The sequence below is a fragment of the Pleurodeles waltl genome, chromosome 3_1 (assembly GCF_031143425.1).
Source record: "Pleurodeles waltl isolate 20211129_DDA chromosome 3_1, aPleWal1.hap1.20221129, whole genome shotgun sequence".
NCBI lineage: Eukaryota > Metazoa > Chordata > Amphibia > Caudata > Salamandridae > Pleurodeles > Pleurodeles waltl.
Genome location: NC_090440.1, coordinates 840,915,849 through 840,987,937, shown reverse-complemented (window position 1 = coordinate 840,987,937; position 72,089 = coordinate 840,915,849).

Genomic DNA, 72,089 nt, shown 5'->3' with positions numbered 1-72,089 from the left:
AAATGTTCTTCTCTGCCTTTGAAGACCAGTTTGGCAGCCCTCCCCCTTCCTGCCACACCATCTGCTGAGAGGAGATCCCCTTCCACAGGCACATCTTTTTGTGTGAAGCCAGGCCACTTCACACCTCATCAAGGCAGCCTGGCCAATCACAGCACAGCAGCAAAAACAATGCAGAGCTGAAGTTGGCAACTTTTCAGGTAGGAAGTTGTGGGATTTATTCTAACAATTAATTTGATACCAAACTCTTTGTTTCTGTCACTTAAGGGGACTTTTAAAATAAAAATAAAGTCTCCCGATTCTCGCCTATGAAGGCCATTCACTACAATGAGGGAAAAACGAATTTGGCTGTTTTTACCTCACCAGGGCTTATAAAACTATTTTTATAAGGTCCCTGCTTATAGTTACATGGCACCCAGTCATAGGGTCACATAGGGCACACCTTAGGGGTGACTTATATGTAAAAATAAGGTAGTTTAAGACTTTGGAACTACTTTTAATTCCAAAGTCGAATTTGCATATAACTTTAATTTAAAAGCAGCCAGCAAAGCAGGCCTGTCTTTAAAATAAAACTGGGCACCTCAGCAGTGCACCTATGGGTGCACTACCTATGCTGGGGTCCCTAAACCTACATGCCCTACCATATACTAGGAATTATAGGTAGGTTGACGTAGCCAATTATAATGAGCCTAATTTGCATATTGATTTTACACAGAGCACATGCCCTGGGACTGGTTAGCAGTACCCAGGGCACCATCAGAGTCAGGAAAACACCAGCCAAAAGTGGAAAATGGGAGCAAAAAGTTAGGGGGCCTCTGCAATCAGCCCTTTTTTCTCACAGTGTCCATACAACAATTCAAAAGCGCTAAAACCAAGTCGCTTTTGTGGCACATCCCTATAAGCAAACAGAAGGCATGCCAAGAGCAAGTCCCACTTACGCCTGAAGGGCTCTGACAGACCCATAATTTTGCCTTTCAAGGTGCGGTTGAATCTCTCAACCAGACCATTTCCTTGGGGGTAGGAAGGAGTGGAGAACTTGTAGGTCACCCACACTCCTTCCACAGAGACCTCTTGTATGTGGATATGAAGTTGGTACCCCTGTCAGATACCACCTCCTTGGGGAAACCAATGCAGATAAAAAACCCCCATCAATGCACGTCCCACCACAGGGGATGTGATTGACCTCAGAGATATAGCTTCTGGGTACTGGGTGGAATGGTCCACCAAGACCGGGATAAACGTGTTGCCCATGGCTTTGTTGGGATCCATAGGACCCACAATGTCAATACCAACCCTTTCAAACTGGGTGCTGACTACAAGAAAAGGTTGGAGGGGAGCCTTACATTTCCCACCACTCTTGCCACTTGCCTGACAAGTCTGGCAAGACCTACAATGTGCATCAGAGTGCCTGCACATTTGTGACAAATAAAAGTGGGTGTCAAGCTGTTCAAAGGTCTTGTCCTGTCCCAAATGTCCTGCTAAAGGCACATCATGAGCCAGACCCAGTAGGGAGGCTCTGAAGCACTGAGGTAGACAAGAACACGGGCTGCCCCAGGCTCAGCAACCTTTAGCTCACTATATAGGAGGCCATCCTCCCAATAAATCAAGTATGAATCATACTTATTGTTAGATACCTGGTCTGCAGCCTGCTGCCGCAAACCTTCTAGAGTAGGGCATGTTTTCTGTGCCTCACAGAATGCTTCCCTGGTGGGTCCCCCTTCCTGCTGCCTCTGAGTCACCTCGGGTACCTCCCCCAGTTCAGCTACCTTTTTCTACGTAGGCTTTGGGGCGTCTCCCTCAGATTCAGCCTCCTCCCGGACCGTGGGAACGTCTGGGGTGGGTTTCCCATGACCCTTGTCCTTCCTCCTTCTGGCAGACACCTCGGCCACTCTTTCAGTCTCCAGGGCCTCCTGATTACCCTGATGGGCTGCCATGGACCGGGTGGACACACACACCCTTCGAGGCAGACCCAACATCTCCAGGTGAGACCTGTGTTCCACCTCCTTCCAAGGGGAATCCTCCAGGTCATTGCCAAGCAGACTATCTACAAACATGGTTGTACTCACAGCTACTCTCAAGGCACTGAGACCCCTCCCCCCATTCGAAGGGAACCTGAGCCACTCTGCACAGGAAGTCTGAGTTGTCTACCGCAACTACTTGGTGAAGTGCATGGAGAACTACCTGCTCTTCAGACACCAGGTGACTTCTCACAGTAGTCACACTGGCTCCTGTGTCTCTCAGAGCCTCCACTCTCTGCCCATTGATGGTCACCCACTGCCTGTACTTCTTAGTGTTCTGAGGCATGAGGGTCTTCTGGAGCATCTTACCATCTCTTAGTGAGTCAAGGATCATCTCAGCTGGCTCCCATCCACCTGTAACCAACTCCTCCACAAGAGCTACACTGGCCAAACCCTGTGACTGAGCACCAGTGGGTGCTTATGTCCCCTCGGGACATTTGGGTTCCCCACTCATGTGACTCACCTGAGCACATGCATAGCACTTGTGGGGACCCCTCTCTGTAGGTTTCCCTGTAGAGACCCAGGGTTTCTTTTCAACTGGGGGATGGAAATCTTTATTCGGGGAACTAGGTTGGGACCCCTTAGAGAACTCCCCCTGGTTACCCTTACCCTCCAATTCTTCTGGTGGTGACCCTGCCCACCCTCGGCAGAGTCTCCACCATTCCTCTTCTGGACCTTTGTGCTTTACCACCGGTCTGCTTCCTAAGTGAGTTTCCTGGGATCAGTCAGCTTGCTGTCAATTAGGTGCTGGCACAACTCTGGAAAACAAAGACTATTCAAGTGCTCCCATGCAATCAAATTGTACAGCCCCTCATAAGTTGTCACCTTACTGCCCTTCACCCAACCATCCAGTGACCTCTGAAAATGGTCAACACATTCTAACCAGGTTTGGGATTCCTAAACTTGTTCTTGTACTGCTCAGGGGTGAGACTATGGCAGTCATTACTAACCTAAAGGGCCGAACCGGCAAATAATGAAATGGTTGACGCCCGCCAGCGGCAGCCATCACCCACCGCCATGCTCCTGCCGCCAGGCAGCCTAGCAGTGGGATGAAACACCATCCACCAGGGTAGCTGTGCTATCCTGCGGATAATGTTTCATATGGGTGTGCCTCTGCACTTTTCATGGGCAGTGCAGGGGCCCCCGTGCAGGCCCCCATCGCACATGTCACTGCCCAATTTACGGGAAATCCCGCCGTGTTAAAAATGAGGGCCTATATCTTGTGAGTAGGGCATCCTTCATTATAGAGTAAGTGGGTCCCTGATGATCCCCTAAAGATGTCAGAGTGTCCCTCTCCTATACCTCGAAGAGCTTCCACAGACCCACCCCCCAATGTGCTCTAGAGACCATGTTCATATGGAGAGCAGACTCATACCCCTTGATCCACAGATAGATGTCATCCTCCCTTTTGTAATCCTTCACCAGGTCTTTAGGAATTTGCACCCTCCTCTCAGGCTGCACAGAGGTACTGTTGCCACCATCTCTGCTAGGCTGTCTCCTTTGATCCAGTTCCCTTAAACTGAGCTCATGAGCCAAAAGCATCTTTTCTACTCTATGGCCAACCTCCTCTGTTCCAGCTCCATCTTAAGCTTCTCTAAATCAAACTGGTGCACCGTCTCTGCCTGTCTGTCTTACAACTCCTCAGGAGTCAGACCTTTGGATGACACACTGTTACCTGCCCTGGAGCCCTTCCCCCCAGGCAGAACAGGTACATCCACTGCACCACCCAGATTACTCTGCACCTCCTCACCCACATTCTCCTCTTTTGTGTGTCCCTCAGCCTCCTTAGCTGCCACCCAGGCCCTCAATGTCTTTTGCAGCTCCTCTATCCTGGCGGAGCTCTTGATTGGGCAGGCAAGGTCCCTACAAAACTGCTTTAGTTGAGAAGATTACGTCTGGAACCAAGAGGGACCTCTACCAAAGGGAAGAGCTGGAGGAGGAGTACTGCCCCATTGCCTGTGACTGTGCTGTGTTGGGTTGGCCTGCAGTTGCTGCTTCTGCCTGAAAGAGGACAAAAACTGGGCTTTGTGGTATATTCTGGCTTGTGAAGTGTCTCCAAGGGCTTGGACTGAGCTTGCCTCCTGTTTTGAAGCCTCTGGACTCTCTGCTGAGACTCCTGCCCAGCCAAGTGGTTTCCTGTCCAGTCCCTTGGCCCTTGAAATGAAACTGGTAGAACAAGGGCAGAAATACAAACACAGGGAGCCGTGTGGGGAAAGTTTCAACGCACCACCTTCATCGCGGCTGGGAAATCAATGCATCACCCACATGGCCGCTGGAGAAATGGTGCAACACAGGCTTGCGGCTGCTGAAAACCTCACACAACGTGGTTGTCCATCACCATGCTGCTGGATGTCACACGCATCGTCACTGGGCGTCGAAGTGATCGTGAACCTACACGGATCCGAGGTGCCCTATATGGGAATCAATGCATTGCTCTATTGCGGGATAGAAAAATGATGCACCACCTACCCGACCACAGATGAAATGACGCACAACCTGACTTGTGAACAAGGAATTTACGCATTGCTGACTCTTCCGCTCCACGCTTGCCCGTGTGGCTTTTTTTTTTACGCAAACCAGGTACTTTGTGTAGAAAACAAAATTTCTATTGTTTTCTAAGGAGTAAGACTCTTTTTATTTGAAACAATCTTTTTCTATGGAGTAAGACTCTTTTTTATTTAAAAAATTTATATCTTGACTTATGTATGTTGGATTTTGTTCTTTTTATCTTGTTTCATTTAGATAAATATTGCCTATTTTTCTAAACTGGTGTGGTGTCCATTTTGTCGTGTTGTCCCTTTATTACTGTGTGTGTTGGTACATATACTTTACACATTGCCTTTGAGATAAGCCTGACTGCTTGTGCCAAGCTACCAAGGGGGTGAGGAGGGGTTATCTTGAGTGCCTACCTTCATTGTCCTGACTAGAATGAGGGTCCCTGCTTGCACAGAGTGCAAACTGACCGCCAACCAGAGATCACATTTCTAATATGGATCAGCATTGAAATGTGACATTAAGGGGGTCATTCTGACCCTGGCGGTAAAATCCGCCAGGGCCAACGACCGCGGGAGCACCGCCAACAGGCTTGCAGTGCTCCCATGGGCATTCTGACCGCGGCGGTACAACCGCGGTCAGAAACGGTAAACCGGCGGTGTACCGCCGGTTTCCCGCTGCCCTGGGGAATCCTCCATGGCGGCGCAGCTTGCTGCGCCGCCATGGGGATTCCGAGCCCCATACCGCCATCCTGTTCCTGGCGGTTTTGGCCGCCAGGAAGAGAATGGCGGTATGGGGTGTCATGGGGCCCCTGGGGGCCCCTGCAGTGCCCATGCCAATGCCATGGGCACTGCAGGGGCCCCCGTAAGAGGGCCCCACAAAGATTTTCAGTGTCTGCCATGCAGACACTGAAAATCGCGACGGGTGCAACTGCACCCGTCGCACCCCTTCCACTCCACCGGCTCCATTCGGAGCCGGCATCCTCATGGAAGGGTGTTTCCCGCTGGGCTGGCGGGCGGCCTTCTGGCGGTCGCCCGCCAGCCCAGCGGGAAACCCAGAATACCCGCGGCGGTCTTTTGACCGCGCAGCGGTATTCTGGCTGTCCCAGCCGGCCAGGGTCAGAATGACCCCCTAAATCATTTCCCCTGAGTTTGTAGAGATCCTGAGTGTGAATACAATATACATTTTCTGTATTTGCATTCCTTTGGGTACTTTTGTGTGGGAAGACAGGGCGGATTACAGAGGCCCCTGACTTTTTGCCCTCATTTTTCACTTTTTAATGGTGTTTTCCTGACTCTAAGGGTGCCCTGGATACTGCTAACCAGTCCCAGGGCCTGTTCTCTGTATACAATGAGTATGCAAATTAGGCTAATTATAATTGGGCAACCTACCTATCCGTCCCTAGTATATGGTAGGGCATGTAGGTTTAGGGACCTCCGCATAGATGGCACCCCCATAGGTGCACTGCTGAGGTGCCCAGCATCATTTTAAAAGGCAGGCCTGCCTTACTGGCTGCCTTTATATTAAAGTTACATGCAAATTCGTCTCTGGAATTAAAAGTACTTCCAAAGTCTTAAACTACCTTATTTTAACATATAAGTCACCCCTAAGGCATGCCCTATAAAATAGTTTTATAAGCCCTGGTGAGGTAAAACAGCCACATTTGTTTTTCGCTCATTATAGTGAATGGCCTCCATAGGCTAGAATGGGGAGACTTTATTTTAATTTTAAAAGTCCCCTTAAGTAAAAGATACCTCAAGTTTGGTAACAAATTAATTGTTATAATAAATCCCACAGCTTCCTGTTGTTGGAATTAATATAACTTGTTCAGGTAAAGAGTTTTAAACTTTACCTGAAAAGTTGCCAACTTCAGCCCTGCAGTGTTTTTGCTGCTTTGCTCTGATTGGCCAGCCTCTGGCAGCTTGGCCGGGCTGCCTTGATGAGGTGTAAAGTGGCCTGGCTCAATACAAAGAGATGTGCCTGGGGGAGGAGATCGTCCCTCAGCAGATGGAGAGGCAGGAAGGGGGAGGGCTGCCAACAGGATTTCAAAGGCAGGGAAGGACACTTGGAGCAACCCAGCAGCTCCCTCACATCCTGCAAACCCAAACAAATAGGTGCCCCCCTGATTATCTTAGGAGAGGGCAGGAGAAGGTTTTGTTTAAGATTTTTAGCCACACCAGTGAGTGGGCTCAGCCAGTCGTAACCTCCAAAAATTAGTTTCAGCCATGATGGATTTTTGAGGAATGTTGCTCCCTGGGATACATTTTTGCCACACTGCCCAGGAAGTGGTCATCACAGGGGGAAGGACCCTGCACCTGATTGGAGACCCAGGCCCCCCCTGTTTTTCACCCAGGAGCAAGGATAAAACTGGCAGACCTGCACCCACACCTCAGATCCCTACCAGATTCCAACAAGGAAGAACTACAGAAGAAGAAGGACTGCCCTGCTGGAACCCTGACTTGCACCTGGACACTGCACTCTTGAGGACTGCACCAGTTGCACACTTGGGCTTCACCACAAGAAGGACTTTGCCTGGCTTCAACTGGTTCAAGGAGGGACTCCCTGTTTGCTACAGGTGAAAAATTGCTAATCAGAGTCCCCTGCACAAACTCCTGAAGAAACTGACCAGCTGGCCACTGTCCAGTGGCCAAAAAGGAGTTCACGCAAGGTGCATTCTGGGAGTTGTAGTCCACACCCTCAAGGAGCATCTCAGAGCTTCTGGAACCTTGGGGTGAGCTGTGGACCTCAAAAGAACCTTAAAGGAACAGCTGGAAGAAGATCCAGAGGTTTGGAGAACTTTGGAGAACTTTTTGAAAAAAGCTTCATAAAGGGACCGACCTGCTGCAGCAACTCTTGCCGGCTTGCTACAAACGCGACCCGGCCTGACTTGCAGGTTCATCCCGGTGAAGAAAATCTCTGAAAAAGTGACTACGTCCGAACGTAGATTCAGTTTTGCCCCGGTCGAAGGAATTTCATATTAAAAAAATGACTACGTCCGAAGGTAAAAATCTCCATTGAGGGCTACCGCGATGCGTATTCGAGGAAGAGTTCCAGGCGGTCGGATTGGACTGGTGACTTGGTCCCGCAGAAGAAAATCGTAAAGAAAATGACTAAGTCTGAAGGTAAACTTTTGACTGAGGCCTTCCGTGAGCTGTAGCCAAGCAGGGCTCCATTGCGGTCGGCCTCAAATGTTGACTTTGCCACGGTCGAGGTGCGACCAGATTGGTGCTATTTGTTTCTAAGCCGTAAAAAGCATCAATCCTTTAAAAATTGATCTCACCGGTTCCACTTATCCGATTTTAATCGTTTAGGTGACATTTTAAAGATAAAAATATAATCCATTTTTATAAATTGGTGTTGGATTTTTATTGTGTTTTGTGTTTTACTTATTTACTGTTTTGTGATTTTTTAAAATGCTTTACACTTGTCCAATTTTATTCGTTTTTGTGTCATTTTAAAGATAAAAATATAATCTATTTTTATGAATTGATTTTGGATTTTTAAACTGTTTCCTGTGTTTTATTTAATTACTGTTTTGTAATATTTGAATGCTTTACACTCTGTCTCCTAAGTTAAGCTTTGTTGCTCGTTGCCAAGCTGCCAAGGGTTGAGCTAGGTTTAATTTACTGAGCCCTAACTGGCCCTAAGTGGCGGTTAGTGGCCTACTGCTAAGTGCAGGTACTTACCTGCCCTTACAAATAACCCATTTTCCAACATTCTGTTAATAGAGTATTTTCTGGACTCAAACGTTAACAAAATTGCTATTTGAACTAATCTGTTACGCAAAGTTAACTGTTCTGCTGGCCTTACTCTCAAACCCTCCCCTGAGACTATACCTATTTGCAGGAGTTTAATCTTTCTCATAGGAGAGGAAGGGTGGGGAGAAATCTGAATTGGCTGATTAACTGTCTCCTTACTTTCAAACCTGCACATGTCCTACACACACAGACAAGGGGGCAGGCAAACTACATATAACACTCACACTAGGGCCATCCTTTTGAGGCCTTAGAGGGAAGAAACCAGTTTTTAGTATTAGTTATGGGACAACATAGAATTCAAAAGAGAGCTGTTGCCAAGAAAGGGCTGATTCTGGCATCCTTAAAAGAAACTTGCTGTGCAACGGGATAGACCATCCAGGAGGCTGTTTTTAGAAAGTAAGTATCTGTGAGGGGTAGGGGAATGATGTGTTATTTCTGTATTAGGCAGAGATATTCACCTTCTAGAACTCTCCACCTCCACTTTTAAACCTCTGCACAAGGGAAAGCCTCTGAGACGAAAAGGAAGTTGCAAAAGAAACTGAAGGTTAGACCTTGTGGGGATAAACCCTGGTCTGGGGTGGCAGGACGTTCTGGAGTTGTACTTTCTTGGATTGTGTTGGATGTTTGTCTACAGGGCTAGTGTCCCTCTGTGGACAGTAGAGGTTGTCTTGCTGGGGACACTGATGGAAAGGGATCGCGCTCTGAACCTCTGTAAACTGATCCTGTGGTGGGTATCTCTCAAAGGGGACACTGAAACTCCTGCTAGAAACATCAGTGCTTTGCAATGTAACCTGCCTGAAGGGCCACAGAGTATACTGAAGAGTGACCCTCAGCTAAAGCAATTACAAGCATTTCAGAATGGAGTGGAAGTGATGGACTCTTCACAGAGCTCTGCTGCTGGATGGAGCAAGTAGTGTTATGATGCTGTCAACAGCCCTGAAAATCTCAAGCTATCAAGGGCAGAAGGTGCAGTTGGACAGGTCTTCAAACTCTTCTTCACAGAGGGAGAGTTGTTTATAAATACCCTCCAAGATACATTAAGACCCTCATTACAACCCTGGCGGTCGGTGATAAAGCGGCGGTAATACCGACAACAGGCCCGCGGTAATAAATATGAAATTATGACCATGGCGGAAATCGCTCGGACAGACAGCCACTTTCACACACCGACCGCCAGGGCGAAACCAACAGGCACCACAGCGATAACCGCCAACAGCCAGGCGGAAGACAATTTACTGTCCACAGTAATATGACACACCTATCCGCCACCTTTTCCGGGTTGGTACCAACGACATCAAAAGCCTGGCGGAAAAAATGCACAGAAGGGAAACGACTCACCTCTGGAGACTCAAGGAAGAACCACACCACCATGGAGCCCAAATTGCATTTCTTCCCCATGCTCATCTACCTTCTGCTCCATTACAAACATCAACGCCAGCGAAGACGACCACAGTGAGTACTGCTGCCTAGCACATGGGGGGATGAAAAAGAGAGTGACACACACACGCAACATGCAACACCCCCACCCCCAACACCATACACACAAGCAGATGCAGTAACATTACATGTTCACCCCGTACCCCTCAGGAATAATGCAAAATGAATTGAATATGGTGAGTGTAATGAGATAAAATAGTCTAAATACGTGCATCGAAATAAAAAAAAGTATATACATATTTACAATGCCCAGTCCTCAATGTCTGTGGGCCACAGGGCCACATCACAAAGTCCATGGCCCAACCTCACTCCTGCAACAACACGGAGAGAACACTGCAGGGGCATCAGGTCGAAAAGAGACAGGCACCTCAGGGGGACGGGGAATGGGGAGGGCACCTCAGCCTGAAGATGGTACAACACCACTGGTCCTGGAGGGGGCAACGTGCCCTGTGCTCGGTCCTGGGGAGTGCAAGGCCACAGTCTCTCAATTGGGTGAGTTGCTCACTGGCTCCGGAGGGGGTAACATGCCCTGTGCTCGGTCCTGGGGAGTGCAAGGCCATAGTCTCTCAAATGGGTGATTTGCCCACTGCTTCTTCCTGGGGAGCACAAGGCCACAGTCTCTCAAGTGGGTGATTTGCCCACTGGTTCTGGAGGGGGCATTGTGCCCAGTGAGCTTCATCCTGGGAAGGATGAGGTGAGTGGATGGCTTCTCCACTGGTTCTGGAGGGGGCATTGTGCCCAGTGAGCTTCATCCTGCTCAGTGGTGGCAGTGGTGGTGCTGCTGCTGGCAGTGGTGGTGGGAGGCTCCAGCAATTCCCCTGTAGCCTTGGACGGCTGCCCGCTGGGGCTGCTGCTGCTGGCAGTGGTGCTGGTGGCGGTGCTGGCAGTGGTAGGGGGAGGCGCCTTCCCCTGCAGCCTCGGACGGCTGCTCACTGGGTCTGCTACTGCTGGCAGTGGTGCTGGTGGCGGTGCTAGCAGTGGTGGTGGGGGGCTCCAGCCCTTCCCCTGCAGCCTCGGACCGCTGAACCACCATGGTTGGTGGTGGGGGCTCCGAATGAGTCCCAGCGCCAGGCCTCTCGTCCTTTTTGCCTTCTGGTACAGGCCCCTTGCCCTTCCTGCCAGCAACTGGGGATGGCTCCTTGCTCCTTTTGGCAGCAGCTGGGGGCTGTTCCTTACCCTTACTTTCAGCAGCCGGGGATTGCTCTTTGCCCTTCCTTTTACCAGCTGGGGGTGCCTCCATGTTCTTCCTTGCAGCAGTTGGTGCAGGCACCCTATCAGTGTGGCTGCCTGGTGCCCAGGATCCTCTACCACCTGGTGTAGCTGTGGAAACTACTGTGCCCCTGGACTGGGTGGCTGAGGTGCGTGCCTTGGTTTTGACCACCCTGGCCTGACATGAGGGACGGGGGAGGGCTAAGGAAGAGGAGATGTTGGCGAGGAAAAGATTCTTAGGGACATTAGGGTGGGAAGAGGGAGATGGTTTGGGAGCGGAGGAAGAGGGAGTGGTTGTAGGAGGTGTCAGTCTGCTGTGTTTGGGTGCAGGTGCATGGGCTGGATGCTGTTGTGAGATGGATGGCTGTTGGGTGTCTGAGTGCTTGCGTTTGTGTACTTTGGGAGGAGGGGGCACATACACAGTGGGAGAGGACACAGGGGACGTGTGCATGGAAGTGGGGGTGGTGACTGCCAGTGAGGGGCATGTGCTGTTAGGTGTGCTGGTGGTGGGGGTAGTGGATGAGGATGTAGTGCATGCAGGTGTGAGTGGAGACGCAACTGGGAGGGAGATGGACGACGAGGAGGAGAGGGCCACAGTGGAGACAGTGGATGTTGGTATGTCTGTATCTGTATAGTGTTTGTGTGAGTGCCTGTGGGATGAAGTGTGATGCTTGTGTTTGCCATGTCCACTGTTGTGTGTTGTCCTGGGTGCATGTTCGTCTCCCTGTGTGCTTGGGATAGGTTGGGGTTGAGGGGATTGGGATTGGGTAGAGGAAGTTGGAGGGGGGAGGCTAGAAACAGGGACAATGGCTGCCGTCAGAGAGGAGGCCAGAGCCTGGATTGATCTATGTTGGGCCATGCCAGTGTGAATGCCCTCCAGGAATGCATTTCATTGTTACAGTTGGGCTGCCCAACAGAGATGGATCGCAGGAGGTCAATGGCCTCCTCACTCAGGGCAGCAGGGCTAACTGGGGCAGGGCCGGAGGTGCCTGGACGAAGGAGATGCTCACCCTCCAGGGTGAGCGAACAGGGGAAACTCACTGAGGGGCTGCTGGGAGGGCAGTGCTGGTACAGGGGTGGCGGCTGTACCTGTAGCTGGGGTGGTCACAGAGGTGTCCACCACCACCAGGGAGCGTCCATCGGAGGAGGAATCCGTGTCCGAACTATCCCCTCCTGTCTCCGCCGTGGTGCTCCCCTCACCCTCCGTCCCACTGGTGCCCTCACCATCGGTGGATTCGGCATCCTGGGTCCTGTGGGATGTAGCTCCCTCTGTAGCTGGTGCCTCAGCTCCTCCGTCAGATGATGCTAATGCACATAAGGACAGGGTGACAAAACAAAACGGTGGAAGGAGTGACAAAGGATACACCTGGTCAATGGCATCAACAACACCACTGTTGGCGTACATGACACACACACACACACAGGGAACAGGCCTACGCATTATGCAGTGCACTACCAGTTACAATGCTAGTCACCAGGCCATGGATAAGGACACCTAACGCCCATTGCAGCATACCTAAGACCCACAGACCCCTGCCCAGTAGTGGATGCTTACTAGCTTGGTTGGCGGTATTTTACATCAGAACCCTGCCCAACATGCGACCTACTCTGCAATGTCAGGCCTGGCCTAGGGGCACCCACAGGCCCACATCCCCCACCCGGATACCACCCCACCAGGCGCAAGTTGTATATTGGGGCACTGTACTCACCCCCTTGTGGCTGCTGTGATGCCCCCAAGCGCCCATCCAGCTCCGTATAGGCCACCGCCAGTATGCAGGACATCAGGGGAGTCAGGGTTCGACAGGCACGCCTTCCTCATTGGGTGACCATCCCCAGCTGGGTCTCCGCCGTCTTACTTGGCCAGTGTCTCAGGTCCTCCCACCGTTTTCGACAGTGGGTGCTCCACCTGCCGTAGAGCCCCAGGGTCCGCACGTCCTTGGCGATGGCACGCCATATACCCTTTTTCTGATGGGCTCTGACCTGCAGGGAAATGGACACAGGGAAAGGTATTAGTCCGACCGTCCTGCCTGTTACACTCATGGCCCACCATGTCCCTTCACATCCCCATTAGCACAGACATGGCCCACCATACATGCTGCACGCTGCCCATGGCCCATCCACCACCCCCCCCACATGAGACCTTCACACACAGCACTCCATGCATTCATGCACCATGCATCGTACTCACGGTATACTCACCTTTTGGTCTGAAGGCCCATACAGCAATCAATACTGGGGTAGGACCCCATCCACCAGTCACTCCAACTCCGCTGAGGTGAAGGCAGGGGCCCTTTCCCCAGTGACAAAAGCCACGGTCAGTTCCAGACGCAGGTCACAGCAGCACATGCAGTGTAGATCCTCTCCTGTTGAAGGTCAGGTAGCAAGTTAATGAACAGATAGAAAATGGGGTTGACGTCCGCGGCAGTGCATACCGTCACCGCCTGTGTACATCACAATTGGCCACTGTACCCCATAGGGCTCAATGTTAACCAATGAGGAGTTGCATGGTGGTTTTCGACCGCCTCCCACAATGGCGCACAACGTCAGCGGAATTACCTCATTTCCACCTCTCCCTCCAAACAGGACAGACGGATGCCATTTCAGGGGGGGTGCAGGCCATGGCTCCTAACTGCGTCACAGTACATATCAGCACAATTTGGACCTCTCCTTCAAAATACTGTTACAATCACAACATGCATTGAAGTGCAATGGCTGGAAATAAGAGATACTGACCAGCTGCTCACCATTTTGCCCCATAGATTGCAACCGCTGTGGATGAATAGGAGATGGAGATATCCCCCTGTGTACAGTCCCCTGGTGGACTTGGCAACAATGGAGGACAGGCACATTATCCTCACCTATAGACTGGACAGGGCCACAATCACAGAGCTATGTGCCCAATTGGAACCCAACCTAATCTCTGCTATCTGTCACCCCACCAAGATCCCCCCTCTTGTGCAAGTGCTATCAGTGCTCCATTTCCTGGCTACTGGCTCCTTCCAAGTTACAGTGGGCTTGACAGCAGATATGTCTCAGCCAATGTTCTCAATAGTGCTGACCAGAGTGTTGTCTGCCCTGATTAAACACATGCGCAGATACATCGTTTTCCCCAAGGTGGAGGATTTGGCCACAGTGAAAGCTGATTTCTATGCAATGGGACATATCCCCAACATCATTGGGGCAATTGACTGTACACATATTGCATTTGTACCCCCCCCCCCGGCGAAATGAACAGGTGTTCAGAAATCGAAAGAGCTTTCACTCCATGAATGTGCAGATGGTGTGCATGGCGGACCAGTACATCTCCCATGTCAATGCAAAATATCCTGGGTCTGTGCATGATGCCTTTAGCTTAAGGAATAGCAGCATCCCAAATGTGATGGCTCAACTCCAGAGGCACAGGGTGTGGCTAATAGGTGAGCCCTGGTTCCCACCCAGTATATGTTGGGTATGGTGTGGGCCCTAAGGGTTGGAGTGTGGCTAACAGTTGTCCCTCAATATTTGCAGGTGACTCTGGTTACCCCAACCTCTCATGGCTACTGACCCCTGTGGGGAATCCCAGGACCAGGGCAGATGAACGTTACAATGAGGCACATGGGTGAACAAGAAGAATTATAGAGAGGACCTTTGGCCTCCTGAAGGCCAGGTTTTGTTGCCTCCATCTAACAGGTGGATCCCTGAACTACTCACCCAAGAACGTCTGCCAGATCACTGTGGCATGCTGGATGTTGCACAACCTTGCCTTATGTCACCAGGTGCCTTTTCTGCAGGAGGATAAGGTTGGAGATGGCCGTGTGGCAGCAGTGGACCATATGGACAGTGAAGATGAGGAGGCAGAGGATGAGGACAACAGAAGTACAATAATTCATCAATACTTCCAATGACACACAGGTAAGACAGTGTAACTTCACATTTAATCAACAGTTTTGTGTTTGACATTGTCACTGGCAGGTTGTTTTCCCACTTCTATGGCCACTCATTGTACCCTTTGGCATCTCTATTTGTAGATATTTGTGTCCCACTATCGCTCCTGGTGTGTTGACTGCAGCCACCTACAGGTCATTCCTATGTATACATTGCTGTAAAGTTGATTTTCAATGTTTAAACCCTGTTAAATGAACACATAGTTAAATCATTTGACATACTCCATACTTGTATTTTTTCAAAGGGTGTTTATTTAGATGCTAAGAAGTAGAGGGGGATGTGCAATGGGCTGGGGTGATGGTGGAGGAACGTCCAGGTTAGAGTCCAGTCTATTTGTATCACAGGTGCATTGTCCAAGGGGGCATATGAAGGGTAGCAATGGCAGTTCAAGGTGGACAGGGTGACAGAGTGGGACACAAAGGTGACAATCAGGAGAGTCTTATTTCCTGGTGGGGGTCTTGGCAATGGTTTCTGGCTTCTGCCTGGATGGCAGGGAACATTTGCGGGGTGGTTCTCCCTCTGCAGAAGGAGGGGTGCTGGTGGCCTGTTGGTCCTGTGGCGGGGCCTCCTGTCCACTAGCGGCAGCAGAGGTGGAGGGCTGTTCATCAGTTTGGCTCATGGCGGAGGCCCGTTGGGGTGCCACTGCCTCTCTCATAGTGTTGCCCATGTCTGCCAGCACCCCTTCAATGGAGAACGGGGTGGTGTTGATGTCATTCAAGTCCTCCCTGATTCCCAGGTACTGTCTCTCCTGCAACTTGTCCAGTATCTGGCCCAGCGTATCCTGGTAATGTTGGTATGCTCCAAGGATCGCAGTGAGTGCCTCCTGGAGAGTCGGTTCCCTGGGCCTGTCCTCCCCCTATTGTACAGCAGTCCTCCCAGCTTCCCTGTTGTCCTGTGCCTCTGTCCCATGAAATGTGTGCCCACTGCCACTGACCCCAGGTCCCTGATCGTCCTGTGTCTGTGGGGTGGACTGGGGTCCCTGTAGTGGTGGACACACTTCTGATTGACGTGTCCTGGGGACAGAGGTATGGGCCTGCTGGGTGCGTGATGTGGTGGTGGTTCCTGAGGGGGGAGGTTCTGTGGTGGTGCGAGAGTGTGCCTGGGTAACCGACTGTCCAGAGATCCCTGATGGGCCAGGTTGGTCATCCTGATCCAGACGAGCAGAGCTGCTGTCATCACCGTGGGTCTCTTCTGGGGGGGACTGGATGTTGCTGGCACCTCTTCCCCGGTGACATTGGCTGGGGGACCTGTGGGGATGTAAATGCAGTGTTAATGTTTCTGCGTGTGACATCATGTGCATGGGTGTGTTGCCCTCTATGGTTGTTGTTGCCCTGGAAGATTTACATTTGTGTGAGTTGTTATTTGGTGGGCAAGGTGATTCTCTCCTGTGTGCATGCAGTGGTGATAGGTGTACATGCAGGTCTGTGAGGGGTGTCCATGCATTGGTGTTACATTCAGGGCTTGGTATTGGGATGAGCGGGTTGTGATGGTGGGGTATGTGGGAGGTGGTGAAGTGATGGGAGTGAGGGCGAGGGTGGGGATTTGTGATGGCATGCAGGTAGGGGGGTAATAGTAATAGAGATTTGACTTACCAGAGTCCAGTCCTCCTCCTACTCCTGCCAGGCCCTGAGGATGCATGATTGCCAAGCCTTGCTCCTCCCATGTTGTTAGTTGTGGGGGAGGAGCTGAAGGTCCACCGCAAGTCCTCTGTACAGCTCTAGTTGGTGTCTTGCTACTGTGGAATTCACCTTCCCCCGTAGGCCGTTCCACCTCTTCCTGATGTCATCCCTTGTTCTGGGGTGCTGTCCCACAGCGTTGAACCTGTCCACGATTCCCCGCCATAGCTTCATCTTCCTAGCAATGGAGCTGTGGCTCTACCCGGATGATTTCCTCCACCATGACCCTTAGCTCCTCCTCAGAGAATCTCGGGTGTTGTTGTGGTGCCATGGGTGTAGTGTGAGTGGTGTGGGTGAGGGTGTGTGTTGGGTGATGTGTTGGGGTGTGTGCTGTAAGGTGCGTGTGTGGTGTATACGTGATGGTGGTATGTGGCTCTGGTTTAGTGAGTGGTCTTGCTGTCTCTCTCTGTTGGCAATTTTTTGTAATGGTAAAGGGTTGTGGGTAATGTGGGTGTGTGTTTTATAGTGGTGTGGGCCTGTGGGTGTGGTGTTTGTATGTGTGTCAGGTGTGTGTCGATTGACGTGTCCAATGTGGTGTAGTTTTGTTAGGTTGTGTGTATTTTGAGCACAGCAGTATGTACCGCCAATGGTTTACCTCCATTGAATGTCTGCCGTGGTGATTCATGGGTCATAATGCTGTGGGTGTAGTTCTGTTGGCGTAACGGTGTGGGTTTTGCTACCGGCAGTTTATCACTGACCTTTGGGCTGGCGGACTTGTGTGTGTATCTGTATAGTGACGGATTGGTATGCGTGTGTCATAATATGCTTGGCGGTTATCCGCCACGGCGGCGTTATGTTGCCAGCGGTCGGCATGAGGGAAAGTGGGATTTACCGCCAATGTCATAATGAGGGCCTAAATGTTTCGAGGTTAGGTGGCTTTCAGCCTATATTCTTCATAGCTATTGCATTTCACCAGGAAAAAAATTAAGCGAACACCATCAAAAATGGCTTAACTGCACTACAGAAAACCACCTTTATTATTCTACTCATGAAAAATTTGCGCTGTAGCTCCCATAGGTCTCTAGGCTTAGTCTCTGTGTTTCACAAATTGCATGGCAGGCCTGGGTAGGACCTGACTGAAGGAGTGAGCTTGCCTGATACAACATTCATCAGCAACACCAAGGACAGCCAGTGACCTGTGGAGGACCCAACAAGGCTGAGCGTCATCCTGCCTTAACAGACTGTTGCCTCAGGAAGAGACAGTGGGAACCTGGGATGCCTCTTTTCCCTGGATGCCCATGCCTGTCTGTGGGTTCACATAGAACAGAGTTCAATGTCATTGTTAGGCCTGGCATAATTGGCTTGGTCTCCCCAGTCTTTTTTGCCTCTGCTTTCCATGTTTTGGCTGTGTGCTGGACTCTGTTTGTGGTACTCTGGGCACTTTACCACTGCTGACCAGTGCTAAAGTGCAAGTGCTCCTGTGTAAAGGGTATCTGTAATTGGCTTTTCCTGATTGGCAATATTGATTTACTAGTAGGTCCCTAGTAAACTGCACTAGGGGTGCCTAGGGCCTGCAAATCAAATGCTACTATTGCGCCTGCAGCAGTGGTTGTGCCACCCACATTAGTAGCTCTGTAAATTCGACTTGGCAGGTATACCCAATTTTCAAGCCTAAACCTTCCCTTTTTATGCATGTCAGGCACCCCTACGGTAGGCCCTAGGTAGCTCCCTGGGCAGGGTCCACTGTATGTTAAAGGCGGGACATGTACTGATGTGTTTTACATGTCCTAACATTGAAATACTGCCAAATTTGGTTTTCTCTGTTGAAATGCCTATCTCTCTCATAGGTTAATATGGGGGCTGCCTTTAAATATTCTTAAAGTACAAATTCCCTTTGAAAGCATATAGAAATATGGAGTTTGGGGTCTCTCAACTCACAATTTAAAAATACATCTGTTAGTGAAATTGTTTTTTCATTTGTTAGTTTGAAAATGCCACTTTAAAAAAGTAGGCATTTTCTTGGTTTAACCCTTCTGGAACACTGCCTGTTTGTGGATTCCTGTGTGGGTCAGACCGACAATTGGGCTATTTGTGAATCTCCTCTGGACAGTAAAGCAATGGGAGCTGGGGTGTAGCCTGCATATCCTGATAAGTCATCTGAGCTGGAGTGGAGGGAGGAGTAGTCACTTACACCTGAATGGGCTCTGCCTGCCCTTACACAATGCAGTCTCCAACCCCCCTGGTGTGTGTCTGGGGCCAGGCCTGGGCAAGGCAGAATCCTGTAAACAATGGAGACTTTCCTTTGAAGTTTGCCTACTTCAAATGCAGAAAGGGGTATAAGTGGTGGACCCAAAACCCCAGACTTTTAGATCACTTCTGGAACCAAGAGGAACCTCTGCCAAGGAGAAGAGCTGAGGAGAAGTGCTGCTCCTGGCTGCGACTGTGCTTTGTTGGGCTATCCTGCAGTTAATGCTCCTGCCTGTGAAAGGGGACAAAGACTGGACTTTGTTGTGCATTACTGCTTGCTTGAGAAGAATCTCCAAGGGCTTGAGCTGAGCTTGCCTCTCTGCTGAAACTCCTTTTCTGCCAATGGTGCCCTATCCAGCCCCCGGGCCCTTGAAAATGTAAAGTTGGCAGAACAAGGACTGAAATCCATGCACAGAATGCTGGGTGGGGAATTTTTCGGTGCACCATCTGCAACGCGGCTGATACATAACGTGCCACCCGCTTTGTGGTTAAAATCGATGCTCCACCTGAATCGCGGCTGGGAGATTGACACATAACAGCTGTAGAAACAATGCAACGCCTTCTTGCGGCTGCTGATAATGACGCAAGCCCCACACAGTGTGGTTCTCTAACATTGTGCGACTGGACGCAAAGTCATTGTGAACCTGCGCAGATCCAAGTGCCCCAACCGGAAATCAACGCATCTCTCTCTTGCGAGGGAGAAAAACAATGCATCGTCGACCTGACAAGAGAAAAAACGACGCACGACATCACTTGCGAGTAAGGAATTGATGATGCTGCCTTTTACAACACACGCTCACCCGCGCGGCTTTATTTCTGACGCAAACCAGGTACTTTGTGTAAAATCAACATTTCCATTGTTTTCTATGGAGTAAGAATCTTATTCTTTTGAAAATTCATATCTTGAATTGTGTATATTGGAGTTTTGTCATTTTGGTCTTGTTTGGTTTAGATAAAGGTTGCATATTTTTCTAAACTGATGTGGTGTCCATTTTGTAGTGATTTCACTGTATTATTGTGGCTTTGGGTCAAATGCCTTACACGTTGCTTCTGGGATAAGCCTTCCTGCTCGTGCCAAGCTACCAAGGGGGTGAGTGGGCATTAACCAGGAGTGTTTCTCCTTTGCCCTGACTAGAATGAGGGTCCTTGCTTGAACAGGGCTTAACCTGACTGCCTACCAAAGACCCCATTTCTAACAGCCATCCTCTAACCCAGGGTTCTGCAAAGGCGGTCCTGGAGAGCCAGGTTCATGCCAGATTTTTAGCTTATCCACATTTAGAAAAATGTAGAATTCTGAAACATCTTGTTTCTAAATGTAGATATGCGAAATATCTGGATGGACCCGGCTCTCCAGGACTGACTTTGCAGAACCCTGCTCTAACCCGCAGCAAAGTGAGGAAGGGCATATGGGCAGGAAAGACAGAAATAACAGCTGACTCTTCCAATTGCGCTATATAAAGTGTGCTGTGGGGACTGGAGCCATGTGGGCTTGAGATACTGTGTTTCCTCCAAGCAAAATCTCACATCCTCTAAAAAATAATTATATTATTTAATTTTTAAAGTGGCATCATGAAATGGTGTGCCATGGCCAGTGTAAGAACTTCTCCTTAATGCCCAGAGAGAGGTCAAAATGTGTATATTGTTTTGGTAGTGCTACAGACCATGAAGGGGCAACATCAAAGAAATCGGCTTTGTGCTTCAGGACCATGTTCCCCGGGTAGGTATGTAATAGGCTCAAGCCACACAAGAGATGTAGTGTTTTTATTGGAAGGAGTGTTGGAATGCTAGATGGCAGGAATTTAGTGGATCCCTGCTGATTCTAGAACCTTTCGTCATAGAAATGGGAGGAGAATGTATGATTCCAGCCAAAGATTGGCCTTTGCATGACTTGTAGGGTAAGAAAATATCGGGTTCCACTCAAAGTACACCATCTTAGATTTGCCCGGTTCTCTAAGTTTCAGAAATTCACTGAGTTCATTTGGTCTCTTTGCTGCTAGCTGATCCACAGCTCCAATCATGCATTCAATCACCATGGCATCACTTGCAATGGGGATAAGAGTGCACTAGTTCTCGGGGGCAGATAGTCTGTTGGGACTTTGAGGGCTTTTGTTTAAAAATAAAACCTTGCATCCAGTGGGCTTTCAGCCTCTAAGGGCAGATTGGGTTAAATCTTCTATCTCCCGCCAGAGGGGAGAACATTTTTTGGGGCTTGGAAGGTGAGGATGACAGCTCAAGTCAGCAAGAATCCCATTCTTGTTTGAAAAAATAACCTGTGGGTGCACTGACCCCCCAAGGGGTGTAGATTTAGATAAAATTCCCTATATTCCTCCAGGGGAGAAAAACGCTGTTTGTTCTTTATGGGTAGGGCAAGGCCTGGATGAGTTAAACCCACCACATAGCATAGGTTTTTGTAAATTATGTTATCCCTTGAGGGATCGAAAGATTCTGGATCTCTTTAGTGGTGAATGTAAGGCCTGATGCCTGAGTGGGCATTTTTCTGAAAAAATAATCACTGGTGTCCTTTGGGCTTTCTGCCCTTAGGAGGCAGGGTGGGGATACATTTCTCAAATCTGCACCCAGGAGCTGAATAAATGCTGAGCCTTTTATGGGGTGGAGCCATTGCCCTGCCCATTCTTTTTTTAACAGACGTTCTTGGCGTATAGTGGGCTTTTTGCCCTCCCCTCCGAGTTGGCAGATTGGGATAAATACTCAAATCTGCCACTCATTGAGGGGGGTAGAAAGAATATCTGTGACTCTAGTTGATGGGGCAGAGCTCATTACCTGTGTGGATAGCCCTCATCTATTTTTTCAACATATTTTCGGTGTGTGTTGGGCTTCCAGACCCTGAGGGGGAAAATTATTGGTAAATCCCCCTCAACCTGCCCTCCATGTGGAATAATGCTAGGTCTGTTAGTGAATAGGGTCACAGCCCATGGCTTGTGCAGGCAACCCTTTCTTAACACATTTTGCCTGGTGTCTGGCGGGCTTTCTGCCCCACAGGGGGCAGATTGGATGTATACTTTTAATCTGTCTTCTACTGCAGGGCCCAAATAACTGTGGGGCCTTTATGTAGTTCGTGCATGGCGTGAAAAGTGGGTAGGCTACCCTCACTCCTTTTTATGACTAATTTCCCTGATGTCTAGTGGGCTTTCTGCCCCCCAAGGAATATTAGGGGATGAATCCTTTCCACTCAGTCTGGGTGCAGAAGGACTGCTGGAAGAGTCATAGGCTGGAGGCATGGCCTGATATCTGGGAGGTTTGCAGCCAGCATTTCTTATTTTATAATATAATATCCTTGGTACATACCAGTGTTCTTTTGGGAGGGTGGGGGAGATTCCCTAACCGGCCCCCTCAACAGAGGCAGAAAGACTGTTCGGCCCATTCTTGAGAGGGCTACTGCCTGGGTGGGTCAGCCCATATCTCTTAATTTTTGTTAAATAAGTCCCTGGCACTACTGAGCTTTTTGTCTATGCCTAGGTGGCCCTACCTCCCATCAAATACCTCTTGGGCGATCCTCACACAGAGATCCACTAGAGAGATGTTCTGCTGAAAAGGAGACATTGTCCCAGTGGTACTTTGTCACTTTCCAGCTTGTCTCATTGACACCTAAAGCAGTAGGCTCCAACTGCTTTAAGCTCCTGTGATGTCAGCTTGCTGTTCAGACTAATTGTCACAAAAAAAGTACTTCGGGGCATGAGGGAATCTCATCCTTAATATTCTAAAGTAATTTTACCAGATAGAAAATCCTTCTGCTGGTTGCACCAAAAATATTGTCTTCTATGGTGGACAAACAGTTTATGTCCCTTGCACTCTTGTAGTAGTGCTGTGCACATTTAACATTCTAAAAGGGATAAGACGATGATATTGGATGTGAAATTATATTTATTGAATTATTTGGTAGGTCCCCAATCAATCTCAATCTCACAGTCAACAGGACACAGACATCTGTGAAGATTACACAGGTGTTATGCATAAGAGCATAAGAACAGTCTTAGCAGTTTTTTATGATGTACATGCACAGTATTGTTTCCTTCAATTACTCAAGCGCTGTACATATGTGTAATAATTGTAGTATTTCAAGATTTCAAAACAATGACCCTAGTGAAGTGCACAGTGCAATGACAATAGAAAGTTTTAATTTATTTTTACATCTGCTCTTCAACAGGAAACAATACAGAAGACACTGACACAGAACCTGCAACCAGTGTGGATGTAGAATACAACGGTACACAAATTAGGCTGGTCACAGACCCCTCTAAGAACAATATAAAATGTGAATGAAACTGAATTCGATGTTGATACCGTAGTACGCCCTCCAGCAAATGTGCCAACCACACCATTGAAGAGTAAATTCACAGAGGAGTAGCCAAAATCTTCCCAGGAGACCAATTAAGAGGACATTATTTCTCCAGTTTATGAGGAAGCTGTATGTAACTGCACAGCATCACTTGTGGATGACAACTCTGCAAGGAGGGTGTCAGAGGTACATCTCCTCAGCCACACAAAATTGCAAGAAGAAATGCTGTGCAAATTAAAACAATGTTTCAGTTTGTTCCCTGTGTGCACGCCTACATACCACACTATGCTTCACTCCAGCCTAAGCTTACCGCCCCTCCCCTACCAGTCTAAGCACAGACCCCCAAACTCAGACCCTAACCTACTCTCTACCCAGTCATCTCACAGCCACTCCCTAGCAACCACACCAATTCCTCCCATGTGATATCGCCACCATGGACTCATACCATTGTTAGTATTTGCAAACTCCTGTTGTCAATGGTCTACCCCTCATCTTTGTCTATTGCACAGGGCCTCAGATGCTGATGTTCTTGTTAATTGAAAATGTTTAATAAAAACAGTTTAACAATGTTTCAGTTCACATTCCACTGATGAAAAGATTGTTGGCTACACGCAGATTTTGAAATGCATGATTTCAACCATATTGCCTAGGACAAAGAAAGAGCAGACACTACAAACCAATAAGGCTCACCATGAAAGTCTGTAGGAGTTGATTGTGGCATGCTTACAAAGCAACACTTTGGCTTTGCGTACAGCACATGGTATATTCAGTAAACCTCTCCGGATAAGGATTCAGTGGCTTTCCACTCTTCATTAGTAGAGAGTAGATCAAATGCCTTTTGTCACTGCTCCTCTACCCTTGCATACACTTTGTCATTTTTCCTCGACTCCTCCATACAGATGCCTTTAAAAACATAGAAATTAGTTATTTAAATCATTATATTCACCACATCTGGTTTACAAATTACTTTGTGTTCTCCAAAAGTCCCAGACGCATGACAGAAAATTAATAAAACTTTGTTCCATTAACACACTTCCTTGCTTTGTTACATGGGCAAATGTTTTTTTTTTAAACCAAGCAAATATTTATTACAATTATGTCTTAACTGGATATATCACCTTACCACATATGCTTTTTCCATGCAGAGCTTTATAACATAGTCTTCACCACAAATACCTTTACCACACAAATGCCTTTATCACATCACACAATCATGCATGAACTTACCATGCATGCCTTTACCCTGCATTACAAGTAAATTTATGCTAGTTAAAACCATATATATGGGAAGATTTCATTAGATGAGCGTTTCCATAGGAAATTCATTTCTTGTTTTGCCTATAACTTTGGCATCGTTTGAAGAATCTCCACAAAACTTTTTAAAAAAGTGATCTTTTTTGCTTAGTTTATGGGACGTTTGGGGAGCTCCAACAAGTGGGGGCTGAGAGAAAAGGGGATCCCAAAAAGCAAAAACCCTTATGATTTTTCTATTGTCTTCTTTAGGCAGCATTACTGCAAAATATGCTGAACGGAATTACACCAAATTTAGCAGGAAGCTAGATCTTAGGCCCTCATAATGAACACGGCCGTAACAACCGCTGTGTTCATGCTGGCGGTCAAAACACTGACTGCCTGCATCCCTGGATCCCCGCCGGCCCACAGGAAGGCCTGGCTGGGACAATGCCTCTGTGAGGCAGGTGCCGCTACACCCGTCGAGCAGATCACTGCCCGAAAATTGGGCAGTGACCTGCGCGACGGGGCACTGAACCGGGGCCCCTGCACTGCCCATGCAAAATGCATGGGCAGTGCTGGGGCACCCCCCTCTGCCAGCTTTTCCCTGGTGGGGAAACTCTCCAGGGAAAGGCTGGAGGATTTGGAAACATTATCCGAGGGGTAGCACGGCTGCCCTGTCGGATGATGTTTCCAGCCGCCACCAGGCTGCCTGACGGAAGAAGCCTGGCGGTGAGTGAGGGCTGCTGATGGCGGCCCTCACTGTGTTCATTATGTGGCGGGCGGGCCAACCCGCCATGTTCATAATGAACACCTTAGTCTTTAAATTGCACTTCTTATGATTCTGAATAAATCTGTTCAGTAGGTTTTGACAAAATAAGGTACAAAATATTTGCATATCTGGATGGCTGGGTCTGAGGGACTCCCTTCTAGAAACTTGCAGGAGTGCCAGTTAAAAAATAGAACCCTATCCAGTGGAAGTGAGACTCCGGCAGGAGCAAGCACTCTGATGAGCTGCCTGTAACATTTTTCTGATGTTCCTGGAAGCCATTGAAGTATTCAGGGACTTAGGGCCTGATTTAGATCTTGGGGATATTACCACCAATCACCTGTGACCGCAGTCCATAATGCTCCATCAAGCTGATGGTGTTCACACTGCTATATTTAGCTTTATTGAGGTTCACTGCCATCAGCGTCGACAGATTCTCCTCCACTGCACTAGCTATATCCTGCAACATACCAGTGCTGGCAGCATTGTGCCGACCATATTTAAATAACATTGAAAAAAAGAGACCTGGCACATCCAAGTGTTTGTCAATACGTAAAAACATTTTTACTCCTATCTTCATAATTCATTTAAAATGAAACGTTGCACAATCCAATATGGTGAAATCAATGTGTTTTATTGATCCATTTAAAAGTTACAAGATCCATAGCCAACGCGTTTCGTCCAAACTGACTTCTTCAGGGCTATAAATATAAAATACAAAATATCAATATGAAAAATATATATAATATATCTAAATCCTAAAGTGCTATACAATTAAAATGCGGTGAGAATTCTGGGGATACAAAAATCATCATCATCAAAATTAATGTGAACCGAATTCGATGTATATATTGCAATTAATTTGAAATGCCATGTCTTTATCTACATTCATATATTCATATATGGCTGTTTTTATCTGGAGGATTCGTCAGAAGATTCACTCTCGGCCATAGATCCATGGCTTCCATTTTATAATGGTATTTGTTGGCAAACAGTCTAACATATTCTTGTTCAGATTAATTGCAAAAAATAAAACCGAATAGATGCATGATGTTAATCCTAGTGATATTCTTTATTTTAATGTATGAAAAATTATATACATCTTAAAAATTATCAGTCCATCTCAAAACTTAACTTACATGTTTGAGAGCGTGTGCTCATAAATGGATTCACTCCTGGCCGTATATAAATGGCGGCCATTTTGGAGTGATATTTTTCTGCAAGCAGACTAACTGAACCGAATATTTTTTATATTTTATTTTAGAAATTGGTAGTGAAAATAAGTGAAAAGAAAATATCATACTGATCCTAACGTTCATTTAAGAGATCACATACTCATGATAGTAGTATAATGTAGCAAAATAACATTGGAACATTTGAACAGGGTCTATATTGGCTGTTATGAAGAGCATCAATGCGAGAAAAAAAAATTATATGTATAAGATTAATTTCGGAGATACACTGCGGTTTATGCTCCGTTTAAATCTTTCAATTGTTTGTATTTCAACACCACTTCAAAATGGCCACCATTATCATACGACCGGAAGTGAACTTTATAACGGACCAACTGATAAGTGTGTGATCTCCCAAACGAACATTAGGATCAGTATGATATTTCCATTTTACTTATCTTCATCACCAAATAAAATATAAAAGATAAACTGGTCAGTCAGTCTGATTGTAGATAAATACCACTCCAAAATGGCCACCATTGATATACGGCCAGGAGTGTTAATGTTATAATGTAGCAAAACAACATTGGAACATCTAAACAAAGCTTATATTGGCTGTTATGAGGAGCATCAATGCGATAAAAATACAAAATGAATTTTGGAGATACATTGCGGTTAACACCACTTCAAAATGGCCATCATTGTAATATGGCCGGAAGTGAATTTTATAACGGACCAACGGATGAGTATGTGATCTCTTAAAAGAAAGTTAGGATCAGTATGATATTTTCTTTTTACTTATTTTCACTACCAATTTCTGAAATCAAATATAAAAGAGATTCTGTTCAGTTAGTCTGATTGCAGAAAACTATCACTCTAAAATGGCCGCCGTTGATATACAGCCAGGAGTGAATCTTATAATGCGTCTATTTATGAGCATACGCTCTCAAACATATAAGTGAAGTTTTGAGATGGACTGATAATTTTTAAGATGTATATAATTTTTCATACATTAACATAAAGAATATCACTAGGATTACAATCATGCATCTATTCGTTTTTTTGTGTGCAATTAATCTGAAAAAGAATATGTCAGACTGTTTGCCAACAAATACCATTATAAAATGGAAGCCATGGATCTATGGCCGGGAGTGAATCTTTTGACGAATCCTCCAGATCAAAAAAGCCATATATGAATATATGAATGTAGATAAAGCCATGGCATTTCAAAATAATTACAATATATACATTGAATTTGGTTGACATTAATTTTGATGATGATAATTTTTGTATACCCAGAATTCTCATGGCATTTTAATTGTATAGCACTTTAGGATTTAGGTATATTATTAATATTTTTCATATTGATATTTTGTGTATTATATTTATATCCCTGAAGAAGTCCGTTTGGACGAAACACGTTGGCTATGGATCTTGTAACTTTTAAATGGATCAATAAAATACAGTGATTTCACCATATTGGATTGTGGAATGTTTCATTTTAAATGAATTCTGAAGATTTGAGTCAAAAAGTTTTTACATATTGACAAACACTTGGATGTGCCAGGTCTCCCTTTTTCACTGTTTAAAACCTATGGTATTTTGAGGCCTATGGGGTTGACCCTCAGGACCAGAGCACCCACAGTGTCTTCTTCATTTGTGACTACTGATGAAGGTGCGGCAACAATCACCTCAACCCTGATGCTGTATTAAATAGATATTTAAATAACATAGTTGAGCTGGCGGTGTACCTGAGACAGTTCCATGACAACACGAGTCCGTCTCAAAACTCGTGCAGCATTGTACTATGGTTGCGGTATTGGATGGATGTTAGCAGCCCACACCTGATGTATATTGGACCACTGTAAACACCTGTAAAATACACTATAACACACACTCCATTTCAGACCATGATCCTTTTCCATTCCATTGCCAACCACCATATCAGGACAACCTTGCCACTGACCAGTCAGGTTATTTTCTTTTTTTCTATTCTGCCTCTTTTTTCACGTTTTCATTTTTCATTTTTTTTTTTTAAATCACTGTAAGGACACTAGTATATTTCTTTTCTGATCACTATGTCAGGGAGGAGGAACTTTACATTTTACAGAGGGAGAATTGACAGTCATGGTGGATGAAATTATGAGTGTTACAGCACAATTGTTTGGAGAACAAGTACAAAATACTGCCATATCTCAGAGAAGGCAAATGTGGAACAGAATAGTCAACAGAGTGAATACTGTAGCTAACAATCTGTGCACATAGGAGGAAAGTAGGAAGAGGTGGAACAGCCTGTGGGAGAGAGTCCATTCCCTGGCCTCCAAGCATCTTGTGGAGGCCCAGAGGACTGGTGGTGGTTCTCCGAGCCCAAAAATACAACTCTTTCCCTGGAAGGTGAAGGTCTTGCAGATCCTACATCCTGATGGCTTGACAGGAATCCCGGGTGGAATGGAGACTGGAAAGTTACACCTATGTATGTCACACTGGCCACAAATGGAGTCAATGTCCTCAAACTAACCATTCATAATGTTTCTAGACATCTATCAAAATATATACATTTAAACTTCATTTTCTAAAATACCTCATGTTATCCAAATCAGCAGCATCATGGTTGTTGCAATCTATTTAACAATGACCAATATGTATTGCCAGATTGTGTGTTGTTCATGAATCACCCCTTGCATTTGCCTCGTTCATTTCTGTATTTCAGTGTTGGTTGCTGTACTTCAAAATACAGGTTTCAAACTCCACCACATGCACATGAAGTGCTTGTAAGTGGTATCTTAACCTCTTCACATTATACACAAGTGTGTATGTATTGTAAATGTGTGCCTATTTCCACTGGACTAATGTGTTACTCACTTTTATTGGCAGTAGTGGTAACAAATGGCTTCAACTACCATGATGCCCTGCTTTTGTCTCTGCAAAACAATAGTGCAATGTGATGTTGCCCAACCTCACTTTCCTTCCACATATACACAAAAGTCAAAGCTTTACATAGTTGTCATTCACAATTTCATGGAATGCATCAAAATGTCATATTTATACTCTGATGCTGGGTGGCGCTAAAAATTGGTTAGAGTAATTTTTTCCAACGTTAACCATTACACCTTGTCGTAAGGGAAAATGACTATAAGGGAGGAAAAATTAGTTTAATCCGGTTACGAAATGAAATACGTCGCAAAACAGAAATGCACCATTTTTGCCCGCTATAGCGTCAAATACAGATGGAAACAGAGAAAACAGTGCAAAGGAGAGGCAAAATGGAGACAGGAGAGACCCCAGGGAGGCCCCATTCAACCAGGAACCATCCAGGATGACACAGACAAGACCCAGGGAAGGAAGAAGAAAAACAAAAAGTGTTGTTTCAGCGCAGAAGAGCACAAAATACTGGTGAGAGAGGTGAAGAAGCATCAAAATCTTTGTCATCTCAAAATTGCCAGTTGGCAGGAGAGAGGCTATCTGGCAGCAGATAGTGGATTAGATAAACAGTGTGGCAGAGGTGAGGAGAACTGTAACTGAGTGCAAGAAATTCTGGCATGACTGCAATCAAAAGGCAAAGTAAAAAATGGCACGGAACAGGAAGCCAGCACTGCAAACTGGAGGTGGGCGTCCAGCACCACAAGAGGACTTGGACGAGATGGAGGAGATGGTTTCAGCAGTCATCCTGGAGGAAATCATCACAGGAATCGCAGGACAGCGCAGACTACCAGGAAACACAACAAATGCAGGGTAAGTTGCATGGGGGAAATTTATGCTAAAATGTTAAGTGCAAGAAGGGGGAGGCACATAGGACTCACACAATGCATGTCAAAGGAAGCGCAGAGGGACACAATGTACATTTAGCAAGTTGCACCATGCTGACGTGAGATACACATGTATCTATTCCTTGGTAGTGTCATGCACCATGACACATACACAACCTGGACATACGTTGAACACCAGGCCTAAATACCACCATGTACATATGCAGCACATAGGATGGATGGCATGTATAATCATTGTGCCATTGATTGTGTCATCGCAACATCCCTTGCATATAGTCATATCAACACCACCAACAAAACCAAGACTCAAGAGACTATCAAGTCAGTGATGTGACATATCAACTGCCACAACACAGATAGACTGATTTTACACCATCTCACTGCAGAGGATGATGGCTCTCCTGTGGATCTGCCTGTCCTGGAGTACCCTGATGACCTGGATGACCAGCTGGCAACCATCAGTCAAGAGACCCTCCAAAAAGTCCTTGCAAACCTCCAGACACCACCTCCAGTCACAAGGAGGAGTATTGATATAGCAGACATCCCACAGGTCCCACATAGCACCCCAAAAGTATGACCTGCCAGCACCAACACAGCTGAGGACTCTGAGGACCCTGGGATCAGCTTTGAGAGGACAGCGGTAGGAGTCCAGCAGGAGCTGGCCAATGAGGTGCGGTGGGGATGCCAACTATGGCAGCCAGTCTGGAAGGGATGCGCATGTGCATGGTTACGGCTACTGAACAGACTGCAGCCAACCGACGCACACACTCCACAATGCGTGGAGTCCAGGAGTGTCTGAGGGACATAGCTGCTGCCATGAGGGAAAGGTCACAACAACTGCCCTCCCAAACTGGCATCAGCGTGCTTGAGGACAAGATGGACTCCATGCACTGGGAAATGGTCCACATCAGGACAGACATGGCTGCCTACCCCAGGGATGTTGTTGCTATACTAAAAAATCAGCAGCTACTCCTTACTGCAGTGATGCCATATGTAGTTCCACAGATGGCAGCTGCCACATTCCCCACTACCACCATCAAGGGCAGAGGAGACACCACACACATCGGTGGATGAAGATGTGGAACAGATCATCTTCACCCGTAGGAGTTCCCGGTAGCACCAGCCATGCCACATGGGCAGGGTATTCCTTTGTCCTGTGCTTGACATCATGCCAGTGTTAGCACTGTTGCAGATATGCACTCTCCACCAAGACACTGTTGACCTTTCTGATATGGACTTCAATTGTCTCTAACTTTTCAATTGGCAATTCATGTTCCCCTGCACTGAAAGACACTTTACCCAAGCATGTCCCATGACATGCCCCTCAACACTGGACTTGTGTTGTGTCACAATTGGATGAATTCCACTAATGAGGTCACAGACCTGGACATTGTAAATATTGCACTACGACAATTGTAATTAAACACCACCTACACAACCAGCAGGTCTTTGTGTGTTGTGACACATCTACTACGCTCAGGAATTGTGATGTGTGTAACATGTCTTTAGTCACAGAGGCCCTCATTATGAACACAGCGGTTTTCACCGCCATGTTCAGGCCGGCGGTCATTCTACTGACCGCCAGCCTCACTGGAATCTCGCCGGCTGCATAATAAACATTTTTCTTTGGTTCTTTTGGTGCAGAATAAAGACAAGAAGTCCCCAGAGCGTGCACACTGTGGAAACTGTTGCAGTTGCTTACTTGGAGCTGAGGTGCTGAAGAAAAGTGTCTCTTGTAGACACTTTGTTGCAATTACAGCATTTCTTGGAGCAGGCTGCAGTTGATCTGAGGTCAGAAGAGTCTGAAGTTGTTGCAGAGGATTCCTGAAGGAAACGTGCAAGCAGGATCTGAAGAGAACCCACAGGAGAGACCCTAAATAGCCCTGAGAGGGGGATTGGCTACCTTATCAGGTATGGACCTATCAGGAGGGGTCTCTGACATCACCTGCTGGTACTGGCCACTCAGAGCCCTCCAGAGTGCTCCCACACCTTGCAAAGCAAGACGGCTGAAGTCTGAAACACACTGGAGGAGCTCTGTGCACCACCCCTGGGGTGGTCATGGACAGTGGATTGGTCACTCCCCTTTCCTTTGTCCACTTTCCCACCAGAGCAGGGGAAAAGGGGTCCCTTAACTGGTGTAGAGTGGTTTATGCAAGGAGGGCACCATCAGTGCCCTTCAAAGCATTTCCAGAGGCTAGGGGAGGCTACCCCTCCCAGCCTGTAACACCTATTTTCAAAGGGAAGGGGTGTAACACCCTGCTCTCAGAGGAAATGCTTTTTCTGCCTTCCTGGGACTGGGCTGCCCAGACCCCAGGAGGGTAGAACCCTGTCTGTGAGGTGGCAGTAGCTGTAGCTGCAGTGCAAGCCTCAGAGAGCTGGTTTGGCAGTACTGGGTGTCCATGGTGGAGCCCCCAGGATGCATGGAATTGGCTCCCCAATACCAGATTTGGAATGTGGGGCCACTTCCATGATCTTAGACATGTTGCATGGCCATATTCGGAGTTACCATTGTGAAGCTACATACAGGTATTGACCTATATGTAGTGCACGCATGTAATGACGTCTCGCACTCACAAAGTCCGGCGAAATGGCCCTGAACTATACGGGGGCACCTTTGCTAGTGCAAGGGTGCCTTCACACTTTGTAACTTTGCACCTAACCTTCAGCAAGTGAAGGTTTGACATATAGGTGACTTGTAAGTTACTTAAGTGCAGTGAAAATGGCTGTGATATAGTGTGTGCACTATTTCACGCAGGCTGCAGTGACAGTCCTGTGTAAGGGTTTGTCTGAGCTTCTTATGGATGGCAAAATAAATGCTGCAGCCCATATGGATCTCCTGGAACCCTAATGTCCTGGGTACATAGGTACCATATACTAGGGACTTATAAGGGGGGGGGTCCAGTGTGCCAATTGAAATTGGTAAATGAAGTAACTGGCCTACAGTGACAATGCTAAAAGCAGAGAGACCATAAGCACTGAGGTTCCGATTAGCAGAGCCTCAGTGACACAGTTCGGCACTACACAGGCATACACATTCGGCCATAAACTATGAGCACTGAGGTCCTGACCAGCAGGATCCCAGTGAGACAGGCAAAATACACTGACATTTAGGTTTTTATCTATGAGCACTGGGGTCCTGGCTAGCAGGATCCTAGTGACACAGTAAAAACGCACTGACGCACACTCACAAACAGGCCAAAAGTGTGGGTAACCATGCTAGAAAGAGGCAACTTTCCTACAAATGTAAAAAGTAGAAAACCCACCCCCAAACCTACTTATACTAACCAAACTACTAACCTAATCTAACCTGACACTAACCCCTTAAACTCACCATAAAACATTAAAACAAGTGAGGAGGGAGGGGACTGAACTGGGGGTGAGAGTCATTAAGTCAATCACAGATTGGCCCTCTTGAGTTTCCTCTTAATGAATTTGAGTCTCTTGGTGTTTTTCACCATCTCCTTCTCAAGAGTGTCCAACTTTTGAGGACCAGTGTGACATCCCTCTGTAGGTCCTTAATTGCACTCATGTCCATGGCAGCAGGTGGGGTCAGCTGTGGCCAGGATGTTGAGGGTGCAGCAGATGGGGATGTTGAGATGGTGGCAGCTGTGGCCCCCTGCACTGCTCTAGTGCTTTGTCCTCCCTGTGCAGGCAGTGTGGGTCCCCCTGGGATAAATGCCCGACACTCCCCGGTGGATCGTTCAGTGTGATAAAGGAGTGCCATCCTGCAGAACCCAGATTCCACTGCCAGGATGTGCCTTTATAGACTACCCTCTTCTGAAAAGCCCTCAGTTCCTCATTGTTCATGTTGGCAGCTGTCAAACTGAGACAGGCAACCATCAGTGTCAACATTGTGTGGAGTATGTACAGATTATTAGCTTTCACTCTATATTGCACATGTACTCCAACTCACATTCCAGATAATACAATGGCCTTGATGAATGAAATGACAACGTTGCCTTAGCATCATTTCATTGACACCAAAGCCACTCACAACAAGATTAGGAATAAAACCATACTAGGTGTGCATTGATTTTGTGCCATGTGTAACAATGCAAAGTCAGTGTCAACTTCACATAGATCAGGGCCACTATTCCTCATCATCTGTGTAACTTTTCAACCATACATCACCAGTAGCTTTAATCTGTTATTGGGAGTATGGGATGCAGTTGGTAACCATAGGGAGTCAGTGTTGATAGGTACACACGCAGGCCTGATCAAAATGACTGTCACCTACACTGTGTGTTCCTCAGGGGGGATGGCCATGCAATCCATCATCTCAACTGTCCAGGTCATCCACCAAGGCATGCCCACTCCTACCTGGAGTCAGGGAGTGGACCATATGTTAGGAGGGCTGAAAACTAGGAAGCTGGTATCCATAGGTCTTTCACATCTAAATTCACGGGTGTAGGTGTAGACACCCATCAATACCTGATCAGCCAATACCATTCCTTATACACCCATATCCATGCCAGCACACGTTGCTACTTGACCTGAATGCATGCCTATTACATTCCATATAAGTGCCACGTAAGATGGGGGCGGCGCTAGCCTGCCGGCAAAATGGCCGTCACCTTGTGAGGCTCTGCCAGACTTAGGGCATTAAACGTGTATTTCTCCTAACATGGCAGCGCTTGGGGGGCCCCCTGTGTTGGGATCGTTCCAGTTCGTTGTGGTGTCCCTGCCCGCTGCAGTTTTTTTCCTCGCGAGTGCTCCCGTGGTGAGGCGACACAGAGCGGGCCGGCCCTTGGGCGGGCCTGTGGTTGTAGGCCGGCCCGGCTGAGAAGGCTGCCGCTCGCGGTTGCGGGCGGTCTGGAGAGGCTTTTCGTGCCTCACAGGAGCGGGGAGAGCGGAGGACGCTTTCCGAGGGGGTCCCCCGGCGGTCGTTATCAGGCCGCGGACCCCGCCGGGCAAAATCTGGCCGGCCCGGGCTCTGGACACGTGGCCTGGTGACAGCGGCGGCGTGCCCCCCGGACCTGGACGGGCGAGGTGGTCCGAGCTGAGGTGGTGTGGGCTGCTGCTACGCCCCGTGGCTCTGGAGTAGGCCGGCGGGGTGATTTGAGGCCCCATGGGGACACAATGAGTGGTGAGTGGTGATTGGGGGGACCTTCGGCGGTCGCTTTCGGGCCGCGGCCCCCCCTCCTTTGTGGACCTACTTGGCTGGCCCCTGGCTTGGGCGGCGTGGCCCGTGTGGGCTGGCTGCGTGTACCGGGCGGTTGAGGCTGCCTTCCTTTGAGGTGCCGGGGAGGCTGCCTTGGCATGCTGGTCTGGGGACGGCTGGGGGGCCCCTGGTTCGGCACTCGCATCGGGGCCCAAGGGGGCCCCTTGTGTTTCCCTGCAGTGGTGCTGATCGGTTGGGCTGGAGGCTGGTCTGGATTACCTGACCCTGGGCTCCGCCTGCGGGCCTTGGTACCCTGATCGCCGGCTGATTCGGGCCGGGGGGAGCCGCCTGTGTCCTCTGGTGCAGGATTGGCCTGGTTGGGATTTATTTGATGACGTCTGCCACTGTACTGGACGGGGACATTTGCAGGCTTCGCAGACGGAAGTTGCTGTAGATCGGCTGATGGCGATGGAGGCGTAGTCGACATTCTGGCTGGTCCTTAACTCTTAGTGAAGCCTCTTAAGTAAATTGTGGGCCTCTGGCACTTACCTGGTTGTTTGCTTGGATTGGTAGGCCCCTGATACTTGGAGGTCTGCTGGTGGCGTGCTCTTTGGTGCTGTATGATATGGGCAAGGCGGAGCAGTGACAGGCGAAGCTCTCTTTTGATGGTGGAAGGCGGAAGGGGGGCACCCCCAGGCCATCATCTGGAGAGGGGCAGATGGAGGAAGGGGCCTCGGATGCTTCAGTGCGGTCCATGTTTTTGGATCTCAAGAGCAGCCTGGCGGGCATTGGCTTTCCATAGCTGCAGCCTCGAGGGCCGCGTTTGCATGGCGTCTGCCGCGGGGACCACTTCGAGATGAGGTATTTCGAGAAGGGATTCGAGTGGCTATTGTGAATTTCTTTGCCGAGAATCGTGGGTCGGTAGATTCGACAGGAACGCTCTGGGAGGCCTTTAAAGTGGTCATTCGGGGGGATTGTCTGGCCAAGCATCATGGGGTGCTTTGTGCATTGCGGAGAGAACTTGCAGAGCTGGAGGGGCGTATATCGCAGCTGGAGGCACAATTGCTGGCGGGGTGGGCGAGCGAGACGGTGGTGGCCCTGTGAGAGGCGATTTCTAGATATGAGGAAGCTGCTCAGTGGGAAGTTTGTTTTCTGGGTAAATATGCCAGGGCCCGGTATTATGGGGAGGGGGACACGGCGGGCCGGACACTGGCGAGTCTGCTGCGCAAGCCTTGGGCAAGTGGGTATGTGACTGGAATCGATGGACAGGGAGGTTAGAGAGTTTGGGGTACTGAAGGTGTAATGCAGGTTTTTGCACAATATTTTGAGGATTTATATTCTGCCCCTTCTGAGCAGAACCTTGATGCGGCGCAGGCTTACTTCTCAGAGATTAGTTTACTTTGGTTCGAGGAGGCTCATAGGGCCTATTTTGATGAGCCTTTTTCAGTGGATGAGGTCAAGGCAGTTATCAGTGGGCTGCCTGGCGAGAAGGCCCCGGGAATGGACGGGTTAACTCTTGCCTTTTATAAGGAGTACGCTGATATTCTAGCTCCTTATTTGCTGGAGGTCTATGCTGAGGCTCTGGAGACAGGCTCCCTCCCTGCGTCCCTGAGGGAAGCGCTGATTGTTACGATCCTGTAGCCTGGCAAGGACCCGTACAGTTGTGATTCGTACCACCCATTGTCCATGGTTAACGTGGACAATAAAATACTCGCTAAGCTGTTGGCGCTGCGGCTGCAGCCACTGATGCCGCGCTTGGTGCTTCCGGACCAGTCGGGCTTCGTTCCGGGGCGGTCGATGATGCATAATCTTCGTACCTTTTTTGCGGTTTTGGGTGGTATTTCTGCAGATGACGAGGCGGTTGCTGTGTTTCTGGACGCGACTAAGGCGTTTGACCTGGCCATATCTGTTTGCGCTCTTGGGCAGGGTGGGCATGAGTGCCCGGTTTATTAAATTAATCCGTTTGTTGTATTTGGGCCCAGTTGCGCGGCTGAGGCTGAATGGTTGTATTTCGGAGCCCTTCCCTGTGGCCCGGGGGACTCGTCAGGGATGCCGTTTGTCCCCGCTCCTTTTCGCCATCGCCATGGAACCGTTGGCGGCCTATCTGCGGCAGCATCACAACCATAGGGGTCTGCAATTCCGGCAGCGGCTGATTCTAATCTCGCTGTATGCGGATGATATTGCGTTATATGTAAGGGAGCCGAGTGAGAATATGGATGTTCTGTTGACTGAGGTTGTTCGATTTGGCGGCTTCTCAGGCATCACGATGAACTGGTCTAAGTCGGTGGTGCTTCCCCTTACTAGTGGGACTGCGCACTGCTCGTCGCGGTTTCCAGTCAGGTGGGCGGAGGGCCCGGTGCGTTATTTGGGAGTGTGGCTTAGCGGTGAAGTAGAGGCTCTGGGGCTTGCCAATTATGGCAGATTGATGTCTTGGCTGGAGGATAGACTAGAGGTGTGGCGCACGCTACCACTTTCGCTTATTGGATGCATTGGCATCGCTAAAATAGTTGTTTTGCCAAAGTTCTTATACCTCTTTGTTAATCTACCGCTGGTGCTTACTGTGAATTTTCTTCGGAGGCTTAGATCTGCCGTGGTGCGACTGGTGTGGGTGGGCGAGCAGCCTAGGATTGCGTGGGAGAAGCTGACGCTGCCGTTCGAGATGGGAGGCCTTGCTGCCCCGGATCTGGAGCTTTATTATTATTGCGCGCAGGCCCACTTTGCATACTTCTGGATTCATCCTATAAGGTATCTGCCCCACGTTGCGCCTGAGAGTGATTCGGTCTGGCCGGATCGACTGCCAAGAGTTCTCGTCTGTTTGTCTCTGACCCATGCGAGAGGGATAGATTCTGTGGCATGTACTTCCAGGGCCTGGCGGCGTTGGGGCGTAGCTCTGGGACGGGATTGCTTTTTACCCCAGCAGTGCCGGTGTTGGACGTGGCGGATGAGAGGATGTCTCGCGACGCTCGCCTGCGTGAATTCCTTGAGGCGTCTGAGTTGTCCTCACTGAGGGCTTGGTTTGTGAATGACCGTTTGCTTGCACCGGAGGAGGCACTGGGGGTGGGGGCTGACAACCCGTTACATAGACTATATTTGCTGCGGGTTTACGCGATGCTTCGTGCGTGGTATCCTGGTCTCCCGGCCGTGCCTGCGACTTGTCGAGCATTGGAGTTGTTGTGGCGGGCGCAGTGTCCGCGGAGGTTTATTACTCGATTATATGGGTGCATGCAGGAGCAGCGGGCGTGGTGGCGGAAGCTGCTAAGGCTAAATGGGAGCTGGATGTGGGGGAGGTGCTTACCAAGGACATGTGGAAGAGTTGTTGTGCGCATATGCGAATGCTGTCGCCCAACTACAGGCTGCGTCTCATCCACTTTAAGTTTCTGCACCGGCTATACTGTACCCCTCGCAGCTTATGTGCTATGGGTTTGCGGGCTGATGCTCGCTGTGAACGCTGCCAGGCTCCAGACGCAGATTTTTTGCATCTCGCATGGAACTGTGCTGCGGTGCGCGCCTTTTGGGAGGATGTGATGCATGATATTGCTGGAATGACGGGCTTGGTTGTGCATCTCTCCCCTGTGATGGCTCTGCTTGGGTTGCTGGACGGGGTGCCATCGACATGGAGGCATCTAGTGGGTATACTGCTTCTTCTGACAAAGAGAGGGTAAGGATGTGCTGGGGGCGGGGCAGGGCGCCGCGTAGAGCTGACTGGCTGCGTGATGCTGCGTTCTGTCAGGAACAGTTGGTAATCTTCTGGGAGCTGGCCCCGGCGAATTCTTGTCCTAGGGATATCTGGGTGCCCTTCTGTGCTTTTATGGACTCTCGGGGCTGAATGTGGCGTGATGATGCTTCCTATGCCGCGCTGCATTCTGACACAGCACGATTTGGTTGGGGTATACTGTGCGCCATGTATGATATGTCTGATAGTGGTCCCTGCTGTTTGTGCTTGCTCTGCCGCCCTTACCTTGTTGATTGTGTTGAGTTCGATGTGTTTCTGCCCTTGTGACTGTTTGTGGATTACACTTGTGAGGCGCGCCTATTGTGGCTGTGTTTCTGAACGACTGGGGGGCTGCTAAGCTGGATATGTTGAGATTTTCGACCATTGTATTTTGCCTCTGGCGGTCCCTTGCGAGATTTATGTGCACTACTGTATCCTCTTTATTTGATGTACAGTCTTCAGGGCGGTTGTTTGTGTTGTTTTGTAAAATTGCATAAATACATTTAAAAAAAAAAAAGTGTCACGTAAGAGAAGTACAAAATATGTGGCACCATGCTGGGGGACAATTGCCCACCCAGTCCTACATGTACATTACAATACAGGAATGCACACAATTTGTGTACAAAATGGTGCATCACTGTGTTGTGAGAATGACAGTGTGTCCCACTGCCAATATTTTCACAGCAGTGCCCATCTAAGTAACGTAAGGACCTACATGTGGCTTGTCATCACCTTGTTTATACAATGCTGCCCATTAGGCACCACAAGCCTCACTAGATATGCCACTCTGCTCGTGCATGGGGAACCCTTAAATGGGACACAGTGTCACCATCCAGCCTACTTTGATATGTGATCATTTGACAGCTCATTACTTCTAGCATTGTGTGCAACACACATGACTCACTCACACAAAAGCCTTAATCACTGTACAGGACAGACATAATCACACTTATTGGATACATCTGGGTCCTCAAATCTTGCCACTTTGCCTATGGTGTAGGGGGCAGGTCAACCTGTAAGATATGGATGGAAAACCATGGTTAGTATCATATCACTGTCATTACTAGTGGACAACATATTACAGTCTGTACTATTTTAGAGGAGTGAGCTAATTATCCAGGTTGAAGACAGTGTAACAGACATACCACTGCAAACTCACGATGATACTGACACTCAGGTGATTGAGAGCCACACATCTGCACACTTACACTGGGACTTAGTCTCATTTAGTGCTATACCCTGGAACAACCATAGGTGGCCAATCTATAGAAGATGGAACTCCATGGTATGAGGGGGAGTTGGGTGACAGATACATGACACTACCCTGGAGCTCTGTAAGACAACTGACTCAGGTATTCTGCTTGTCCTGCAAGGCACACAGAGGCACTTTGTGAAAGAAAAGCGGCTCAATTTTTAGTCTGCAATGATCATGTGTTGAATAATCCATGACTGATGTGTCAAAGTTGTCCGAAGGTATCAATTGCCCCATTGCCAGTGCCCCCTAAGGAGGGTATGCCCCCTTTGCTAACATAATGGGAGGGATAATGTGTGTGAAATTATGACAATGTAGCGCTATACAGGAACTTCCTTGCTTTGTTATCTCAATCCAGTTACATATGGTATGCTGGCGGTGTCTTGGCTTATCATACATGACACATGCTGGGGCACAGGTGTTGCAATGGCCCCTGAAATGTGTGACTTAGTGATGGTTGTGCATAACTTACTAAGCTTCTGACTTGCATTGGTAAAATGGTAGGATATGTGAGCTCCATGTCTATACAGGCGTAGTTACACTTCAGTTTGGTTGCATGCAACCTGTCCACAAGCATTGCATGCAGAATGCCAACACATCTGCTACTGTCATTCAAGTGCGGTGAACAGTAAATAGTTTGCCAATGGGAGACTCAACAACTGGGTCACCAATCACCACACCAAGATGGTCAAGCAGATCCTGCTCTCTGGCTACCAGATCTGCCCAGCGATGTTTCAGCTGGTGCTCATTGCGGCTGCTGCGGTACAGCCACTTCAGGTGGTAGAGCACCTTGCCCCTCCGCAGCCGCCTCGCCTCCATCCGGTAGCCTTGGATCACGGCCCTCCATCTCCAAAATTAATGGGAGGTAGTGGGCTACCAGCCACACAAGGCCTCCCAGCTCCTCCTCCCCACCATCATTGTCAGCCTCCTCCTACCAGACATATCTCTGAGGTTCAGGTTGACAAAAATTGTGATTATATACAAAAATAAAGCAAAGGAAACAAGGCCCAAAAATAACAATCCCAACTAACTCAACTTAATAACTATCCTGGACAGACACCCCACAGTACAGGTACAATGAAAAATACAAAAAACACACACATTTACTAACACTGGGACAAAGTACAGACAAATACTACAAAAACACAACAGGAGGGACACCACAAGATACAATACAGAGCAAGAACACACCATCAACTCTAAGACACAATCACACAGTCAAAAGAGGCACAGACTTGTAAAGAGAAAGTGAAAGTACACCCACTGTACCATGTCTGTAAACAGGATTTCCTGTTAATCACTTCCTGTCCCTGTGGGTCACGTTTTCTGTTATGCATGTATTTATTTGACGCATCTGATATTTACCTGAGTATTTCAGACTTATGACCTACGTGTGTCTTTTTTATGACATATTACCTTTATGCTTCGATTTAACAGTAAATAAGCATTGAGATGAGTGCGAAGATGGAATTCACGCTAATGGCCCATGGGTCATTTACTTTGTGTTTGCGGATGTTTTTGACGCATTTGCATAATTATATTTTACTTTATTCCTGATTGCGTGATTTTGTCCATTGTCTATGGATGCCCCCTGCATCAATATACAAATGGAATGGGCTGGGCAGCAGTGTGACATTTTGTGCATGGCCGCATGTGGTAGTCCATACATCAATGTGATTTAGGTGTGATTGATCTGTTACACCAATGTGTGTGTTACAGAATCAACAGCATGAAAATGTATTCATGTCATGCATATGCATGCATGGGTGACAACAGTGTATCCACATATGTATGGCAGTCAGTACGATGCAACAGTTATGGAATGTGATTGTGAATTGTGTTTACTTATGTGATTTGTGTAGTTGTCTTACAGAGCATAACATTTTAGACGACATACACAGCTCGGGCATTGTTGATGATGGCTGATGAATGCTATCTAGGAAATGTTACCCAACAATTGTCTCCATATGTTGATCTTGAGTATATGGTGACTTGTGTGTGGACTACACATATGTCTGACATGTGTACATATTTGGTACGTACTGTGATTGACACACTCTGGCTACATTCCACACATATCATGTTTTGAACACAATAGTCAGATTAAAGTCATTACATTTAGCAGTGTTATTTTTATTTTTGTGTGGTGGACCTGCAGCCCTAGCTGCATATGTTCTCATCCATTCTGATGTGCATTCAACAGACGTGTCCGTCCAAAGTGTGAGGTCATGTGTACCCTGTGTCCGGATTGGGCACCATGGCAGTGGCAGGACTGATTTCCATGGATGTACAGCCCAGGCTCAATTTCTTTTATTGCTTGTCATACCTGGGCTAATCTTGATGACCATTGTGACCAATGATGTCCCGCCCTTGTCACACATGGTCCATGCAGCCATTGCAACTCTCACACTGAGTTGTGTCAGTGGTCTGTTCAAACATTACAGTCTCACCATATTTTGGCATCCACTGCCTCGTGTGCTGGGGCCCCTTGTTTACCTCCTATTTAGACATGTTGTAGTTGTGTGTGATGAGCTATTGTTGTACAAGTTGGCAACGTGGATGTAAATAATATGTTGTGGTCCATAGATTCTGTCCTTTCAGTTGTCAAATTCAAGTGATGAGGCTATTTGTGATATGTGTGATGTTAGCAGTTCAATCTTACTCATAACATGTGATGTTGCTACTGTACTTATCAAATTAGTATTTGTAACATGCTCCCTGAGGTAAGACTCACAATCCTGAGGTATATTTTGTGTAGACTGAGGAGACCAAAGCAAGATTGTGTGAATAAGTGAGGTGTTTATTGACAAAATGTACAAGGTGAGTTATGTGATTATTAAGTGAAGAAGTTATCAACGATGTGCAGTCTGCGGCGTATCCCAGCAGCTGTGTTGTGCTGTTCCCCCTCAATTTCTTCTCCACCATCCTCCTCGTCCTCAGGCAGGTCATCAACCTGCTCATATAAGGGGACGTTCATCTGCACACATATGTTGTGCAGGATAGAACATGTCATAATAATCTTGCGCACAATGTGTGCGGCATATAGGAAGCTGCCTCCTGTGATCTCCAGGCACCTGAATCTGGACTTCAGGATGCCAAATGTCATCTCCACAAAGGTCCGTGTCCTTCAATGTCCCTCATGATATGCACGCTCTGCTGCAATTCTTGGGTTGGGAAATGGGATCATTATCCATGGCTGTATGCCATAACCCTGATCCGCTGAAAAAGATTAAAGGAGTAAGTTGTTGTTAGAGCTTGCAGCAGGTATGGCATGTAGCATGGCAGTTGATATTTTGAGCTGGTTGTGACTCATATGTATTCGTGTTCCTATCCTTCTGTAAGTTGTTGGACATGACAATCTTGTGTTTGGCTCAAGGACCTGGGACATGTGATTTGGATTCCAAACTGATGGTCATAATGTATGTACTGTGCTTTGTGTAGTGCACCTGTGTCTCAGAGTGCTGTCACTAGATGGGACATGACACATCCTCACAACACAATGGGGTCAGATGTGGTGGCAACATGGTAGCACTACAGAGCCTGGACATCCCATCCATTTTGACATGTGTCATTGCAGATGATGTGTGACACTTAGGGCCTTTGAAATTGGTAAGTGAGAATGCACAACACATCTCCAAAATTGGATGCAGTGGCTTGCAACATTTCGACTAGGCAAGAATGCCCCTTGTGTGACATGTTACTTGGCAACCCTTTGTTGTCTCATTACGCCAGTTGCTCATATGCAGCCATGCACCAACACTCCCTACCTTGCACCAGGGTACTTGGCTAGCTGCCTTGTGGAGGTGGATGTATCTGTCCAGGAAGGGACACCACCCTATACATATGCTGTTTTGATGGCCGATTGGCTCTCGCTGTGTGTGCAGGAGTATGCAGCATGCATTGGTGGCACAATCATCTGAGTTCAAAGCACAGTCTATTTCCTTATTGCAACCTGCATACAACACCCCCAGGGTGGTGTTTGTTGTTGGCACTTCCTCGGGTTTTAGGTGACAGCTACATATGAGTCAGCATCATCATGCTATATATCTTGTAGTGACAGACCTGCAGCAAAACACATTGCTCGCCCCTCCACACTACATACAGCATGGGAGGGTGGCCAATTTACAACGTGGCTTCAAGTCATTATGAAATTGTCATCTGCCAAGTTGTACATTCAGTGCAGGCCATGACAATGGTACCGTGGGCTATTATATAGGTCCTTAGTGATCCAGAGTGGCAGCTAATGTTTGTGACAGCCATGAGGTGCCCAAGGATGTGTATTCCATTGTTACATGATAATCAACATAACTACCAGTGTCTCTCCTATTTTCAAATGCATTAATCAGCACAGTGCAGGCTATGGGATGGAGCTCAGCTACTTAGCAAATGTGTCCCTTGGCACAGTGCATGTGAGGTCAGCGATGTCCTGTTTTCTCCTACTAGGTCCCACTATGGCATCCATGATCTGCACTGTCTGAGAGTCATTCTGCCCCATGTTGGGCCATTTATTTTATCTGGTACAAACATGATGGTGTTGTGAAATAGTGAGTGTTGCATGTGGGGTGGCACTACAGTAGGTGTGGTACCACTTATCACACATCTGGCACATGGTATGTGATGAGCATTGATCTTGTATTCCTATGTGTGTGAGCCAATGCGTCAGGCAGATGTCTCTGCACACTACAGGTAAGTCAGGTATGTGTTGATGAGATGTAGTTGGTATAGGCGCAAGTTGTCTGGTATTTGATATTTGTTCTGGCAGTGATTTGCACGGCATGACTTGAGGAATCTGTGCCTACATGGAACTTACATGACATGGGCATGCCATTGACATGTCTGTGCTATTTTTTGTTTGGTGTACTGTGTGTGAAGTGTACATAGTAGGCAACCTGTGGGCACTTGTAGTGATCTGTGTAGTTTTTCTGCTAGCAAAGGGTACATATCTGCACCTGTCCTTCACATGGTGTGCCTGTCAAGTTGTGGGTGTGTTATATACATGTGGGTGTAAGTGTTTGTGGTGTGCACTGATTGTGCTGTACTGCAGCATGGTACATTTGTGTTGTTACCTGCACATCTGTGTTACCCTGGCCTTGTGTTAATGTAGTGGTGTATGTCTTGTGTGTCCGACAGGCTTGGTATGTTGTGTGTATATTGCTAGATTTGTTTACTTACCCACAAGTAGGTCATTTCCAAATTGTCCATCCTGGAATTGTTCATTGATCCTGCTGTGCCGGAATATGTAGGTGTCATGGACTCTCCCAGGATACTTGGCCACAATGTTTATGAATAGTCCCCGGTGGTCCACTACTCCTTGCACATTAATGGAATGTGTGTGCTTGTGATTCCGGTATAAGTGCTCTGTTGCTGCAAGTGATACAAGCCGGACATGGCTGCATTCAATTGCACCGAGCACATGCGAGAAAGCCATGGATTTGATAGAACCCCTGTTTGTTCTCTTACTGCTTTTGCTTGGTGTTGGGGAAGCTGACGTGGCAGAGAATGACAGCTGTGAGACACCAGCAACCAGGGCACCCGTTGTTTGGAAGGAACCACTTGCCAGCATGTGCATGACAGCTAGCAGCTTTGTCACAGGTGGTATGTTGTGTGTTGGGTCTGCAGGTTAGCTGTAATATGTGGGTCAATGTGGTGCAGCAGGTGTAGTAAGGCTTGCCGGTTCAGTCTGTAGGTCCTAATAATGTCCAGGTCCCTGAGGCCAAGGAGGGTTGTCCTCTTTCTGAAGACCCTCGCCTGTCTTCTACATTGCTTTTGTGGGCTGCATTGTAGTGGTGGTGATTGGTGGAGTTGTTGCTTTCCTATGTGTCTGCAAGCTGGATCATTATCACCTCCATCTTCTCCTGTGGGTTGGTAATGTTGCTTCTGTGTGATCTCCTTAAGTAGCGGTGTGTTTGCCTCATTTTAACGCCTGTCCTGACCCAGGTGTTAAATTTTGATGCAAATCAGTGTTAATGTCATTTTTGTGGTCTGTCTCCCACCCGTGCATCTTTTTTTGCCATGGGTGGATAAATATGGTGCTAGGGGGTTTGAGTAATTTTTTTGGACGGGGAGTTTGTTTCACGCATCCGAAAAATGATGCTAGCACCAATATTTTGACACTAGACAGGTCTAGCATCAAAATATACATTTGCCAATGAGTTTGCGCTAAATTAGTGTAAAAAAATGACACTAATTCAGCGCAAACAGAGTATAAATATGCTCCTCAGTGTTACTTTATTTTGGTGACACAAATGTCAAAAATACCTTAGAGACTATACTCCCTTAGGAGGTAAGTAATATACACAATATATACACTAGAATGCAGTAATAGCTGTAAAACAGTTAGAAAACAGTGCAAATAGTGAAAATCACAATAGTTAGAAATGAGCCTGGGGGAACACAAACCATATACTAAAATAGTGGAATGTGAAAGTCAGTTTTCCACCTAGGCAAGTGTAGTGTGTAGAGGGGTGCTGAGAGTGTAAGAAAGCACCAAAGGTAAGTAATAGAACCCACCCCAGAGCCCAGGAAAGCAGGTGTAAATTACAGTAAGGTTCCTACAACACACAAGAACATGTGATAGAAGATTATGCAAGAACTAGAAGAGACTGCAAGACACCAGCAATGGATTCCTGGACCTGAGTACCTGTGGAAGAAGGGGACCAAGTCCAAGAAGCACTGAAGAGTCCAGGGAGAACAGGAGCCCCTGCTAACCCAGATGAAGGTGCAAAATAAATACCATTAGAGAAGAACAACAGTCAGTACTGCACCCAAGAAGACAGATGCGGGTTCCTGGTTGGTGCAGATGATGTCCCACGGCAGATGGATGACTGCAGTCTGGTTTGCGGCACTGGATTCCGCCAACAATCTTGGCACACGCAAAGCACATGGTTAGCAGAAAATGGCACTGCCCAAGACCACGAGGGACCTTGTGACCTCTACCCAGGAGGGAGAGACGGGGGGCTCTCAGCAACTCAGAGAGCCCTCAGAAGACCAGGCAGCATACACAGGAGTCCCACAGCACAGGGACAAAGAAGGTACAAATGCAGCATGACACAAAGGGATCCCACACCGCCGGAGAACCACTCAGGAAGCTATGCATCGCAGGAAGGAGTGGCGGGGCCTGAGCTATCCTGTGCATGAAGAACTTCTTGGAAGGTTGCACACAAGACTTGGCAACTGCAAAACACGCAGTGCATGGGGTTACTGTCTTGCATGGGGAGCCAAGCTCTTCCCACCACCAAAGTTGGACAGCTGGACATTAGGACCATCGGACTACTTCAGTCTACCACCCGTGTTGCTGGAGCCACACACTTCATCAGGAAAAGGGACCCACGCCAACGGTCGTTGCTGCAGAGGGGTGCCTGGTGAAGCAGACAAGTGACTCCTTAACTTCAAGGGAGATTCCTTCTTTCTTCTGGTGTAGGCTGAAGATTAGCTGCCCTCTAAGGATGCACAACCTGGAAACAGTTGCAGTTGCTGGCAGGAGCTGAAGATTCAGTGTTGCAGAAGTCATCTTGGCTTCTTTGTTGCAGTTTGTAGAGTTCCTAGAGGGTCTAGATGCAGTTTCGTCGGTAGAAGGTGAAGTAAAGGGTGCAGAGGATTCCTGCTGGAGTCTTGCAATATGAATCTGAGGAAACACCCAGAGGAGAGACCCTAAAAAGCCCTGAAAAGGGGATTGGTCAGCTACACAGGTAATCACCTATCAGGGGAGGGCTCTGACGTCACCTGCTGGCACTGGCCACTCAGATGCTCCCAGAGTGCCTCACCACCTTGGAATCCAAGATGGCAAAACCCAGGGACACTCTGGAGGAGCTCTGGGCACCACCCCTGGGGTGGTGATGGACAGGGGAGGGGTCACTCCCCTTTCCTTTATCCAGTTTCACACCAGAGCAGGGACTGGGGGTCCCTGAACCGGTCTAGACTGGATTATGAAAGGGGGGCACCTTCAAAGCATTTTCAGAGGCTCTGGGAGGATACCCCACCCATGCCTGTAACACCTATTTCCAAAGGGAGAGGGTGTAACACCCCTCTCCCACAGGAAATGCTTTGTTCTGCCTTCCTGGGTTTGAGCTGCTTGAGTAACAGGAGGGCAGAACATTGTTTGTGAGGTGGCATCTCATAAGGGTGGTATGGCAGTACTGGGTCTCCACTGTGGATCCCTCAGAGTGCATGGAATTGTACAACCAATACTAGAATCAGTATTGGGGGTCAATTTCCAGGTGTTAGATGCCTTACATGGTCATATTCAAAGTTACAATTGTGAAGCTGGACATAGATATTGACCTATGTCCAGTGCATGCGTAAAATGGCATCTCTGCACTCACGAAGTCCGGGAAAATGATCCTGGACAATGTGGGGGCACCTCTGCTAGTGCAGGAGTGCCCTCACACACAGGTACTTTGCACCCAGCCTTCAGGGTTGGAAAGCCTGACATATAGGTGACTTATAAGTGACCTGGTGTAGTGGAAATGGTTGTGAAAGGGTGCAAGCAACATGTTATACAGGCTGCATTGGCAGTCCTGTAGAAGCCTTTGCATGGGCTCGCTACAGGTGGCAAAAGTAATGTTGCAGACCATAGGAATCCCCTGGAATCTCAATGCCCTGGGTACCTAGGTATCATATACTTGGGACTTATAAGGGGACACCAGTATGCCAATTATAAGTGGAATACTGTGTTAATAGTATCCAACAACCAACTTTAAGGGAGAGAGAGCATAAGCACCGGAGTCCTGGTTAGCAGGATCCCAGTGACACAGTCAAACACACTGACAAACAGGCCAAAAATGGGGGTAACCATGCTAGAAAGAGGCAACTTTCTCACAAGCATGCAGCAGGCAATTGTGATTTGGCACATCTTATTGGGTGAGTAGAGGAGGGCTCCACTGGTCTTGTCCAGACAGCTAAATCTGGCCTTCATGAGAGCAAAAGCATGCTCCACTAGCCTCCATGTTCTTCCATGTACCTAATTGAAGTGGACTTCCCCGGCATTGTTGGATTCCTTAGTGGTGCCAACAACCATGGTCAGTTAGGATACGCTGAGTCTCCTACATGGAAGCAATAAATTGATAGATTGAAATCATATCAAGCCATTGTACATTCCTAAACGAGGATTAAAGCAAATGATCCTCAAGTCTTATTGTACTTACCAACAAGCCAGGCCCTGTCAGGTCCAAGTTGTGACATTTGCAGGGGTATGGTGCCGGTCCATAATACAAGGGAATCATGTGTTGACCCAGGAAAGTGGGCACACACATCTGCGATGAATAAATCCGGTAAGTAGGCAACTTGCACATTTATGGAACTGAATTTCTTCTGATTGCAGACCTGTTCTGTGGCGGTTGGTGGCACCAAGACAATATGTGTGCCATCAATTGCTCCAACCACATCTGGTAGGCCACCCAAATCATAAAAGTCTTCCTTCACACTGACCAAATTCTGAGCTTTTAGAAACTGGGTGAAGCTGTTGATGTTTCTCATCATTGAAGCAAGGGCTTCTTGTAGCCACCACTGAAAGTTGACTGCGACATGCCTACAGATAGTGGCACAGTGTATTTAAAAAAGCCTGTGGCCACAAAATGAAGTACTAGGATGAATTTCACTATTGATGTTATTGCTGTTGTATTCCTATTGTGAGGCACGAGATCAGACTCCAGCTGCTGACACAGATCCAGTATAGTTTGTCTATTTAATCTGAACTTTTTTATTGTGTTCCCTTCCTCCATGGTGGCAAGGTCTGGAAATGGTCTGAAGACTTTAGGATGCCTTTTTCTATCCATCCCTAGGTTCATATGTCTGTATGTAAGGAAAACAAACTATCAATTAAAATTGTCACACATGAATTTCACAACCAACACATATCTTAGATCTTGGGTAGATTAGTGATCTTACTGTGTAATATATGTTCCCATAATTTTGAAATATTTTTGCTACATGTTTGACTTTTGTTTTATAAATAATGTGTGAATAGTATTTTTGAAATATATTTGCATGTTATTATATATTTAAATTTTTACAATTACCATCAAAGGAAGTATAACACACACTGCGGCACTATCAACGTAAAACACATTAACAGTTCACTGTTTTATGTGTCATATTTTGGCAAAATGTTTTTGTGCATATGTGAGATTTGTATACAAAGTACTTACCAATTTGAGTGCTGGTAACGCACACATATTTTAAAAATATACAGCTTCATGTTCTAAAATGGAAGGTGCCTCACCTTGTCATCAGGACATTGACTATACAACGGCTGTCAGTGTAATTTGACGGTATAGTAGGTGGAACACTCTACGACAGACACTGCCTTAGGCTAACGTGTGATGACTATGCACGAAAGCCAATGGCTCTTTCCGTCTCTGCCACAGAGTGTGCACCCCATGTACTTGTATACACTCATCAGGAAAAATGCTCACTTGCCTGCCAACACTGTAGACAACAATACCTCCTCGACCTTTGCTGCTGTTACCAACTTCTGGAAGCCAGGATGCTAGGCAAAGCAGGTAACAAGGTCCCTGCCTTCTCCCCTGAGGAATTGGAAATCCCCACCAGGGGGTTTCAGTTCCTGTTTCTGTTTAAGCCATCCATGTGGGAAGCCAGTGGAACAGGTACATGTTTCAGTGGCAAATGCTTGACAAAGGAATTTGTTCCTCCTTGCTATACAGTCTATTTTGTCTCCTTTTGTTCATAAGCAAAGTGTTGTTATTGGAGTGTAGTGAACAGAATGAGTTTGATGGCTACAGAAAGATGTTTGACAATGACAGGAATGTCTGTACATTGAAATGAAGTCACCTGAAGAAATAAGCTATATTTTCAGTTCATGTTACTCACAATTCCATATTTAATTAGACAAACTGCAGGCTCCTTACTTCCAGTGACCAGTAGACACTGCACCAGTTGTATGAGTAAAACATACAACCCATGTCGACAAAAGTGAAATGTAAAGTGCAAGAACAATCTTCAAAGATGTGGAGTTGTATGATGCTGTTCAAGTGAAATTACATACTATAGTTAGAAATCTTAGAGTATCTGTGTGTTTCAAACGTGTACTGGTGCCTTTTCTTTCTCATCCATACAGCTCTAAGGCCATCGAAAGTGAAACATATGTACTTGTATCGAAGGCTGGGAAGCGGGAATACCTTTATTGATTGAACTCCAATGTTGGGTGGTAAGTTGATTGCGTGTGGGATGTGTGGGATAAGTCATGGGCAGAAAAGGTATGCGCTGTAGGATGTGCACTTTAACATCTGGCCAGCCATGGGACAGGTTCAGCATTTATGCACTTTTTGTTGTATGGGGAAATGGAGGTCCGGGGCAATAGACAGCTTGGGCGGCATTTTATTTAACAATTGCACTTTAAATATTGGTCAAGTATGGGCCAAAGGTTTGCACTTTTGTTTTGATGCATATTAGGCACTTACAAGCATGATTGCACTATACAAAAGTAAGGGCAATGATTAATAGTAATGTCATTGTCTGATGTCAATGTCTAATTGCATATTGAAGGTGGTCTCTTTGAATGCCAATGGCCTAAATAATAATAAAAATAGGTGTACAACAAAAGCATGGGTTAGAGCTGTGAGTCATTCAGTAGTTTTATTTCAAGAAGCTTTTGGAATTTTCTATGTTTAAAAATTGGTCAGATCACAGAGGGTTCTCTATTGCCCATGCGGCGCATCGTGGCACCGCAACTTTTCTGGCCAAAAGGCTAGGGGCCGAAGTGCTGGATTTTGCTAGTGATACAAATGGAAGTTAGTGCTGGGCAAATTGTTCAGTGTTTTCTAGACGGCTTTCTTTGGTACGCTTTTACACCCCCATAGAAAGAGGAGCTTTTCCAGTCCTTATTACAAGTTCCAGGTGAAAATATTATGGGAGGGGACCTCAACTTTCTCCGGGACGCCAGTATAGACTCCTCAGTAAAAAGAAAAAAACTGCTAAAACCTAGGGCCATATTAATACTTTTTGACGCAAAACTGCGCCGATGCAGTTTTGCGTCAAAAAGTTTGACGCCGGTTAATGTCATTTGTTAGCGCCACCCGGGTGTCAAATTTATACTTTGACGCTCCGTGGCGCAAACCATGCGTTAGAGTCTTTTTTTTTTACTCAAACCATTGTGCCACGTCGTAAAGAAAAACGACGTTAACGCTGCGAAAATGACTTTTATCCGGTTTATGACTTCGCAAACTGGATACATGCCTTTTTTTGCCGCAATAGCGTCAAAAAGCGGCACAAACACAGCAAAATGTGCAAAGGAGACCCAAAATGACCATGAGAGACCCCAGGAAGACTACAACCGACCAGGAACCAGCCAGGAGGACCCAGACAAGACCCAGGAGAGGGAGAAGAAGAAAAGGAAGTGACGGTTCAGTGCAGAGGAGCAGGAAATACTGGTGAAAGAGGTGACGGAACACCAGCACCAACATTTTGTCACCTCAAAATTGCCAATTGGGAGGAGAGAGGCAATTTGGCAACAAATTGTCGATAAGATCAACAGTGTGGCAGAAGTACGGAGAACAGTCATCGAGTGCAAAAAACGCTGGCATGACTGCAAGCGCAGGACCAATCAAAAAAGATGGCACAGAACAGGAAGGCAGCACTGCAGACTGGAGGTGGGAGTCCAGCACCACAGGAGGCCCTGGACCACATGGAGGAGATGGTGGCAGCTGTCATCCCTGAGGAGATCATCACAGGGATTCAAGGACAGCGCAGACTACCAGGATACAACACAGATGCAGGGTAAGTGGCATGGGGGACAAATATGCCTAATTGTTAACGGCAAGCGGGGGGACACATACCTACTACACAATGCATGTCAGCCATGATAATCAGGTAGTGGAAAGGGCAAAGGGGCACGGCACAGGTGAATGGGCTGTTCAGGGGAAACCTGGGGCACAGCACAACACTACACCAACAACCATTGCATGGGGGTGTTCTGACATGCCAAGGCTGCTGGAAAGGCAAAGCCAATCCAGGATGGGAGGGTACAACATAAAACTGGCTTGCTGTCACACGACAGCTGGTATTGTTGCTACATGAACTAGGGCTCAATTTCCAGTCTCAGGCCATATCCGCAAGTGGTATTTACCATTGACAACAGTTGGCACTACCACCTGTGCTGTGTGTGTAGGTCAAGTAGGCAATGGCAGTTATGTGCCCATGGATCAAACACACCCAAAATAGAGGGCTCAGGATGGCGACGTTATCAATCCCCTGTAATTACTTACAATGTAAAAATCCTGTCAAATGCTCATGTCTATAGGTGTTATAAACACCAGATATTGTTATTAACATGATGAGGTACACAGCAGTAATGTCATACCCATGCTGCACGTTTCAGGGTCTACCCCGTGCCAGTGTTACAATAGCTGCAATGCCACCATGCAACATCTCAAGTGTCATAGTGCTAAGACAACAGCATTGAGGGGGAGGACAAATGTGTCTAGCTAGTGAAACACACCCACACAGTCATAAGAGGAAATGGAACACTGCTAGGACCATCAGTGCAATCCAATGTAGCACACATTCCCCAACATCAGCAGTACACAATACCAATGCTGACACCTGTATCGTGCCATGCCAATGCTATACATAGTATATGCTAGGTCTCAGCAACATATAGCTGGATGTGAAATATCAGAGACTGGGTCAGTTCCAGATTGTTAAGTGTGGTGCAAGTACCATCAGAACACCCACAGCCAGTGCAAGGCCACACCATGATAATGGAAGTAGACAGGGGTTGAGTAGCACGAAGGTGTCAACATACAATTTGGACAGAACCTACACCTAGAGGATGTGACGCATACAATTCCCCAAACTGCCTACAATACATGTGACATGCAGGTGGGGCATAGGTCTGTGAGACTGCAAATCTTAATGATGGGAACAATGAACAGGAATCAAGATCACAATGTTCAACTAATAGGAAGTCAGGAACGTCACATTACAAATCCCACAACACAGACACACTAATTGTACAATATCTCATTGCAGAGGACGAAGGCTCTCCTAGGGATATGCCTGTCCTGGACTTCCCTGATGACATATATGACGAGCTGGCACACATTAGCCAGCAGACCCTCCAAGATGTCCTTGGAACCCTCCAGACCCCACCTTCAGTCGCAAGGAAGAGTACAGATGCAGCAGACATCACAGAGGACCCACCCACCACCCCAATAGTACGACCTGCCAGCTCCAACCCAGCTGAGGACTCTGAGGACACTGGTACCACCTTTGAGAGGACTATAGTTGTAGTACAGTGGGAGCTGGCCAAGGAGGTACGGGTGGGGATGCAAAATATGGAGCCAGCCTTCAGGGGATGCGTTTGTGCATGATGTCATCTGCAGAACAGGCAGCAGACATGCAAGCGCTAACGTCCATCCTGCAAGGACTACAACCAAGTGTAAGAGAATTCACCACTGCAGTAAGGGAGTTGCCACAACACCTGGCACCCCAAACCTTTCACTGCGTGCATGAATGCAATCATGACCCCCTCAGGGCCGACCTGGCTGCCTACCACAGTGATGTAGCTGCTATACTCAAGAACCAGCAGCTCCTCCTTGCTGCAGTAATGCCCTTAATAACCCCACAGTTGGCAGCTACCAGGATTTCTGACTCCACATCTTCAAACACTGAAGTGTGTGTTGCCCCTTCAAACCCACCACCACCAAGGGCAGAGGAGACGACACACACATCAGAAGATGAAGACATGGAACAGATCACCTTCACCCGTATGAGTACCCGGTAGCATAAGTCCATGCCACATGGGAACTGATATCCAATATCCTGTGCTTGTTAACTTGCCAGTCTTGCAATAGTTGGTCACATGCGCTGTTCTCCAGCACACTGTTTACCTTGACACTATGCTCTGTGATTGTCTCTCACTACCTTATTGGCAATTCGTGTTCCTCTGCACTGTATGACACTTCACCCTAGCATGTCCAATGACATGTCCTATTGCACTTGTGTACCATCACAATAGAAGGCGTCACGCTAATGACTCACAATCATGGACTACGTAATTATTGCATTACAGTACTTTAAAATAAATAGACTTACACAACCACTTTGTCTCTGTGTAATGTTACACATCAACTGTGTAGGAGATTAGTGATGCATGTCACATGTCAATGGCCATTGAATGTCATTACAACTGCGTTGAAAGAATGTGGGCTGATAACTATGCACTGGGGTCTGGATAGTATCATCATCTGCGCTTCTTGGGGCTTATTTCTGAAGTAATTTGAAAATTAACAGTATAATGATGTGTTGAACTGAAAAAGTCGCTTCAAGTATGTATAAGCTGAAACTCAATGTGGCCAACATTTCCTTCAAGACAATCTTTATGTATGTGACATCTGACTATAAGCCTTCATCACACACACACACCATACAGCAGGAATGGATGTGTACAAGTATATGGACCAATATGTAACCTGGGAGTACAATGTAAGAAATAATAGGTGTGAGTTCACATGAATATCAGGCTGCAGGCAGACGTACCACAGTGCCCAAGATACTAATTCAGGTCTCAAGCGCTGACAGATTAAAAAACACATCCAAACTTCACAACACATTGGGAACATAGTAACCTTGAGTGGTGGGTGCAATGGATGGCAGATGCATAGAAAAGTAGCTTTGGTGTAGCTGGCAATGTTACTGCACAATAGGAATTGTGAATAACCATGTCAATAATGGGATTCGGATGCAGGATGGAACACAAATGCAAATACCAAATTGACACTGTTCACCCATGCTTAGGCCCTGATCCCCAAGCATATGACACATACTGTAAAGGAGTACCTAAAACTTTATTTAACAGTAATAAAGGATACTAAAACTAGGGGAAACACCTTAACTAACCTAACCTATCCTAACTACACATTACCCACAACTGGCCCTAACTACCCTAATCTAAAAGTACCTATCACATTTAACTAAGCACTCTAAACATCAACCCCCACCCTCCTTATATGACAGGACACATGTAGGGCAACATATACTAACCTAAACACATACTATCTTATCCTAAACAAATGTATATTTTTGGGATTTTTTATTTTATATATTTTTTAAATTTTGTTTTATTATTTTTATACACATAAACCCCAAGATCATCAACGTGTAATAATATAACCCCCTCCGCCCCCAACCCACTTATACTAACTAAACAGCCTACTCTAACCTAACACTAAGCTCCCTAAACCAACTAAAGATAAGAACAAAGAAAGAGGAGGGAGGGAATCATGGCTGAGGTGAGGGTCCAAAAGTCACAAATTTGCCCTCCCCTGGATCTTCTTTATAGCCCACAGTCTCCTGCTATTGCGGGACACCTCCTGCTACAGCCTGTCCATCCTGCGCAACATTTGTTGCATGTCACGTCTCATGGACTGAAATTCAGCATTGTCTGTTACAGCAGCTGGGGTTGTCTGTGTCCCACTGGTTGAGGGCGGTGCTGGTGCCGGTGCCGTGCTTGGAGGGGGAGGTGCAGGAGCTGCTATCTGTGGACCTGGAGCAGATGAGGTTGACGGACCTGCAACAGTGGCTGTCATCCTTTGGGCGACTGTGGTTTGAGCTGTTGTGCTAGTGGTGGTGGCTGTTTTGGGCAAGGATGGTCTCCCTTGGGCAAAAGCCCTCCAGACCCCTGTGGCTCTCTCATGGCTATAAGGCCGTGCCATATTGCGGAACCCAGACTCCGCATCTAGTATGTGGTGGTAATGCATTGCCCGCCTCTGGAATTTCTTGATCTCATGGACATTCATGTTGGCAGATGTAAAAATGGAGAAAGCCAAACATTAGTGACCTCATTGTGTGATACATCTACAAATGATATTGTAACACTTCCTCAAAATTAGCCGAAACAGTCCAAATCACAGTACAGATCATAGAATGTCCCTGAGGAATGACAGGCCAACACAGCCTACACATCTACTATCTAACAGCACAGCAATGCTCAAAAAGGTGTGTACCTACTTAAATGATCTGTGCATCACTGTACTGCTATTAGTCACATAACAAATGCTGCAAGTACTCCACATGTGACTGGCCAACTAATGACTATCTTCTGGATGGCAATCAAGGCCCACAAGACCTGTGATTTGTAAATGGAATTGCCTGGTTGGTATGCAGTTGCTAATCACAAGGGGGTATCCTAGATTTGAACAATAGAATGTTGGAATTACATGTCTGTCTTCTACACTGGGATACTCACACCTAGGTACACATATTTCACATCCCCGACCCTGTGCCTAAGGGGGTGATGGACATGCAACACATACTTTCAAACATCAAGGACAGCCAGGAAGCTTTGGACAGCTGTCCATGGGTTTAGTCAGTCCACCACAGGTAAGGAGGGCTGCCAGCTAGGATTGACTCAAACATTGGACAATCACATCCACATTTAATGTTCCTAATTGTGGCCGATTGTCAACATCATTTGATCTCACGGATACCTTTCCAAAAACAAGCATGTAGATGTAAGCACCCATCTGGGCTTTAGCTGCATGCACACCTATGACATTCAACTCAAGTGCCACATAAACGGAGCACAACATGTGGAGCTAGATCCTGCTAGGAAGTCAAACATACAGTCCTACATGGTCATTAGTTAACAGAGTTGCTCAAGTCTGTGGGTCATACTTCGGCATCACTGGTCTGTGTGAATAAGGGTATGACTTGCTAACATAAAAATGGCCACCTCCTAATTAATCATTGGCATACATGTAGCAACAAATATCACCCTGTTCACCTGTCCATGCCCATAGCGCAGCCTTAGAATCCCAATCTATGACTCTCCACCACTGATTGTCCAACTCTACCATGGAACAAAATGTCAACCTCCAGTCAAGTCAAATATCAGATCATGTGCCAGCACATCATACCTTGCAATGTGTCCAACACACAGGAGTCAATCATACGGCAGCTGCAAACACAACAAAGGACTAATATATCAACATTTACTGGATATGTCTGGGTCCGCAAATCGAGCCACTTCACCAATTGTGTAGGGGGCTGGGCCACCTGTAAAACATGGAAGGGTGAAATGTGCTCAATGTCTGGTCACTGTACAAAACTTGGATCAACAAATCACTGTGTGTGACATTTTATATGATAGAGCAGCAACTCAGGCATGTAAACACCTCAAAAGACGTACTACTGCAAACATGCATTGACCCTGTCACTCCAGTGAGTGATAGCCACACATATGCACACATGCACTGGCCCTAACAATCATGTAGTGGCAAACATGATTACTCAATTTTGTGCAGTATTATTTCTAGAGGGTACTCCATTTCTTCATTTGTTGTTATGAGAGGCACGCAAAGCCACATTCCTGGTGCACTGCAATACCAGTCACTCAGGTATTGTGGCTTGTACATTAAGGGACAATGAGTTACTGTGTGATGCTCATGTGGGTTGAGTTTAATTCAGGAATTATTGTGCTTTCTATGGTCCATCATATTTGTGCCTGTGTTGTATGTAGGTTACATATGCCACATTGGCTGTGTACCCAGAGACGTATATGCCGCCTATGACACCATGATGGCAGGGATCCTGTGTGTTTCTTGATGACAATGTTACGATAAACATGGATTGGCCCTTTATCTAAATCAAAACAACAAAGAAATATATGCTAACAGTGTCTAATTTGATCATCCGTGACAGAATGCATGGGCACAGGTGTAGTCATTGCACCTGAAATGTGTTACTCAGGGCCCTTTGTACCTATATCAAGTATTGTAGATCACAGTTAGCCACATTCATTATCTTACATTTGCCAAGTTGGGTGATCAGTTGTTATACAACGAACTGACACTGTCCCCTAATTGAAACATGGTTTAGCAAATGTCCTACTTTGGCAATCTTGATGAGGTAGGTCTCAATTTGTATGCACCTTGGGAATGGCAGCATTCACAGGAATGCTGGTCTTCTGATCTTAGCATACACCCATGTCTGTGATAGCCTTCATACTGAGAACTTAACAATTGTACATATGCTGCACTAGATCAGTAGGGGTGTACCAAACGTAAACTACCAAACTATTTTGTCACTTTAAATGTATGATGGAAGCAGTCAGGGGTCCCTTGCACAACATAATGTAACTAAATAATTTGTGACCATGCATTCACAAAGTTCAGGGATCCCATGATGACCCGTTAACTATCGAAAATTGCTTGGCTATAAATTGACACAGATGGCAAATGCATCAGCTCTGTACCAGCAATTGTGCCCCAGGCAAAATAAAACACACAGGAACAATTAACTTAGGGTCAGATGTTTTTTTGTTTTTTATGAGTAGCATTTGCTTCATTTTTTTATGCCCCAGCTATGGAAAGTAGCACAAAACATTTAGAGATTATCAAGTGTGGATTACTTTGGCATCAATAATTAATTTAAATCTGCACAAACCAAGTCAAAATATCAGCATAAGATATTACCAGAGGTTAGGAAGATCCTTGTATGTATGGTCATGAATACAGTTCAGACATGTATTCAAAATAATTGGGGACTACATTCATTCCTTGCATTAGCATGTGAAATACATCTCATTCCTGGTACACTCACAGGCCATGAATAATACTTTCATTTGTGCCGCATTACCATTATCTATTGACGTCAAAGCGGCACTAATTTACAAGATCAAGTTGTCTTTTGTAAGTTTGTGCATTCCACATGTCCACATACATTGCATGCAGCATGTCACAAAATCTCCTTCTGTCACTACAGAGAATTTTACTGTACACATTAGTCGAATTTGTACTCACCAACAGGGCCACCAATCACCACACCCAGGTGGTCCAGCAGGTCTTGCTCTCTGGCCAGAAGATCAGCCCATCGATGTTTAAGTTGGTAGTCCTTGCGCTGGCTGTAGAATACTCTCTTTAGGTGGAACAGCACCTTGGACCACCTGAGCCTCCTCGCCTCGGTGTGATACTCTTGTATCACCCTACCACCAGCCTCTAACATCAGGGGGAGGAAGTGGCACACCAGCCAAATGAAAGCCCCCAGCTCCACCTCACCCTTTCTCCCCAGATGTGGCCTTCCCAACATCACAAAAATAATAGGGATAGGAAAGGGAAAAGAGGGAAATACAGGGAAAGGAGGTATGAAAATGAAACTTAAAGAACCCACAAACAGCCCAACAATACCCCAACTAACAGTCACCACTACACACTCCCAACAGTACAAAGACAAAATTAGGCACAAAAAAATGACAAAAACACACTTACACTGATTTACAGAGACAATTACAAAAACAACAGATGACAATTGAAATGGCACACAGGAGACAAAAGCACAATTTTGACAGACACAACTCTCTACACAGCCACACAGTCTAGAAGAATCACAGACTGCAAAGTGAAAGTGAAAGTACACCCACTGTACCATTTCTGTAAACAGGATATCCTATTGCAGCACTTCCTGTCTCAAATACGGTGTGTTTTTATTAGAATGCGTGGAATTTTATGACGCTTACGGGCTTTGCGTCAATGTTTTTTTACGCATATGGTTAAAAATACCCCACATTCAAGGATCAATATATTTTTCATGGATAACCAATTTCATGGGGTGCAGTGTTGGAATTAACGCTAGGGACCAATCGATGTATAATGGGTGTGAGCGTCATTTTTTAACGCATAAGCAGCATATTTTGACGCATATGCATCTATCTGTCTTTAACTGTGTTTGTGTCATTTTTCTCATTTTTAACATATATGAAGGCTATATCTATACAAAGATAGGCTGTTAGGGCCTGCTGTGTGTGTTCTTGTGTTTGGGCACATGTGGCAGTACACACTACTGCAGACCATAATACTCATTTTGTTGTGTTGGATTAGCACTCTAGGGTAGGTGTTTAATGACATATGATAACAAAGTGGTGATGGTGACTATAGTTAGAAGACGTTTTGTACAATGTGTTGTCTCCGACACAATCCTGCACAGTGTTTGGATGGTCCCCCTCATTTTCACTGACAGCATCCTCCTCTTCCTCCTTTCCAGGCATTTGTGGGTCTGGTTCATAGAGGGGAATTTTCCTCCTTACACAAATGTTGTGCAGGATGGCACAGGTTAAAATGATCTTGCAAACCATTTCAGGTGAATATAGGAGGTTGCCTACGGTGATGTCGAGGCACCGGAATACGGACTTCAGGATGCCAAAAGTCCTCTCCACTATGGTGCGTGTCCTCTGATGTGCCTCATTATAGGCACGCTCTGATGCTGTGCCTGAGTTGGCAAATGGGGTCATGATCCATGGCTGGATCCCGTAACCCTGATCAGCTGAAAGAGAAAATGAGTGTAAATATTTGGATGTTGCTTGCACCTTGATTATCACTTTGCATGTCAGTTGTTATCTTGTGTCGTCTGGGACTCATCTGTGTTTGTGTTATTGTGTGGGATCGTAGACTTCTAGGATGTTCTTTCTGCATTGGGTTGTTTAATTATCAAAACTGGTGTATGGCTGATTGACCTGATATCAGCAGTATATTTGTAAACTTGCAGTTCATTGTGTATCTCCCATGCATTATGTCATATGAAAGAAGTGTCCATGTGCTTTCACTGGAGGTGACATGATACTTCCACACACACAATCGATTCCACTGTGGTGGTAACACGGTTGCATCATATGGCCCGAACATCCTATCCAATTCAACATATGTAATAGCAAGTGAAAAACAACAGTGAGGCCCTTTGATTTGGCTAGGAGACAATGTACAACACATCTGCATACGTTAGCAGTACTGAAGTGTTCATAATTGACAATGCACAAATATCCCATGTGTGACAAGATCTAGGCAAACCTATTTTTGTGCCCTCACTGAGTTGGCTCATGTGCAAACATGTACCTACGCTACTGAACCTGCTCCAGGTACGCAGGTTAACTTGGTTGTGGGGGTGAAGGTTTAAGTGTCAGAAGGTCCATGTGCTGGTACATCTGTCATGTATATGTGTAATTGTATCAATCCGTATGTGTAGCAGTGTGCACTTTGCATTAGTGTCACATCAATATGTGTTCATAGCACAGTCCACTTCCTTATTACTAGTGGGCAATGTCACCCTGGGAGTGATGTGAGATGTTGGTACTGCCTCAATGATTTCATGTCACCTTCATTAGAGTCAGCATCATCATGCTATGTGTCATATGGTGTTTGACCTGCAGCAAAACACATTACACACCCCCTATACATACGTATTGCTTGGAAGGGTGTGTGATTGAGTGCCATTGATGTGATATTGGAAGATTCATCTTCCAAGCTGTACTACCAGTTAAGGCCATGTCATTGTCATTGTGTGGTTTTAAATTGGTCCCTTGTGGCTCTGGAGTGGCATCTGTTGTTATTTGCATCTGTCATTTGTCCATAGGTGTGTATCCCATTGGGCCAGGATATCAAAAATGACTACCAGTGTCACAACCTCAGTGTCTTCCTGGCCACATGTCAATGTAGGGGTGTATGTGTTGTGTGTCCTACAGGGTTGTTGTGCTGTGTGTAAATAACTAGGTTTCTGTACTTACCAACAAGTAGGCCATTGCCATATCATCCATCCTGGAAGTGTTGATTGATGGTGCTGTGGCGGGAGATGAATGAATCATGTACACTCCCAGGATACTTTGCCACAATGTTGGTGATCAATCCCCGGTGATCCACAATGGCCTGCACATTGATGGAGTGTGTGTGCTTCCTGTTGCAGTATAGATACTCCGTTGCAGCAGGTGGCACAATCCATACATGTGTGCAGTCAATGGCACCAAGTACGTGTGGGAAGCCATTGATTTGATAGAAGCCCTGTTTGGTCTCCTGCTGCTTCTGCTGTGTGTTGGGGAAGCTGATGTGGTGGGATGTGAGGGAGATGATGGCATCCATTACCTTGGGAAGGAAGGCAGAGAATGAGGGCTGTGAAATCCCCCTCAACCAGGGCACCAGTGGTTTGAAAAGAGCCACTTGCCAACATGTGCAGGACAGCTAGCAGCTTGGTCTCTGGTGGACTGATGTGAGGTGTCTGCAAGCTGGGTGCCAACTGTGGCTCAATGTGGCACAGCATCTGCTGTATGGCTTGCCAGTTTAGTCTGTACCTCTGGATGATGTCATGTTCCCTGAGGCCCTGAAGGGTTGTCCTGGTACAGAATATCCTCTCTTGCCTACGGTGTTGTCTTTGGGGTCCCTGTTGGTGTGGTGGAAGCTGCTGCTGTTGCTTCTGTGCTCTGCGTCTTCGTGCATGCTGGATGAATAGCACCTCCATGTCTTCCTTTTTGAGCTCTGATGTTGCTTCTATGGGTTTTCCTTAAGTACTGGTGTGTTTGCCCCATTTTAACGCCTACTCTGACCCAGGCGTTAATTTTTAGTGCAAATCGGGATTTGTGCCATTTTCCAGCTCCGCCTCCCAGCCGTGCAGCATTTTTGTGAAGTTGGATAAATATGCCGCACAGGTCTTTAAGTCATTTTTGGGCCGGGAACGCCTACCTTGCATCTCATTAACACAAGGCGGTTTGACGCATCCAGAAAATGACGCACACTGAGATATTTTGACATTAGATGGGTCTAGCGTCAAAGTATAAATATGTTGATAGTTTTGCTCCGAATTTGCATTAAAAAAATGATGCAAATCTGGCGCAAGCAGAGTATAAATATGCCCCCTGGAGTCCTGAAAGTTGTGCAGAACAATCAAAGAACTTTTGCACTTATTGATCCATGGAGGGCGTCTTTTCCGAATACAGTAGAATACACTTATTTGTCTAGTCAATTCCATAGCTTATCTCAGATTTATTTCTCTTTACTATCAAAAACCCTGGTTTTTAGGGGCCAGCAGACAATTTGTAATGGCTTTTCAGACCATTTAATACTTGCTTTGGAGGTATTGGTGGAGAGAGGTTTGGCCAAGCTAGGAGGTGGATCCTTAACAAGCAGTACCTACAGGAAGAAGGATGGGTTCAGACATGTGAAGAGGAGATTAGAGAGTTTCTAAGCAGGAATCATGGGTCAGCCCCTCCTAGTGTAGTGTGGGATGCTCTAAAATCATACATAAGGGGGACCGTGATAGCAAAAGATGCTGCTAATATTAGGAGCATAAAACAACCAAAGTGGGCTTGATAGTTTAGATAAATTTTTAAGGTATCCTTTCAGAGCAAATAAGAAAGAGCTAGACCAGGCCAAACAGGTATTACGTGAGCTGTATTATACTAGGTGCAAGGTGGTGAATCCTGCCCACATTCAGAGAATTGATGAGTAAAGTAATTTTATGAGGACATTCTTAGCATGGCAGGCACATGAGCAAGCTGCTAGCAATACAATTCATGCTTTGAAATTCCCAGTCTCTGGGGTTAGGTGTATGGAGCAAAGGAAAGTGTTGGAAATTATGTGACAGCATTTTAGATGGATATATTGTCAGAATCAAGTGGTAGATGCAGAAGTATTGGAAAAATATTTAATAGGACTCACTATTCCAACTTTGCCTAAGATATGGTAAATATTGACCATCCTTTAACCAAGGATGAACTGGTGGAGGTGGTTAAAAGCCTCCCAAATGGTAAGGTGTGTGGCCCTGATGGCCTCCCAGCAGATTTTTTCAAATCCTTCCTTGAAGCATTGGCAGATAACTTTTTATTGGTAGCCAACACAATGCTGTAGGGAGGCACTATTTGGATATCGTTCAGTGCAGGGAATGTGCTCAGCTTCGTGAAAAAGGTAAAGATGGGGAAGATCCTAACTCGTACTGCCCAATTACTTTATTAAACTCTGATTATAAAATAATCATGAAGCTTCTTGCCAATCAATTTCATTTGATAGCAGCCAAATGAATCCATTGTGACCAGAATTGTTTTATTGCCAGTCTCCAGTTAGCAACAAATACCCATTATCTAGCCGAAGCAGTGGACTATTTTTTCTGTCAATAACATCCCTGCTGCAGTTCTTTTACTAGATGCAGAAAAGGCATTCGACATCGTGGCTGGGAAACGCTATTTGACATCTTAGTGAATTGGGGTTCCTTCCCAGATCACAGGGTTGGTGCACAGGATGTATGGTAAAGCCAAAGCCAATATTATAATAAACGCAACAGTGGTGGGTAAATTACAAGTTTGTTGAGGGACTCGGCAGGGCTGCCCAGTCTTACCAATTGTGTTTGCTTTTTCTTTGAGCAATTGGCAATTGCAGTAAGGCAGAATACTGAGATTCCGCCTCCCATTTTGCATATTGATAAGATTATATTGGGAAAATTATATGCCAATTATATTATTTTGATTCTCTACTGCAACAAAAGCTCTCAGGGAAAAGCCTTTGAGACGTTCTTGCAATTTGAGCAAGTTCGGGGCTAATAAATCAATAATAAAAAATGATTCTTTGCGGATGCAGCTCGGATAGATTACTCCCTGAAATTGTGCCTTGTGTAAACGCTCAGCCCAAAAGATATTTGGGGATTATATATTCCTCAAATGTTGAGGATTTCTATGATCTTAATTTTGCTGCTTTGCTTTTTAAAGTGCAGGCTATGTCTGCACGGTGGAGATCACTTTCTTTAACTATTTTAGGAAGAGTTGCTTTGATCAAAATGTCTATTCTGACATTATTTAACTTTTTGTTCTCAGCTACCTCATGTGTTTTAACCACATAATTTTTTAGGAAAGTGTAGTCTCTGTTTATATCTTTTATCTGGCAAAATAAAACAGCCTGAGCAGAACTAAGCACCTTATATGAGGAATTGGAGAAGTGCAGTTTGTCACTTCCCAATCTGAAAGACTATTATGATACGATAACATTTTTTAGCAGGATTTCTTGGAGTTGATTTTTATGGTGCATGACATACGTGATGTGGTAAAACTATCAAAATAACCAAAGAAAGTTAGCTATAAGATTCTAAGGAGTTTTTTCAGGAAAAAGGTCAATCTCCACCAGAGGTACGCAGTTCCTTATATTAGAATTGGCATGGGAGTCCGGCATTTGGCGGGATCCCGATGTAGTAAGAAAATGGGAGATTGTCAGATTTAGGAAGGTTGCAGACTTTCTCAGAAACTGGGCAAGTAGTACAAGGTGATTTCCTGCTCCTTCACTCTTATAGAGCAATGTTCATCATATTTAGTAACATTAATTGTGAACAGATTCGTGATAGTCAAAAAGTGGTAGTAGAATTGGTGGGACCCCCAAACTATAAGTGAGTGGGAGAATGGAAAAGGCTGCTTGCAGATTTGAAGGTTCCGAACCTTTGTTTGAAAGCTATAAAAAAATGGGAAAAGTATGAAGAGTTAGAATTAACTTTAAAAAGATGTGGGAGGAAATTAATAAGTTGAATTTGAATGTTCTGAGAGGAATCAATTGGTGCAGAATTCTATAATTCAGTAAATGATTTCTTTATAGAACCCCACAATTTTTAGCTTTGGTTAATTCTAACTGGTCTGGACACTGTTTTCGATGTATTGTGGGGGCTGTTGCAAATTGGACAGGTGTTATGGGTCTGTGCACCCCTATTCAAGAATTTTGAGAAAAAATATTTAAGCATCTAGAGAAAGCCTGGTGGCTCAAAGTAGCTTCTAGTATCTGATGGATAGTATTGGGATTGCATCCCACCTGCTGATTAGCTCCCATATTCATAAAGCTATTATATGTTGCAATGGCCAGATCTTTATAACTTCAAAGGTGGCAAACCCCGCTGTAGAGGAATGGGTGATAAAAAGTAAGAAAGTAAGAAATAAGGAGCAGCTTCACAAGTTGCAATATAAAGATTTGGTCAAATCTAGGGGAAGTTTAAGGAAGATGCTGTAGGATATTAAAGAAGTTGGTAGGGCTGCCGGGAAACTGTCTTATCTAGATATGTTTGCTGATATTATGAAATTTCATATTCTATTGCTGCTTTGTTGAGGTACTCCGTAACAAAATATGACCTATTAATGTAATGTATTTTCATATTATTGTCAGAGTATGAATGCTATGTTGCAATGTTTTTATTGTCATTTTGGATCTCAATAAACTAAAATTAAAAAAAGTGGGACATATGGAAGGCCATTGCAAATAAGCTGTGCCGACCTCTGAAGCTGGACCAGAAGTTCAGACCTCCCAAAGAGGCAAGAGCATGCACAGCACCCTGTCCCCATTAAGGGCCCACACCCTTGCAGTGACCTACCCAGAGCTTGATGGACAGTTGAATGCCCAACAGCAGCATCAAGGGTTTATTGTATGTAGCTATTCTTGTTTAACTTTTATAATTTTAAGCAATGTTGTTTGACATCAACTTGAAGGTTGACGCACATCCAATGCAGAAGATGATTTTTGGAGGTATACGTTTTTAAGACATGTCTTATGCTGTGTTTTGGTGTATTGTTTCATGTTAAAGGTTTTCACTAGTTTCCTCATCACAGGCCAAATACTGTTTAGACCAGACACATGTCTGCATGAGAAAAAGGGGTACCTGCATTTTCTCCATGTTATAAGGGACATTTGTACCACACATGTTCCATTTGAGGATTGGGTCACATGTGATGCTCCATCACAAGGTAATTTAGGACCTATTATTGCTGATATGGCATAGTATACACTTATGATACTGTTGATGTTTCAGGTTTTACATTTCATAAGTTGGTACAATGACAATATGATCATGAGCATCTGCTCCAAAGGACTGGAAATATGTGTACAATGGCATCATTTCGTACCTGAAAGATGCTAGAAATATGTCCCAACAGCAAGATTCAAGTCAGTTCATTCAGCTTTAGTCCTTCACAAATGTGCATGTACGCCAGTCTGTGTCAAGCAACATGAATTCTTATGCCAAACTGTATTGACGGAAACAGACAGGAATGTGTCCACATTGAAAACAGAGTTACATGTACCCTAAATGACATTGAAGTGACTTTAGTTGTGCTCAGATGAGAAATCAATGATGGTGAGAAAGTGATACTGAAAAGAGGAATTGCAGATGGAAGTTTACATCACATAGATGTTAGATTTTCCCACCTGGATAAATTAGTATCAGGCCCAAAACATGAATCTTTTGGAAATGTGGAAACGTTTTTGCTCATACTGAAGTGAACAAGGAATGTAACCAGGCCTATGTATGTACTCATATTTTCGATGCCATTTGTCATGCAGAGAAATAAAAGTGGATGAGAGACAAAAGGCATACATGATATGGGAGCAAATGGTTTGTGGAATTTGTTCCTGCATGTATGAGATACTGATGATAAAGAAGGCAAGTTTGAGAGCCTTGAATCTGGTTTAATATGTAGACCTGGCAAGCGTTTTGTGAGCAAAGTTCATTTTCCATTCTATTTAAACAGATACTCTCAGACTATTGTACCTAGGGTGAAGGTGGCAGCAGCCAGTTTGGCAGGGAAGAAGCTGGGCACTGTAGTACCAGTGCAGACACCACCAACACTGAGGGACCCAGTTCCATAGAGGGTGAGGGGACTAGCACAGAGACCACCAGTGTCTCAACATCATCTTGTGAGGCTTCCACAGAAAATTAGTCCCAGTGGTAGTGGACCCTAGTGCAACAAATCTACCTTCATCGCTGTCTACCACCCATGTTTCCATCTCCACCCTCCCTCTTGCGCCCTTCCAGTTAGCCATATCCAACACCCTACAAGGGATGGCATTACCTTTGCTGCAAACACCTCCAACCCTGGCCCTGTCTCCCAGGCTGCGCTCAATGAGGAGGCTATTGACCTATTGTGGACTATCTCTGTAGGCCAGACTGCAGTATTGTATGCCATCCAGGGGCTTAGTGGTCAGATGACACAGATGCTAGCTTACCTGGATGGCATTCACAGTGCCATGTCTAGCCTACAGAGGCCATTCCAGGGTCTGACCTCCTCAATGACTGCAGCCTCCCACTCATCCCAAACTCCTACCCCAACTATTCTCCATCCCAAATCCCTCTTCTCAGCCCTATCCAAAGCACACTCACACATTTGCATGCACCTACTCAAACAAACACAAACAGCACATCCAATACAAACATAGCAAGAAACACAGACGCACATACAAATATACAGACACCACACCCCCACCACCACCACAAGCATACCTACAACAACACAAACATCCACACCCACCACCACCACACCTGCAGACACAACACTCTTCTGTAACACAGACATCCACACCCACACTCACATGTACCAACACATCCACAGGCACCACATCCACACACAGAGCCTCTACTGCACACCCATCCACACACACATACATTGCATGTTACACAGACTGAACACCCACTGTCATCCATACAACAGACACCCAGTAAGAGACATAAACTAACATGCACACCACATAAAACAGAACCACAGGCACCAGCAACATCAACAGACACATCAGACCCTACCACTACCTCTAACTTCCAAAGCAAACTCCCTGCCAACCACCCTACCCATTTTCCTAAAGAAGACCTTCTTTTTGCCCTTGCCCTGACCCCTTACACATCGCAAACTATCCCTTCCAAACATCTTTCCGCCCCTTCCACATACCAGCCCACCCCTTCCATATCCTAAACTACCTATCCCAAATGTAAATCCACCCCTCACAAACGTCTTTCCACCACTTCCATATCCCAACCCATGTCTTCCACATCCCAACCCACCCCTCCCGAATCCAAAACCACCCCTCCCAAAACCAAACCCACCCCTACTAAACCCAAACACATGGACCCCACCAAAAAAGTAAGTTAATGGAGGTGCCTGCTCTCTGCCCATTGATGTCCCATCCGTAGGAGGTATGTTCTGACAGTATGAATAGGAGGCAAGCACTTGGCATGCAACCCAACCTTTAGACATTTGGGTTACTCTTCCTTGTACCGTTTATATTAAACCAACATTTTGAGTTATTTATCTCATTTTTGTTATAAATATTTAGTTTGACAGTACCCTTGTCCTGGCCTTATCTTTGGATTGTTTCTAATTGTTTGCTGATGATGTTGTTCCTGCGAATGTGCATGCCATTGTGAGAGGCTGGCTCTCTATATTGTATGCAAAAACAATGTACACCATGCAGAGATTCTGGGCAACCACACTTGGGCATCCAGATGCAAAACAGATCACCTAATGATCTATTTTTGTTGTAGATTCGTTAAGCAGTTAGGCTAATCCAGGAGATGTGCTAAGCATTTCTTGTACTCAATATATGTGGACATACACTTGAAAGAATAACTGGAGACCAATTTACAAAACATACTTCATAGTTTTATAAAAGTTTTAAGACAAAGATCATCCAAATCGGGTAAGTACTTCTTAAGTTATGATTTTTCAAATTTAAAAAAAGGTTCTGTTTCTGTGTGGAATTACACACCAAAGGAATAAATGGAAGATAACTTTAAAATTACATATAAAGTCAGACAATGTTCTCACAAGTGTCACCTTTTGATTCCAGGTCGAGGTTGTGTCCCGTGGACCAGCTAGAGAAGTTCGGGTGTGTTGGAAAGTGGATTATTGATAAGAACAGGTAAGTAACTACACTTAGCAATAGGCCACTAACCCCCACTAGGTTCAGTTAGGTCTCAATAAATTAACCCCAGCTCAACCCTTGGCACTTTTGCAACGAGCAACAAGTCTTAACTTAGGAGACAAAGGCCCTAATTCTGAGTAAAGGGCCTAATTATGAGTCTGGCTGTCCTAGGCGGTCCAACAGCCACATTATGACCGTGGCGAAAGCATCACAGTTCGACCGCCGGTACCATTACTTTTTCGCTGGCTGGAGGCCTGGCGGTGCCGGCGGTCTTAATCCACCAGGGCAGCGATGCAAACAGCGCTGCCTTCGGGATTACAATTCCTGTGTCCACCAGCTTTTGCATGGCAGTTCTACCGCCAATCAAAGGCTGGCGGCAACGGGGTACCGGGAGGGCCATGGGGGCCCCTGCACTGCCCATGCACTTGGGCCCCCATTGGCAGCCTTGTCACGCTTTCCACTGCCTGAATTACAGGCAGTGAATAGCGCAATGGGTGCTGTCGCACCCGACACACCACATAATAGCCGCTGACTCAATTACGAGCCGGCGTTAATGTTGTGGGTAGTTTCCTGCTGGGCCAGCGGGAAACTCATAATAGAGCCAGTGGGCTAAAAACCGAACTGGCGGTCTTCCTACCGAAAGAGAGGTTGCCCTCCAAACTCACAATGAGGCCCAAAGTGTGTAAACCATTCAAGTATCACACAACAGTAATAAAATAAAACACATGAAACAGTTTAAAAATCCAAAACCAGTTTATAAACAATAGTAAACATTGTTTACCTTTAATTTGACACCAAAATGAATAAAATAGGATAAAGGGAACCAGAGATATGAATCTTTAAAGAATTAATGCTTTTTAGCGATTAGAAACTAAAAGCGCCAATGTGGTCATCTGGTCGCACCTCGACCGGGTCAAAGTTAAAGGCCGACCACGATGGAGCCCTGCTTGGCTACAGCAAGCAGGAGGCCTCGGTCAAAAGTTTACCTTCGGACTCAGTCTTTTTCTTAAAGATCTTGTTCAGAGGGATGAAGTCACCAATCCGATTCAACCTCCCTGGAGCCCTCTTTGGATACACATCGCAGGAGACCTCAGTAAAGAATTCTACATTAGGACTTCGTCCAGGCCAAAGCTGAATCTTGATCCAACGTCCCTGGAGCCCTCCTTGGATACACTGCACGGCAAGTCCTGTTCAACTTCTTACCTTCGGATTTAGTCACTTTTTTGGAGCTTTTTCTTTCTGACGTCTGATGACCCTCCACAGCAAGCTGATTTTGAATCAATAGCGTCTGATTGCCTTTCCAGGAGCCCCTGGTGAAATCCTGGAAGTCTGGGGCTCTGGAGTTTTTCAATGGGATGAACCTGCAAGTCAGGCCTGGTCGTGGTCGACGTAAGCTGGCTTGACTCTCAATGGCGGGTCGATCCCTTTATGAAGCTCTTTACCAAAAGTTCTCCAATCTTCTACAAACTTCTGGATCTTCTTACAGAAAGTCTTTGAAAGTCCTTTCGGAGCCCGCAGCTCACCCCAAGGTTCTAGAAGCTCTGAGTTGCTCCTTGAGGGTTAGGACTCCAACTCTCAGAATGCACCTGGCTCAAACTTCAAAATGACCACTGGGCAGTGGTAAGCTGGTCAGTTTCTTCAGGAGTTGTTGCAGGGGACTCTGGATAGCTATTT